Here is a 71,777-nt window from a genome sequence, read left to right as displayed (position 1 = left end):
TTCTGATTGAAGTTCTTCAGAAAACCAGTAGGAAAATCTGCCAATGTTAAGACTATGCTATGGGATTTTTAAAATGTCTTCAAAGATCTACTTTAAAGTTTTTTGGTACTTAAAAGCATTTAGATGCCAATGGAGATTGGAGGCCTTAGAGATGGAAATTGCTTTGGTGTGGATCTTGATTTATTGATACAAATTTAAGATCAATTTTGTTTTACATATATCTCTGCTCTTGATTAAGGTTTTGTGTTAGTCAAGTGAGTAGTCATGTTAGATTTTTCTTGATGTACAAAGATATATTTCAGATGGATAGTTATTTTTCAACTGTGGCTTAGGAGTATTTTTAGCTAGCTTTTATGTCTTAAATTAGCCCATTTCTATTATTTTATATTTTATCATGAGGGTTGTAGACTACCAGCAAGGTTCTGCCTGGCAGCTTTCTCCTCTGTCAGCTATGTGGCTCTGCCTTCTTTCTCCCAGCATTCAGTTTAGTTTTCCTGTCTAGCTCTATTCTACTAAGCCACTGGCCAACACAGCTTTATTCATTAACCAATAAAAGCAACACAAATACAGAAGGACCTCCCACATATCACAGCTCTCAACTCTAAACAGAATACTTTGAGGGTACCTGTTTGAAGGATGATTCTCTAGTCAAACCTTTGCTCTTCCTGGAAACTTAAGGCTCAAGACAAAAACCACTTTTCAGATAATTCCCTAGGCACCGTTTCTCATCGTCTGGGATAAAAATAATTCAGCTCAAATTCATTAGCATCTTCTCCATCCCTCCTCCTCTTTAGAAGAAGAAATATAGAAAGAGCATACCTCCCCTTCCCAGGAACTGGAGTGGGCTTAGCCCCCAAAAACCTAATTAGCATTTGAAAAGCTAATTATTTCACCAAAAGATGAGTGAAATTCTAGATTCAAAGTTCTCGATCTTTTAAAAAAGTGAGTATAAACTTAACCTTAAAGATACCTCTTCCATCTGAGAATGGTCCTGGCCTTTATAAGTCAAGCTCTTCAGAACCTCTGTCACACAGGAATTTAGTGGACATGCCGGGCATTAAGGCCTTCCAAGACACACAAGCAAGTCATCTCAAAAGATACTTTCTGTGAAAGGGAATACATTCTGAAAGCATGAAAAACAACTCCTTTCTACACACTCACACAAGTTCTGATCTGACCATGTTCCCAGGTTTACAAAGCAGTTGTGTACAAAGCCCTTGGCACAGCCAGGTGGGGCTTACTTTAGGGAAGTTGGTACTTCCATTTTCTGAAAACCTGAATTACAAGGCTGGATACACAGAAAGGTAACCATCAGGAGAGTTACCCTTAAAGAACAAACAAACAAACATGAACCTGCTTCCCCACTGCTTAGACAGTCACCAGCCAGTCAGCTCCTGAGAACCAAGGAGAATGTGTCTAAAGATGAGATCTTTCCTCCATTGGAGAAAAATTCCTTTCAGAGTGATCAAACCCAGGGCTCTATATTCTACCACTACACTTACAGTCCCAGGCCTAAGAATGCCCCCTTTTCTCTTCGGCAAATAACTTGCTGACAAAGTCACAGCTATCTTTGGCACCTGATCTGATACACTGGCTGCTTATTCAAACTGCAGATTAAAAAAAAAAAAAAAAAAAAAAAGTCACTTTTCAGAACTAGGTCAAGAATTAAACGATTAGAGCTGGGGATATAGATCAGTTGGAAAGTGCTCGCCTACCTTGTACAAGGTCCCAGAAGTGAAAACAAAAGGTTCAGAAGTTCAAGGTCATCCTAAGGGACCTACCAAGTATGGGGCCAGCCTGCCCTATAAGAGCCTCCCCCTCAATATCTAGATCAGTGGTTCTCAGCCTCTCTCATGCTGTGACCCTTTATGTTGTAGTGACCTCCAACCACAAAATGATTTTTGTTGCTACTTCATAACTGTAATTTTGCCGCTGGTATGAATCGAACGTATCTGTGTTTTCTAAGGGGCTTAGGCAACTCCTGTGGAAGGGCCCTTGGGTTGCTAGATCTATAATTTCCTCACTTAAAATTGATTCTGCTGAGGGTCTTTCTTCACTGAGCCAAACCCAAGCAGATTGCCAGTTACACGAAAAGAGATAAATGTTCACAGACCGTTCTGTCCCACACAGCACTGTCTGTCAGCTGCGGAAATCGCTCTACATTCATTCGGATCTCAGACCCTTCCAATCCTGCCCCAAATATGATATGTTAACACCGTCCCCCAAATAAATCATGTCCCCTTCCCTATGGACAGAAAACAAAGCTGGAAACACAGGCGGACCATACTTTCTATCTGGTTTAAAATTGGGACTTACGAGGACTAGAGAGGGCAGGAAAAAGCTAACACAGACAGGCTTTTCAGGGGCAGCCAGACTTGCTGACACTGTTTACGTTCAGAGGAAATGCTAATATACACTACTTCCTTTTTAACTGTCACTGGAAAAAAAATACATGAATTGAAACGAGAAAGTTGGTTCGATCCATCCAGAATTCAGAAGCCCTTGCTTGTTTGATAAAGACAGGTTTTCTGAAAGGATCTCACGCACTTCGGGACAAAGCAGATCCAACCTGATTTCTACTGAGAAAGTACATCTGAGGAAGGTCACAGCATCCAGCCTGTTCCCTCAGTGTCTCGGGACACATGAGAGCAAATAAAGGAAACAGTAAAGCAAGAGACCACCTCCTGGATGCTGAGGTGTCACCTACCCTTCCTTTTTTTGAGTTATTGAGCTGTGTGCGAGGTTTGCAGCCAACACAAATTCAAGGACAATAGTTCAAGTTCCAGATGGGACATTCCTTTTCATTTTTCAGTGAATACATATATGTATGTGTGTGTATACATATATGTATATTTTTTAAATGGATCTGCCCCCCCCTTTGCTCTTTCTTGGGGTAAACATATTTTCAAACTTTTCCATGATGAATCCACCTTCCTGACCAGACAGGTTTCCCAGTGTCTTGGGTGGTTTGTATCACTTTTCTACAGGTAAAATGAAGCTATCAGGTGCACTTGTATTTTGTTTTGTTGAATATGCTTACCCCGCCTCACCCCCCCCCCCCAAAAGGTAGTAATTTCAGAGTATCAAAACAATTTAAAGAAGTAGGGTGGTGGCGGCACACATCTTTAATCCCAGCACTTGGGATTAAAGCAGGCAGATCTCTATGAGTTCAAAGCCAGCCTAAGACTACAGAGCAAGTTCCAGGACAGCCAGGATGGCCAGGACTGTTAGACAGAGAAACTCTGTCTTGAAAAACAAAACAAAACACCATTTCAAGAAACTCATCTTTCCAATCTCTGAGATTTCACAGTTTAATGTCCAGAGAAACCTTTGGAGAGGGTCAGTTTAACATGTCATTGCAGATACAAGGCTACAACAAGACAAGAGGCCACAGTTGCGTTGATCCCATCAAGAGTCATGGCTACAGTAAGAAAGAAAACATTCTAGCCACCCAGATGGAGCCTGGTTTTGGTTTTTCAATGAGATGACCTAGTTCTATATTTAATCCAACAATAGATGTATCTTTAAAAAAAAAACCTACATTAATCTTAATTTCCCCCTCATTTGGGATGGGTTTTACTATTCTGATAATCCATAAATTTCAGAAGGAAAACTCTGCAGCTGGGAAGAGCAGTGGGCTAACCTGGGTTATATGATCTGCATGTATAAACTACTACCTGAGGGCAGTCTATCAGAAGCTAGCTCCAAGGAAGCCAAAACAAACCTGGGAAATGTGTCAAGACGGGCTCTCAGGGCCCTGTTACACACGGGATATGCTTGAAACCTTGGCAGGGTATTTTCACAGCTATGTCTTAGATAGGCCTGATAATGGGAACTCGGTCAGCCTTTCTTTCATGTTTGGAGTTCTCATTTCCCCCTGCAACTTTCTAACTAAATTTACTACCTTCCAATCGCAGCGTTCCCCTCACCAAATCTTTCTGTTCTCAGTTCTGGAAAAGAGCATTACAATCTGGATGCTGGAAAAACTCTGGCGCCGTGAAAAGGTCAGGGCGAAAAGGAACAGTTAGTAAAGCCAGGCAGCTAGGAAGTGATTTTCAGCCCCAAGAGACTTTGGTATTACCCGAGACTGCTCTGCTAAAGCGGTGTCTGTCTGCCGGCCTTTGTGGCTCTTGATCATCCCTCTGCTTTTACACAGAGAAGGGTTTGTTCTACCTTTTAAAAGCACATTCTCCTCCTCCACCCCCTCAGCATCCTGAACGAGAGGCCGCGAAAGCAAGAGTCTTCTTACTGACAAATTTAGAAGCAGTGGTCCTCAGGCTATAAAGCTGTGACCCTTTTATATAGCTCTTCATGTTGTGGTGACCTCCCCCAACCAAAAGATTATATTCAATGCTACCTCATTATTCTAATTCTGCCGCTGTTGTGAATCATAATGCAAATATCTGCTATACAGATACTCTGAAAAGGCCGGTCAACCTCAAAGGGGTCGCGACCCACAGGTTGAGCCCTCCTTCCTGCCTGAGACTTTAGCCGTCTAACCAAAACGTGAAAGGTTCCGCTTTCTCCCAGAGCAATGCAGAGGAAAGAGTCGCCAGCTCTGCTCAGTATTATTTCCAGGCTGACAGATGTTATGACTCCTGGTCATATTCACATATTGTTTTCAGGGTGCACGGCGAGGGGGTAAAACATGGTCAGAGCCGAGCATGCAGAGCTCTCGGTGAGCAGCAATGGCATTCTGAACAGTGGTAGAAATACCGTCACAGCTAAGAGGAGCACCCCCTACATTTTAAAATAAAAACGTGGGTGCACTGATAGTCACAATCAAAATGATGTTTTTTGGGGGTGCCAGGACTGAATCCCAGGGGCCTTTCTATTACTTGAGTCCTGCTCTCGGTTCCATAACGACTCAGTAAGTTTCCTCCCTCCCGCAGACTCAGTTTACCACGGTACTAAGCCAGCCATCGTGTCCTCGGCGGGGCAGGATTGAAATATTTTGAAATCCTGTGTCATTCCTACTGAGTTCTTTATGGAAGAGCATGACCCTGACCTTCAGATTTTCATAATTATATATTCTGACCGTTTGGCTTAAAAAAAAGAAACTGTACAAACTACACATCTATGAAAGAGACCTAAACAAGTAAAAGTAACGTCCGAGTTTAATTTCAACCTCTTCAAATACAATGAAAGAGCCGCCGTTCTGAGAACGTCGAAGGGATAAGGAATCAGTTTTTAGTGTTTGCCCCCTCCACCACCCCTCTTCTTTTCCGAGTAGGCTTACTAGGAAAAAGGTTTCTGAAGTTTCATTGGGGGGAGGGGTTGGCCTACATTCAGAAATGTCTTAGAATAGGCATAAAAAAAAAACTAATAAATAATCATAAACCAAAATACATTAAAATAAAATTACAGTACATAAATTGCTCCTACAAGGTCCATTACGTTAGAAGATCCTTCCCAAGGTTCATAAATAAAGTCGTTTTGACTCAAAATCGCTTCCTGCACGGTGATGAAGATTATGCAGAAACCTAAGTGAACTGCAAGCAAGTTATCGGTAGGGTGATGTCCAAACTACTTGAGCGGGCACGGGTGGGGGAGACTGTTGTTTTTGATCCAAGTGAAACACAATAGCAATGCACTTGTCCCACTTCCCCGAAGTCCTCGAAACCTGGAAAGAAATGACACGGAATGGAATGAGTGGCTCAGAAGTCAAGAAGTCAGTTCCCTCCCGGCCAGCCCAAAGGATAGTGTCCAGAAAGACACCATGTGGTTATCTTGGCGCAGAGACACACGATAAAGCAGTACGAGGGTACACCGCACTGACCAAGGGCGATCATGGTGGTGAGAAAGTGGTCCATCCACCGTGCGGGCTCCCTGCCCGAGTTGCTGTCCTTCCCTCCCCGCATGGCCTCTACCAGTTACAGCTAGCCCATCTTCTCGTCACCTCTCCAGAAACTTGCAAAGATCTTTCATTTTGCCTCGAGAGCGGGAACAGGTGAACAAGCTCTCTTATCCTTCCCAACAACCACGCTGACGTTTCTTGGTGTCCCAAGTTGCTAGGACCTTACCTACAGGGGCCCAGGGTGCCGCCCTCTTCAGGCAGAGTTGGAGGTGCTGCGGAGAAGCCGGTGGCCGAGCGACGGCTGCGAGTGAGCAGGCTGGTGCGCGTGCTGGAGTTGGTGTGGATGAGGGTGGGGGTGAGGGTGCGGGTGCTGGTACGGATGGGGATGAGGATGAGGATGCGGATGCGGGTAGGAGTGGAGCTGTTGGGACTGAGGCTTGGGTTGAGGTTGAGGCGGCATCTGCGGTTGAGGCTGGATCTGCGGCTGGGACTGAGGCTGGAGCTGGGGCTGGAGCTGGGGCTGAGGCTGAGGCTGAGGTTGGGGCTGGGGCTGGATCTGCTGCGTCTGCGGAGGCTGCTGCTGGACCAGGTGTTGCTGCTTCTGCCGCGTAGACTTGACCGCCAGTATGGCCTGCCGATTTTTGTACTGCACCATCTGCAACGTGATCTCCGCGTTCCAGCCCTGGTCCTGGGGGCACCGAAAGTCGATCTCTTTGCCCTCCGCCATCACCACAGTGAAGTACATGTACTTGCCCTTGCGCTCCACGCAGTCTACAGTCTTCATGTTTGAAAAGTGTAATTCCTTGAGCTTCACTGGTGGCTCAAGGCCGGCGACGGTGGGGCCACTAGGTTGGGACGATTCAGCTGTCCCCTGCCCGGGCTGCTGCTGCTGCTGTTGCTGCTGCTGTTGCAGCTGCTTAGGCGGGATAAGCAGCAGCCCTTCCTCGGTGAGGATGCAGCACTTTTTCTTCCAGAGCTGCAGCAGCCCGTCGCTGCGCTTCTCCAGCACTCCTTCCTTCAGTGCCTTGCAGCCGCTGCTCTCCAGCATCCTTCCGGCATAAGGGGTGCCGATGCTCGGCTCGGCCTTTCGGCTTCCAGACGCCCGGGATTGGGGCAGCAGCAGCCGCCGCGCGCTGTCCTCACCCCAGCAGCTTCCGCGGCCGCCTGCCCGGAGCGCGCAGAGGAGGCTGACTCGCAGGAGGCAGAGGGGTGGCGGTGGCGGCTCGGGGTCCCGACAGAGGGACAACCGCGTCCTGATGCGCCACAAGATCCCGGAGCCGCGAGCAGGCTGCTCTCCGCCGTCCTCCCTCGAGCGCTCACCGAAGGGCACTGGCCGGGCTCCCTCGCGGCGCTTTTCAATGGGCCACCCACCCCACCCCCGAGTGACACCCAGCGGAAAAGGCGGCTCCTGGCGCCCGCGCCGCGGGGGAAAACCCAGCTCCGAGAGGCGCTCGGCAGCCGGCGTCCGCCTCATTAACTTGGGGCCTTCCCAGAGCCGCCGCGACCACGCCCCCGAGGCCTGGCTCCGCCCCCGCAGCCCCGCCCCCGACTCCACCTCCGCCGCCCACGGCCTTCCGAGCCGGCTCCGAGCTCGAGCTCCGGAAACTCCTGGCGGCTCCACGCGGTCGGTCGCCGCGACTGCCAGGCGGCCAGGCGACGAAAGCCTACGCCCAGAGGCGCCGAAAGGCCATTCCCCCCCCCCCGCGGCTCCGCCCTCCCTTGGCGGGTGGGCTCTCCGCTCTCCGGGCGGGTAACCTGGGGAGCCGGGGTGAGCGCGGAGAGGGTTCCCTGGCGTGACTTTACATATGGCCATGTAAACAGCAGAGGGAACAAAGCCCAAGAATGCTCCGTACTTTTTTTCAGCCATTAAAACAGTACGGCTACCGGTTGGGCATATGGCACAGAAAGGGTGGACTCATGCCAGGTATCTTCTCTTTCCACCCAGGGTACAGGCAATAGCACCGCGCTCGGGTTTGTTCCCTTATGTGTCATGTGTGTGAACGCGAGACAGAAGTCAGCAGATCCCCTGGTACTGGAATTTAGGTTGTGAGCCGCCGTGTGGATTCTAGGAATTGAACCAGTGTTCTCTGCAAGAGGAGCTCTTAACTGCTCGACCATCCCTCTGTAGCAGCAGCTGCCAGAAGTTCGTAGTCTCATTTGTAACCCTCGGCAGGTGTCTTACAAATACCTATTAGAATCTAACTTTGGGAAGATCCTACTCCCGTTCTTGTACTTAAACATTTCCGAGACGCTGCTTCCTGGTAATGCAGGATAAAAGGGAGAGACATTCTCTGGTTTGGGAAAAATAACCCCTAAGTCTACGGTCACCATAGGGTAGGACCTAATAGTCCGGTTGCTGTCACACGGCAATATACAAGAATGCAAGCAAAGAGAAAGCGAAACACCAAGTATTCAAAGTCCTTGTGTACCACGCTAAGAAATTAAAAAGGTGCATTTCTAGTCGCACGCCTTTAATACCAGCACTCAGGAGGAAGAGGCAGGTGGATCTGTGTGAGTTCGAGGCCAGTCTAGACTACAAGAGCTAGTTCCAGGGCAGGTTCCAAAGCTACAGAGAAACCCCGGCTCGAAAAAACAAACAAAAAACAAAACAAAAAAAAAAACAACCTTTTTAAATTTCTAAAAGAAATGTCTTAAAAGTCCTAAAATGAATTTGTATTACAGGGTCTAGCATACTTTTTCAGTAAAGGATCAGAGTTGTGTAAAGATTTCTAATGCGATTAAACACAAAGAGTATCTCCTTGTATATCTATGACTAGATTACTAAACATCTTTCTTTCCCCCCGCCTCTGTAGAACAAGTGAGCAGTCCAGTTCTTACATGACCAGCTGTCCATCTTAGCAGAATGGCATCCGTAAAGGAAACTTGAGTACCGGAAGCCAGATATAGTTGACAAAGACATACAAAACATTCACTCTTTTCCTAAATTACTTGCAAATGCCACAATAGCCTACATAGATTTCAAATGTACCCACTTAATTCTGACTAGACTTAATAAAACGAACCACAATGAATTTTAGAACTTTGTAGATTGAAACACTGCTCAGTTTATTTCAACAGCCACCATTACCACCTCACTGGCAATAATGGTCTTTTTAAGAAAAGCAAAACCCAAAGATCAATGGTCAGAAAACGCATTGTAGTAAATAGTTTTAAAAAAATGTTTTGCTTTTCATAACTAATGGCTCATTCAACTTTTGAGGACATCGCGTTTTCCACCTGTCTGGCACACACCAGTACCTATTGCCAAAGAGAAATAGACTTCTGAATTGAGAAACTATTCGTAAGGTCCCTATCTAAACGACATCCAAACAGTTCCAGGACTGAATGAAGGAGTGGGTGCATCGTTATCACCCCATACTTGGATGTGTAAGGGGTCTGGATATACAAATGTGCAGCCAGCTTACAGCAGTTCAGTTCAGAGGTCAGAGCAGGGACGAAGATGTGGTGTGGGCTACAGCTCAGCTCTGCCCATTGCTTCTGTTCTTGACTGGAACAGAAACCTTCCGAGGCTGGGCTCTCAGGGTGTGAACAGCAATACTTGTAAGGCCAAACCATGAATTCAAGGTGTAGGCTATAGAGATGGTGTGAAAAAGATGTCACACAACGTGCAAGTCTGACTCTTAAAAGTCCATCTAGATTGGGTCACATTGAGTCAAAGTCTTTTTCTGAGCAATATTGTGAGGTATTTATGTCTGCAAGAGTTGAAGAACTGGTGACATGGCTCAGGGGGTGAGGGTGCTTGCTGGCCTCTCAAGCCATTGCACCGAACATGCACACCAAGACAAAGTTTTCCTTTCACGTTATCTAAGCACCTTGGAGGCTAGGGCAGGAGGATGGAACGAGATCAGCCTGTGGCACAGCGTGACACTATCTCAAGAGAAAAGCTAAACGGTGCTATTCCAGGAAAATGTCAAGCGCATAAAACAGACGTTTTCTAAAAGAAAACCCTCAAAATTCCTCATTTCTAACTATGTTATTCTCATTTTTCAAGATGCACGGCTCAGTTTTGTAGTATTAGCTGATGGACGGGTGCCCCCTAGTGACCAATTGGTGTAACAGAGCTCACTGCCTCTTCAGAACTAAGGTCAATTGTTCTCTAATTACAGGGATGCAGACCAGCTTTGCCGCACAGCTCCTACACAGTTGAAGGAGTTGTGACACTCCAATTCCTATCCCCAACCCCTGCACCTGTCCTTTATTTTTTTGCTCCTTTCAGGCAAGGGGGGGGGTATGGGGGAGGGGAGTTTCCATATTCACAGCACATTTGCAGGCCGCAAGAGGTCTTCAGACCCCAGCTGGATCTAAAAACCAGTCAGGTCCCACAGAATGAAAGCCTCCTCTAAATAGAAACCAGAGCAGTAGTTTAAAATCTGTTTCACTAGATACCCAAGTTCAACCTAAATGGCAGTAGCTTTACTGGCCACTGAGTTCTTTCCCAGCTAGTATATGGCAAGCATCTATAAGCACCCTCCCCAATCACACCTGACCAAGACAGCCATCTAAGAAAGGCTCAGAGCCCAGGAGCCCAGCTCATCAGGATGAAGATAGAATGGTTGAAACTCATTTTCCTTGTCTTCTCTGGATACCAGAGATCACACAGGTGTTCTTATGTGTCTTTGAAATTAAGGGTAGCAAACATGAAAGTTTTTCTATCTTCATTGCTTTAGTAAAATAGTACCTAGTCTATTAGGCACGTGTTACCTAGGCAAGGCTTTTTTTATTCTTTCTTTCTTTCTTTCTTTCTTTCTTTCTTTTTTTTGGTTAGGCAAAGCTCTTAAAACACTAAGCAAAAATTTAAAAACCTGGAGGCTGAGCGGTTAAGAGCACTGGCCGCTCTTTTAGGTCCTGAGATCAATTTTCCAGCCACCAAATGGTGGCTCACAACCATGCGTATCTGGTGCCCTCTTCTGGCAAGCATGCATACACGCAGGCAGAACTATTATAATTTTTTTAAATGTTGAAAAAGAAATCACATCAGGTTCTAGAATTATTTTCCAAATTATGCTCACAAAGTAAACTATCAATTTTAAGTTTTGTGCTGAGAACTTAACGAATTCCATGGTTACATCACACCTAGCGCTAGATCTATTTTCTTACTGTTAGTCACACCAGGTTTAACTTTCTGTCAAGTAACTCAGGAAAAACAAAGACTGTGCATGTAAGCAAGCACACAAAATGGCAGTAAAATGCCCAGGAAATCTCCTAGTTCCAAAGTCAGGATGGGAAAAAAGCTGCAGAGAAGCTACCCTCCTTGTGCAGCACAGGTTCGAAATCCCCGAAGGCCGCCCTCCCTTACTTACCAGTTCTCTGCTGCTCCCTCACTCTAGCCTTGGTCTTCCGTTTCCGGTGAGCCTAGGACCCTCCCTAGCCTCGGATCTCAGTGTGTCAGCTTGGTTCCGCTAGCCAAATGTCATCCACTTCCTGCTCACCTTCAAAATTCCAGCCACCCACCAGCCACAAGTTTTTACCCTAGCAGAAACTATTTTGCTGAACCACAGGCATTAAATAAGCCTGCCGGTGTGTCACTGTCCCGGATCAGCTGTTCCGAGTTCTTCAGTTTGAAAGCACTGCCTAACCACGAGCTTTACTTCATGCAAGTCTCACTTCCTGTCACCAGTTTTTACGTTATTGTGTCCAATTTCTTTTGATATCAAAGAACCTACCTAGTTGTTGAAGGAAGCTGAAAACCCTGAAACTACAGTAGGATGTCAACCAGAAGCAGACTACTAAGGACGTAAGTGTTCAGGGCACTGATGGAATCATCTTTAAATTCCTAGACCATTTCCACTTCTCTAAAAGCGTGTGATAAACCTTAAGCAGTCCAAGAACTTGGTTTTTTCTTTAAACCCAGGTTACAGTTTAATGTCTAGAACTGTTAACCAGTATATACAAACAGCACATCTCAATACCAGATAATACTGCTAATACTTTGCCACTGCCAGATACATTTACTTTTAGTAACGCAGTGGTTTAAGTTACCAAACACTGGTAACTATAAACACCAAGTTTATATAGGAATATTTAAAAACTGTGTAGCATTTGTTTCTCAAAGTCCCTATATATGCTTCTTCTGAATTATATATTCTGCAAATCAAAAATAAAATTCCGTTTAAAGTCAAAATTAAAGACTAAATCTTAATATACTAACGACTAAAAATGAACTATAATCTTAAACCAAACCTGAAATCACAACATTCAAATATTTATTTCTGCAAGCAAGATACGGCTTTCAGTTTGTAACCCAGCTAACCCCACAAATTTAGCCTTACAAATAGTAATATAAAGACTCTCAGATGCAGCTAACCCTAACTCCTAACCCAACTTCATCATACCTACACACAAAAAGATCTGCCAAAGTTAATGTCTTTTCTTATGGAAGAGGCAGACCCCATTCTTCTGTTGCCCACTCACCACTAGCAAAGACAGAGCAGAGCCAGCACCGCTTTGAGGAGCTGTCAGACACTGGCGGGAAACTGCAGTGGACAACCCACCAGCGGTGAGTCTACTGCTGTCCATTACCGGACCTGAAAGATCAGCCTTCCAGCTACTTTCTCAAAGTTTGTGTTTATAAAGAACTGTACAGGGCTTAGGGAAAAGAACTTCTTGACATCACACGAATAGCACCAAGAATGTAAAATCAGAATTGCACCATGGAATCTTTCTGTTCTTCATATCACAAACTCACGTGGCTAAGATTCTCTGAAAATCAATTTTATTTTAACAAGTCATAGTGGTTTAAGCACAGAATAGCTGCTCTCCAATCTTCAAAGAAATTATGTGTAGTTGTAAAAACTTCAAGTATCACCAGTATTTTATAAAATTAGATCCAATTTTATTAAGGATTTCAAATTACATATTTCAGACTTCTAGAATGGAATAGAACCATTTGGGGACTGACAAAATGTCATAATGAACACTGACCCCCATGTCCAAAGCACATTCCAATCATACAACAAGAAGCAGCTACCTGTTCACTTTGGCAACAGCTACTTCCTAAGTAAGGAAGGGAAAAGACTGTGCTAGCTCTTTAAGTTCACCGAAAACGGGATTCTATCTTTAGATTACAAACTTTAATGTTCAAGAAAATAAGCTGTGTTTAGATGAACTATGATTACAGAAAATAGCACAAACAATCTAATAGATAGCAACCAAGTCATTTTCAAAATAAAGGAAATAATGTAATTGGTTAAGGATTTCCAGTAGTTAAAAATCTCAGGAAGAGGTTAGTTACAGAATGTGTTCACATCCTAAGACCTTAATACTGAAATTTCACAAAAAGAATATCAGCTCTCCACAAAAGGGAAAAAAAAAAAAAGATGTCAATTTGATTAACAGCAGGAATGACATGAAAGACTGTCCTCCAAGCACAACCCAATTACCACACCCTGGGAGGCAAAGCCCCTTTCCCCAAAATGAACAGTAATTAGCCTGAGGTATTTTAAACGTGGCTCTTAGCATCTAAAAGTTTAATGTCATCACCCCTGCAATGGCCTCATTACCATTTGGGATTTATTACACGTGGTCACTTGCAACACTCAAAGGGGGGGGGGCACTAAATAAAAAGAAAGGACCCCTTGAATCTCTTGAAGTCATGTACTAGTTCATCCATTCCCACCAGAGTAGGAGATACACATTCTCCAATTTAACGATTCAAGCTCGGTGTGACTAGAATGCTGACCGTCACACTGTGGTACACAGGCCTGATTCTTTTGGGCATTTAGTAAGATTGAGAAGATGAGAGAATTACCCCAATATGCCTTAACATATCTGTGAGGTAGTTAAATCAATAGTACCACCCATTCTCAATTCTCCACAGTAAACAGAGCATGGCTAAGTGACACACTACCCATCCTTGAGCACTGAGTATTCAAATAAAGTCACAAAGATACTTAGTTCTAACAAATAGAATTTAACCTTTGTTTAAAAAAAGTATGGTACAACACTCGTTAGTTTTCAGAGCACATGTTTATGCATTCCTTCCTCCAAAGTTGGTCAACATGGAAGACTAGGCATCCCTGAACTCAAGCTAACCCTCTGCAAGCCTCAATCAGCACAAACTGAGACATCATCCTGCGATAGCTCAAACTGTGTGACATTTTTATTTTACGCTATAAAAACAAAATTAGGCAAACAAGAGAAAAATTCAAAATAGGTTCAAATGATGTAAGTCCATCCTTTCCAGGAAAGCAGAAGGTAGTCCCTACCGCAAAGAAAAGATATTTCATTAATGGAGGTTTTCAAAGTACATTTAAATACTATCAGATTAAGTTCTGGAAACAAAACAAAACAAGAAAAACCAACGCCTAGCATTTGTTCAGCTTGCTTAACTAATAGCCATGAATTGACTTCTGTTACAGCATCTAAAATATAAAACTCCCTTAATAACCTCAATTATTAGGTTTGATCTTACTGGAAATTCTTAACCACAATTTTCCTTTCTCCAACGTGTCATTCACCGCATCCCCTAGCAACAATACAGAAGCATTAGTGGATGCAGGCAGACTTCAACTTGTTCTTCTACCAGCTGAAACCAACTTTGGTTCTTTAGGAAGGCAGCAGCTAAACCAAATGAGTTCAACAGTTGATTTTCATAATTGTATTACAATAGCTACATGATGAAAATATTCCAGAAGAACCAAGCTGCAGCAATAAATGAACATGCAATAGAGAGGATTTATATGCATTCAACATATATCTGACAGAACTATAGTAAGTAGTCTAGGCAGAACAAATTGGTCTTTAAAATATCAATTTCCTTTCCTTTAAAAACTTACTGATTCTACCAAGAAAATACAAAACCATAAGGCTGTGAGTAACTGAGTCGAGCTTAGGCTATTACAGGGCAGGCCGTCCTCAAGGCCAGGCCTTCTGCTTCACTGCTGCTTGCACTCTGCAGGGTTCTGATCCTTCTGTTAAAGGAAAACAATACGTCAATCTAGCTTCTGCCTACTCGGAATTGTTCAACAATAGTCACTTTATCACAGTGTTATAAAAATGAGGGCGAAAACAAGTGATGTGGGTTAGTAGCAAACTACTGCATGTTAGCAAGTCACTTATGTATACAATAAAGCTCTATCTGAGATAATCTTCAAAATAATCACCTTGGACATTTAACTAAGTCTTTATTCTCAAAGATAACCTGTTTATATTTAGCTCCTCTTAGACTAACTCATACCTATCCAAGTATTTTTTACTTCCCTTATACTTGCTTATTAAAAAGCGCCTTCCTTCCTGCTAACAGCATGTGGTTGATGAATGAAGTCAGATCAATCTCTGAAGAGAAGCAGCTTTTAGGGATTAAATAGCAGTAACAGTGGTTGGAAGAATCCAGCACACAGCACTGCTCGAGTTCAAAGCACTCCTGCATCCAGATCTCCTTTAGCTAGCCAATTAAACACTAATTATAATTTTCCTTTGGGAGGAAAGCAATCTGAGCAATAAGGTTTTAATTCTTAGAAAGAGCCAAGTCCCAAATACGGAGCATGTAGGAGTCTCATCTACTAAGTTCAGTCTAAGTTACACTGAAAAGAAGCACGGGCTTTGCTCACCTTTGGGTCATAGTCAGGGTCATTTTCCTCATCTCCTTCTTCTTCCCCTTCCTATATTAAAGTTCAAAATGCATCCATGAAGTAGGTACATATTAGGAAATATTGACTCATAACGTATAGAAATTTTAGTACAAGTTACTCTATGGGTCAACAGATTCTCATGATTACAGAGTTTGTTGATAATACAATTTAATATGAAAGCATCTAACATGAAAAATTTCCCAACACAACTTGAGACATCCAGACAGCTTTTATTGAAAAGATTTACTGCAGCCAACGTTGGAAAAGTTTACTGCAGCTTTTGACTTCTTCAAAGAGCTGATAACCCTGCAGCAGAACAAAATTATTTGAAATAAAAAAAAAATGTTGCTGAGTTTTGCAATTTATTTATTGAAACCTTATACATACATTGTTTGGCTGTAGAATTCTAAAATCATATTTTCCAAAATTATCCCAAATCACAGAATGATTATGGCAAAGGAATACATTAATCATTCAATAATTTCCTCCTCAATGTGTCATACAGTGCATTATCTGTTCATTTGGTAAACATTACCTCATCAGCTTCTTCGCCTTCTTCATCATACTGAAAAGAGAGGACAAAGTGTGAGTGAGTATTGCATCAGCAGCACCCATCAAACAGCAAATGGAGTAAGTTAAAAAAAAAAAAAGCCAAAAACTGCAGAAAAATTCCCCACCTTGCAAATGGAGTAAGTTAAAAAAAAAAGCCAAAAACTGCAGAAAAATTCCCCACCTTTGTGCTAGCTACAGGCTGTAGCATTTCCTTATTTCTTTATGCTCTATACAACCTATGAACACTCAAAGAGCTCTGTTGTTTCATGACATCAAATTAAAAGTAAAATATACCCACTGGTAACCAAGTTGCATCAACTCAAAAATTTTTCTAACAAAAAAAAAAGTAAAACTGAAAATAATGAATCCAGATATCCTAGACACTTCTAAACTGAGAAAAGCCATCCAAAGCATTTGCTTAATTATGAATTCATCTGTCCTACTTACTAAACAGTCTAACCGTCAGAGTTGTGCTACGGTGCCCCCGCAGCAGCCCCCCGGCAGGACTCAAGCGTACTCACATCATCGTCATCGTCCTCAATAGCCTCCCCAGTGAAGTACAGCACTGATCTCGGGATTATCCGCTCCCGTAAAAAGTGACCAATCTCAAAGTCTGCAGCCAGTATAGCCTCCGAATCATCATCCTATGAAGAAAAGTAATTGTCACATGTAAGTTAACTTTGCTCTCCTGTCACTTAGATCAAGTGGTCACTTACATGTTAGCAGGCCAGCATATACAAAAAAATATTATACTAAATAAAAACTGGATCTATTTATTTATTATATGGCTTCTTGTTTAAAGAGCAAAAAAGCAAAAATGCAACTTTGTGACATCCCCTTTGGAAAGACTGGAAATAGGGCTGACAAGATGGCTCAGCAGGTAAGGTTCAGCGGTTAATAGCACTGGATTCTGTGGTCAACACTTGCAAGCCACCCACACCTAGTTTTAAGACTCCAGTTCAAGCGGATTCTATACCCTCTTCTGACTACTGCAGGCATCGTGCATACAAGTGGAATGCACGCATGTTCCCGACTACTGCACATAAAACAGTATTGAATCTTCAGCAGGGATGGTGGCGCAGCCTTTAATCCCAGGACCCAGGAAGCAGAGGCAGGTGACTCTTTGGGAGTTCCAGCCAGCCTGGTCTAAATAATTGAGTTCTGGATCACCCAGTGCCACAGAAAGCCTGTCTTAACAACAGAAAAATAAATGTCTAGCTTTTTGATTTCATGTATGCTAAATTGAATAAACACTCAACTCACCAGATCTGCATTCTCAGGAACTGCAAAATCAAGAAAAGAAATCCAAATGTGAAAAAAAAAAAACACCAATATTTACAATAAGCACCGACACACACAACCAAAGCTAAGACACCACTTACCTTCAGGAGGGGTAAAAAAATTAAAGAAAGAGTCGTTGGATACTGTTTTAGTCACAGTACAGACTGTCCCACGTCCCTTGTGTTTCTGCTTCTTTTTAATGGTTTTCAAAGTAACATTCTTTCCTTTTTTCCAATCTATCTGGCACCTTAGGAAACAAAATATATAGGACTCATGGTATTTTACTACACTTGACTGCTAGATTTTATAAGAGTATATGTAAATTTTTAGAGGATAATTAAACTTAAATAATGGGAACTTTCTAAACAAAACATTAAAGTTTACAGATTTATAATAGCAATAACATATGATGTAAAGAAAGTGATTAACATTCTTTCCCAAAAATATACATGCTAGAGCCAGCCCCAGAGGAAAACAGCAGAGACTGCAATGTCCGGCAATGCAGAATCTAGCAGGATACACAAGGGTATGTCATACTGTAAGCTCTGCCTACAATTAAACGAAAAACACAGCAGCACAATTAACTCACCCTGTACAGCCCATAATTTCTGGTCCATCAAAAGAAAAGGGATCAGAATTATCCGGTTCTGACCTCATCCTGTAAGTCTTTGTTAACACTTCATTTGTGAAATATTCATTGGGTTCAAAGTGAAATTCTAAGATAAAACTCTTTAAAAGAAAACAAAAGTGAGTTAAATTCTTAAACCGTGAATTTCAATGCATTCATTAACACTCAGCCTGACCCGTGATTTGATAAGCACGCAATGCTGTCCTCCCACTGAAACAATCCTAACAGGAATATAAGGGAACCCCTAATTACGTGAAAGCTAAAAGTAAATGAGGCACAAGACAAATACGGTTTCAAATTAAATTTATGTTAGGTAAATCTAAATAAACGACCAAGTGCCCCTTCTTTCCATCTCTCCAGAGACACTAATTTTAAATATGAAGGTGGACTTCAACACCACACGAAGACTTTACTCTTCATTTACAGCTCTGTCCATTGGTAACAGGCACAGCAAGGACGCTTAGCTGATCTCTCCTCAGGGAGGCCCTTGGCACCATCTACCTGAAGGCATTCCAGGCACACTGAACACACTGTTATTGTTCTATTTTATCCACTCTGATCTAGGATCACTGAGTATCCGTACAGAATCCCATCACCAAACGAATGTATTTAATATAGAGAGCACCAGTGTCTGCTGCAATACCTCACTTCCACTCCTTACTCTTGACGGTTTAAACCTGCCTGTAAACACTACAAAACTATATATTCAAGCTGTCTTACCATGGGTTGGCCAGCATCCGAGAACTTCACTTTAATATCTTTCAAATGCTTCAGAATAGGCTCATCATGCTCCTGCAAATTAAAATAAACATTACTATCTAACTACAGTGAAGTTTTGTATAGCAACTATGAAGCATAAAGCTTTCTCCACCGGAATATTATGGTTTAGGGAACTGAAGCTACGTCATACTGACTGACCCATCTAAAAAATACAAAAAGCCTATGAAAGGCCTTCTTTAACCGAATGTTTCCTGATTAGATCTGATGCCCTTCTCCCCGTCTGTTCCACACTGGTAAAGCAGGAATGCAACACACACGCATTAAGTCCATTCCTTTCTGCTAGTGTTACCGCCCAGTAATCACTACAACCCAGGCCAAGGGCTCAACAAGTGCGGCAGTTTCCCAGTGAAGGCTAACATCTCTGCTTTTCTGGGAATAAGATATTTGCAAATGAGTTTAACAGCTTTATATCCTAAGGCGCAAATATCCCCTGGATTAGCAAGTTTCAAACTGAAAATATTTCAGGTCAATACAAATGAAATACCCAAGTTTTCTCACCACCCTGCCTTGAGATACTAAAGCACAGGAAACCAAGAAGGAACCAACTGATAGTGTCAATCACACCAAAGATACTATTTTATTACTAAATTTGACCAAATACTTTGATCAAGTCAAATTCTTTCTATAAAACTATAAGTAAAGTGAAGAAATTAGCAACTACAAATATTTGAATGTCAGACTTTTTTTTAGGTAAACAGGTTGTTTTGTGAATTAAATTTCCTGAACCATATCACTGAGCAAATCAACATTCTTAAAAACTGTCAACCAAAATTCTGGAATCCCTTTAGGGTCTTCTTTTTCTTCATCCTTTTTCTCATCTTCAATCTTGACCTTTTCTTTCAGTTCCTCCTTGAAAAAGGACAGCAAACAACTAAATGACTATGCTGGGTCTTTGGATAGGCTTTTATGACCCCTATTTCACTAAGGGTAACTTTCAACCTTCAATGTTCTGGTTTAGCTGTGCAAGTACTGTCCTTATCCAAACCTCATTTCCACAGAAATCAAGAACCACCAGGCAGATCAGGGCTGCAGGGATACCGCAGAAATCGCCCTATGTTCAGCCTGGCACTCTGAATCAGAATAATGTACTGATCAGACTCTCTTAAAAGTAGAAGGCCACGTAACACAGCACAGATCCGACAAAGCTGCCATTATTCACTGCAGGCAGGGCAATTGAAAGCTGTCTGGCTCCTTGCCCGTCATCATAAAATTCAAAGGAAACCACACAAAAAGCTCAAAATAGTATAAGACAATGCCAGATTGAAGAGCGGCTCATCTGCACTATCCACACACAAAAGAAAAAGGCAATCCCTGGGTGTGAAAACACCACTGAGACACACTGCTGAACTGGGTGGTGATGCTTTTAATCCCAGCACTTGGGAGGCAGAGTCAGGTGGATCTCTGAGTTTGTGGCCAGCCTGGTCTACAAAACCTAGTTCCAGGATAGGTCCTGAAGCTACAGAAGCCCTGTCTTGAAAAGCAATAAAAATTTAAGAAAAAATGAAAAGCAAATGCACTTCTGAGAAGTCCTTGTCGTAGGAGACAGGAAGAGCCCGCTGGCACTCACCGAAACCTCTTCCTCCTCATCCGCTTTCCACTCACACTCTTCTTCTGTAGGCTCATAAATTGCATTAATGATCTCAAATCGCTAAAGTAAAATAAAATAAAGAGCTTGTATAAACACATTAGCACCCCAGCTTAAAACTACTGGTTTCTAATTAATGCCTCATAGATAGAACAAGTAAATAGCACAAGTTTTACTAATAGCACAAAGCTTAATAGTTTAATGGTTTCACTACCCATACCATTCACTAAGTATCTACCATTCACAAGTATGTTTTCCTGAGTTAAACAGCATAATTCATTACCTTATCGAATAAAGGCTGATAGAGAACAGCATACTTCCTTTCGAGATCATGAACTTCCTCATAGAACTTGGCTTCTATCTGTGCACATTTAACCTGAAGATTCTTGAGAGCGTTCACTCGTCTCTTGACTACTTTAGGCAAGCTGAAAGTTTAGAAACCAGATACATAAGAATCACAGAAAAACACAACTCACATTTTATTCACATGAAAACTGAAACATAAGTATTTTATAATAAAGTTCAGTATGAACAGAATCTCGGTGATAGATGTGACAATGCATAACAAGTCGATCAACCGGCCGAGCTCAATTTGATTTGTGTGCAGGCGCTACCTCATCTGTATAACTGGGGAAAGGAGTGTACTTTGGAGAAATGGGTGTTTCCCAACACTTTCTGTATTTAAATTGGAACTTGAAATGACACTAAGAACATATTATGATGAATATGCCCGTTCATACCTGACACCAGCGATATAATACAATACACAATGCGATTTCCTGTTCTTAAAGGGTACGAAGGTCTCATATTGCCCACTGGCTGCCTCGAGGACATAGCCAAGGATGCCCGTTGCCCTCATCATCATCCCACTTCTACCTTCCAAGTACATCATACTTGGTTGGTGCTTTTTTGAATTATACATTAGATTAAATTCATAAAAAGTACACACTTAAGCAAGACATACCTAATTTTAGAAAATCTGATTAAGAAATAACCTGAATCCACATTTATTGTCTTTCCAAAATTTTAAAATAATTCTCACCTAACCATTTAGAATAGTAAAATCATAGAATTAACATTCAATTAGATCAGCTCTCTATTTCTTACAAATAATTCTACTGAAGCCTGACACCCTGCAGCGCAAGGTGGAGCACCAGCCCCATACACTGTCACACCTCCTCAGAGCAATGGAGCAGCATGAGCTGCTGGCCTTTTTCCTCACTGCAAAAGTAACCCTAGAAATTTTAGAGCAGGTCACAAAATTCCGGGAAGCAGGCACACACCTCCAGAGTCAACGCTAAGCAAGACTATTTGCTGTCCCTCGTTAGTACACAAACTGCAGCCTCGAGAGAAGATGACAAGTCAGGGGAAACCATTTTGTAAGAAATCCTTAATCAGTTCCTCCCCTGGGCAACCACTGCCTCTTCCTATTCAATAATATTAGAAACAAAATTCCAAAGGAAAAAAAATTAAGTCACAAAGGAAAAGGAATCAAATTTATACCTGTCTTCAAAACTAAACACAGTTTCTGAGAGAAAAAGCCTTGTAGTTTGAAAAACTGTCTTCACAATGCTAGGAGCTACTGGTCAAGATAAATGTATTGGGTACATTAAGCTTTTGCAAGAGGCAAACCATATTATTTAAAGCGAAAAATTCAAGTAATACTATATAAAATATGGTAGTAATTTAAACTATTGTCTTGAAAAAATATTTATAAGCAATACGCATCTTTAGAATATTCTACAAGCTATACAGTATAGATACAGCTGTCTGAGCCAGAAGTAACAGGTACAAAGAAAGACAGCCCCAGTTAGGTAAACACAGTAAACATCCCTTTCCTCAGGACATGACACCCTCTTCTGGCTTCCCTTAGAACCACACACATGGCATACACTTGCAGAGAGGTTAAAGACAGACATATCAAGAAGCTACATAGGAAACCTGAGATCAGAGTAGTCAAATTGGGTTCATGTCTCAAAAGGCTGAACTTAATAAAAAAAAAAAATTTAACTTATGGTACGAGACAGAAAGACATAATATAAGAAAGCTAGAGTATATGTTTCAATGGAAAAAGTATGGGCAAAGAAAACTACCAAGTACAAAGACAAAAGTACACAGGCACACACAGCCATAAGTGAATTAAATTCAGTCTACAGTGGGAACATATCCTTCCTAGGAACCTCCAGACCAAGTAAACAGCTACTATAAAGAAGCAGAAAGCTTAAGCAATTCAGTTACGTTGAACATTATTGTGGTCAGGATGTCTTTTCCCTCCAGTTGGGGGCTATGCACAGGTCAATGACAACACCGGAGAATTCTCTCCTCCCACTCTGAGTGGGTGCCAGGGATTAAATTCAGGTTGTCAGGTTTCTACCTTACTGCTCCCCATTGGAATTTACAAAAATAAGAGGGGAGGCGAAGAGATGGCTCAGTGATTAAGAGTGCCTACTGCTCTTACACAGGACGCAAGTTCACCTCGCAGCACCCATGTTGGACTGCTCACAACCACTGGTAAGTCCAGTTCCAGAGGATCTAGTGTCCTTTTCTAGCCTCCCTGGGCAACCACTTATGCACATAAATAAAAAAACGAATCTTAAGAAAAAAGAATGCCAAGGCTATGAAGGACAGATTAAACCAGAGGCAAAGCAAAGCAAGTACACAATATGGCCAGAGACATCTAAGAGAGCAGTCACAGAAATATGCAAAAGAAATCCAAATTAAAATTAAGGGCCGGGCACTCGGGTGCAGAGGCAGGCGAATCTGAGTTCAAGTCTAGCCTGCTCTACAAACAAGCTCCAGGACAACCAGTGCTATAGAGAAGCCCAGTCTCAAAAAACTAAAAAACAAAAACAATAAAGGCTCTAAGAAACTTTAGCAAGGTAACTGAAGATTTTATTTTATTTTTATGTGTGTTTGCCTGAATATCTGGAGTCAGATAACCTGGAACTGGAGTTACAGATGGTTGTGAGCCACCATTTGTTGTCTGGAACTGAACCTGGGTGCTCTAGGATTTTAAATCCTAAACTACATACATACATACATACATACATACATACATACATACATGTTCAGAAAACAGTAAACCAAAATTACACTAAAGAAAACTTGGGACAGACCAAATAAGACTTTAAAATGGGTGTGATAGTATCAGTCTTTTATTATCAGTACTTGAGGCAAAGGCAGGCGGAATGTCTGAATTCTAGGTCAGCCTGGTCTATGTACCAAGTTCCAGGACAGCCACCTCCCCTCTTAAGTGTATGGGGAGAAATGGACTAAAGGCTAGAAATCTCTCAGGCGTTTCGAGCACTTACTGATCTTGGAGAGGCCCAAGGTTATGTTCCCAGCATTTTCATGGTAGCTAAAGAGGCATTCAAGACCTTCTGACCTCCAGAGTCTGCACACAATTTCACATACAAACACGGCAGCAACACACTCAGAAACAATCACTTAAAAAGTAGCCTCAATCTCCCCAAAGCATTAAACTCCAGATTAAAAAAGTACAAGGTTTTTTGTTACTTTCTAAAGTTCTGGCAGGAAGACAAAGAAAAATAAAAACATTCCTGCCCATCGTTAAGCAAATCTTGGCTTATAACTATAAGCAACCCATTGGAGTAAGCTTATCTCACAAGTGATGTTAACATATTAATTATGTTTATTCCTTGGTGATGAGGCTAGTTTGACTTCAAACGGGGGGGGGGGGGGGCTACAAATGATTTTAGCAGTATTACCGAATACACTATCATTTAAAAACCAGCATTTCTTCATATAAGCAGGAATACAATATAAAAGAGTACTATTCACAATAGGTTTACCACAAGCAAAATATACAGAAATGAATATAACCAATATTCTAAGAAAATCACAAAACTGAAAGATAGTATGTAACTATCAATACAAACATATGGATGATAAAGATACACTGTCCTCCCTGTCCATCTGTGGTATGAACGCCACTCTGACTTTCTGAGTTAAAACTGACAGCCTTGTCAACCGTGGGAGAACTGCAGGCAGGTGACCCTGATTCCATTTACACTTAGGACCGTGTGGAAGGAAACATCTGTCAAGGAATAAAGAAGCCTGTCTTGATCAACGTGAAGACTGCCTAGAGCTGGGGTTCCCGAAGTCCCCAAAGCCCCCGTCTCAGGTGTTGTTAACACTATGACGCTACAGCTACTAAATGTGTCAAAGACAAAAACAGACGGGAAGACCAGGGAGATCAAAGTGTTCTACTCACAGACAAATTCAATTATTTAAAAGAACTTCCTGTGTTAACAGATGGTACATGTATAAATCAAAGTTCCTAGCTAATAGTTTAATAAGAACTTACTGAAAGACAAGAAGGAATGATGTTTACCTGCAGCAAGCACACAGCTAGACTCTGAAAGAAACTGAAGACCTAAACGTGAGAGATCCAACCGGGCACAAGAAAGCAGGTGCTCAGAAGATTCCCTAAGCAATTAGAGCCCACACGTCATGAGCACAAAAGGAAAAACAAAACACTATCCATTTTGCTAATATAGAAATTAAGGATTTCTGTTTACCAAAGGACTTCAAAGGAAAGATTATTTACAGTAATTTAAGGAATGATACATTAAGAATTTCTGAAAATATGAAACGATAGTAACCTCAGTAAGAAATGGACAGAGGGTACAAGTCTTGCACATTTTCTGAAAAGCAGCTCCAAGTGTACTAGACAGTACAACAAGAGCACACCTTCTAAACTGGTTGAAAAGAAAATAATCCACAAAAAGCTGGATGGCCGAGACATGGCAGATAAAACCACCTTCTTACTAAACATCTCTGGAAAGAAATCCCAGCACCTCTAGAAATCTTGCTACAAGTTCTAAAGAAATGTTTGCTCTCTAAGTAGAAACTATCACCAAGTAACAGTCCAAAGGATTTATTAAGAGTCCCCAAGAGGGGATAAAGAATGATGGGTCCCATCCCAGTACAATCTTTTAGGACAAAAGTCCAAAAGCAAAGCAGGCAACCTCAGGGCAGACACACAGAACCACGGAACATTTCCACTAAGCCAGGATAGGAGACCTTCAAATCCTAAAGCTGAGTTAGGGAGCACATGAAGTAATCTGTATTTTAAAAACCTGTATTTCTAATTCTGTACATTCCTAACAAACTTCTAAATAAATCATAGAAATGGCTAAGATGTTTACTTCCTACAGATTTGAAGCAAGTCAAGACCCAATCTAATCATTCTTACTCTGGAAAACCTTATACTAGATACTAAGAGACATTAGTGTTCCATGATCACACAGGTAAGCTTCAATGTTCTTTTTATAGAAAAGATAAATTAGGAGAGTAGGGGAAAAAAAGAATTTGTACCTTTCAATGTATCCTGTTGGTGTGTCTACCAGACCATCCAGTCTTTCCTGAAGGGCTGCAAGAATCTGAGTATTTTGCATCATCTGAACAGTCAGCTGACGCGCTTTTAAAAAGAAAGGGAGCATTGAAAGAAGGATTTGTAAAACCGTTTCTGCAGTTTTCACGGAACACCCAATCATGAAGTCTTCCTAAGAGGCCCATAAAATGTTGGTATGAGGAGTAGATGTGTACAGTAAGCTAAGGACAACCCAGCACTCAGAGAAAAAGCCCAGGATTTCTCTAGACCATCATCACAAGCACAATAAACAAAATCCTCTTTCCTCTCATTTCATAGTTCACACGGGGAAGCTTGATGCTTTGTGCCAATGCCTACTCAAGTCTCCACAAGTCCCACTTACCAGAAAACTCCAAGTGCACTTTAGGCTAGAGAAAACTGAAGGTATTATCTGGATGTTTATGTTTGATGCATAATAAAAATGGGCTTTTACTTTATGTACATTTAATTTTGAGACTATAACAAAATCATTTTCAATTGTATTCTTGCAGACCAATTTGCTTTTAAAAGTAATTCAGTAACTAGATGATACACAACTATAGTAACACATTTAGCAGCATCAATTACAGCAACTGAAAAAACACTGGAACTCAGTATTTTCATTATTTATCTGCTAGGTAAACTCTCACTGAATCCACATACATTTATATGTGCCCTTTTGGGGTTTACTAGGGTACATTTGAAAAGACAGACACAACACTTTCCACCTTAATTAAATAGCAAACATAGTTTAGAAGCACTGCCAAGTTACTCCCACTTCCGACCCTTCTGGTGTGACACAGCTAGGTGCTCTACCTCCAGCAATAGGTGAAATGTTCACTATCTTCCTTCCTTACATAGGAACACATACAGTTACTACACTCAAGGAATGGATCGGGAGATAAGGGGCAATGGACAGGGAGGGGGCCCAAAAAAGGGGGGAAGAGACAGTTCCTATTTTACTCTCCTCTAGAGCACACATGCCAGCAACTGCTGGCTCCTGAAGTAATTTAAAAGAATACCTTTGATTTTTGTTTCTTCACCCGTTTCTTCTTCTTCTACTTCTTCAACGTCATCCAAATCTTGATCAAGTTCAGACTGTTCTTTGCTACAATGTCATAGCATCACACCATAGTTTAAACGTATGAATTACAAAACAAAATTACAGAGACACTTCATTTTCCAATTAAAAAAAAAAATCTTTGTTCTTTCAAAGGACAGAAATTCAAAAGTGAGTCTGTTTCCTAACTCTAATACGTAGTACCAACTGAAGTCCTTCACACATCCACTTAAAACCATCTAGCTAAAATAAGCCAGTTTCAAGCTTTAAAAATGCAGTCTGGTAGGTCTGCACCCTCAGGAAGCATGCTTGCTTTCAAGCTTGTATCCAATGCCTGCATATCAGTTAGGATAGCAAATTACCAAGACCAAGTCCGTTTTATAACTAAATAACTGGGCAGGCTTTGGCAATGACATTTTATTTGCTGTTGTTTTGTACATTTGTTTCATGTAGCCTATGCTGGCATCTAACTTCCTAAACAGCTGAAGGCTCTGAACTTGATGTTTCTGCCTCTACCTTCCAGAGTGCTAGGATTACAGGCCTACACCAACATGCCCAATCTATGGCAGGGACTTGTAAGGTTGTGTTTACTTGTTGGTGGTGGCAGTTTGTTTTTTGTTTTGGACAGTTTCCCTGTGTACTTCTCTAGCTGCCCTGGACCCCAGAGGATGATCAAGCTCAGATTACCTCCGATGATTCTTTCTTAAAGCTTCAAAAATGATTTGGTTTCAAGATTTCACTGTCATAGTCAGGATGGTATGGTGACAGAGATATCCTATCTCAAAAACAAGCCAGGTAGTGGTGGTCACACCTTTAATCCCAGCACTTAGGAAGTAGAGGCAGGCAGATTTCTGTGAGTTCAAGACCAGCCTGGTCTACAGAGTGAGTTTCAGGACAGGACTACAGAGAGAAACCCCATCTTGGGGGGGGGGGGGGAATCTCTGCTTATGAATACTTTACATCACAGCAAAGATGGAGAAGTAATGTTTAGACCTTTGAGCCAACTCCTTGCTTAAATTTTAGCCAGGACAGTTTCATTAGAAGAAAGACATCTTTCTCACTGTCTTGGAAAACGCTACCTTGTGGACATGAAATTCTGTTTAGCAATAAAAAAGGTGGGGTTAAGGACAACTTTCCTTTATATTTTTGTTTTGTTTTGCCATATGTAACAGGGCAACCTACAAAACAAGAGTACTGAACTCGAGTAGAATCTCTGACCCTATGACCTCAGGGCTAGTTCCAGGGCCAACTCCTTAGGATCTTCTGTGCACTCAAAGCCAGGGGCTGCTGTTAGGTAACACGCAGCCGCCACTCTTATTTATGCTCAAATATTTACTCCAAGTCTTTAAAAGACATTTCATAAACCTTATCATATGGCCAAATCCAGCCTACTTCTGTTTCTATAAATACTACAAATTTGTATTAGAACATAGATATAGTAACAAAACAGCAAGGATACTGCAAGCAGTTTTAAGGCTCAAAGTAATTAAAGATACTCCTAGGCCTTCCTTTCTCAGTTTACTGGCTCTTCCTTTGAGGGCCCCTTCTCTCACCTTCCCAGGACTAACAGCCACACAGAATTAAATGGAGGGGGAAGGGAATCAAGCTGTTATAATCAATCTGCAGTTTTAATTGTTTAACAAATGATGGCTGCTAAGACTGCAGATTAATGACACCCAAGTTTAACTCTTTCAAAATCACCAACTCAAAAACAAAAAAGGATGAAAGTATTTAAAGGGTTAAGACTAACTATCAAGGAAAGGGGAACCAAATTTTGAAGCCAGAAAAAAGAAATGACAATCAAAGTTATTAAAATCTAAGTAAGAAATGATAGGACAGTCTTCAAGAATACAAGCTAACAGTATTGGTAACATCATTGAGTGCCTAATATGCTTATAAAACAGACGCTGAAAACCTCCCTAGCTGCCTCCTTGATGACAAAGTGGAACACAATCAACTCCCAGACACTACTCACCAAGAAGTCATAGCAATGATCCTACAGCAGAGTCCCACAACAGACCAGTGTGCTTTCTAGCCAAATACTGTTAAATCCCAGATCTCTCAACACCAATTTTAACAAGCAGATGATCAAGCACTAACCCATTAGAAAAAAAGATTACAAATTAATCAAAACCAAGAGGAGAAAAGAGTAGACAAGACTAAATAGGAAAGCAACATCCAGAGAAAGACAGTGAACAGAGACCAAGAGAGAAGGAAAGCAGGATTTGAGGATACGTACAGAAATAGAAAGTTTCTGTATCTCTCCAGAAAGAGCAAAGAGGCAAAGATGAAGAACTGAAGGTAAGTTGAAGACACTCTAAGACAGACATCTAACAAGAGCTGCAGAGAGAGAAGAGGCAAGAGAAGTCAAAACGTGCCCTCGACAGAACGAGAACCGCTGGACCGGGCAACTGAAAGGGCCCACTACTGAATGGCTGTATCAAGTAATAAAAATTAGACAAAACTAAATATCTTCAAAACCGAAGCCAAACTAAAATTTATCAAGCTGGGCAGTGGTAGCACATGCCTTTAATCCCAGCACTCAGGAGGCAGAGGCAGATGGATCTGTGAGTTTGAAACCAACCTGGTCTAAAAGAGCTAGTTCCAGGACCCTGTGAAACTTAAAACAAATGCAATGCATATGTGATCAAAGAACTGTGGCTTCTGAATTTCAACATCACACTGGAGGCCCCTTCAAAATCCTGAGTAAAAAGCATTTCTTAGAATTCTAAACCATCTGGGGGCTGGAGAGATGGCTCAGAGGTTAGGAGCACTGCCTGTTCTTCCGAAGGTCCTGAGTTCAATTCCCAGCAACCACATGGTGGCTCACAACNGAGTTCAATTCCCAGCAACCACATGGTGGCTCACAACCATCTGTAATGAGATCTGGTGCAGAATACAGTATATATAATAAATAAATCTTAAAAAAAATGGCCAACTTTAAAAAAAAAAAAAGAATTCTAAACCACCAAGTATACAGGCTAAGTCATGCTACATGTCAAAGTAGTCTCCCTTCCTTGCCCTCTTCTAAAGACAGCAAGCATGTACAAAGACATGGGGAATAGACATAAATTTGTATTTGTTCACCTTCTGGTAAAGTTTCAGTCCCTCCCCCTACTCAATGCCCTCATAACCTAAAACCACCGCAACCTTAATCACCAGTGCTGTAGTCAACTATTGTGAGGAGCTGGGAGATGACTGTCAAATTACACCCCATCCTCCCTGACCATAATCTTACAAGACATGCACCCACACTAATGGAAACCTGCTTACACCTGTGTTTCTAGCTGCCACAACAAACCTTGCCAAGCCTCAAAAAAGTTAAGCCACTAAAGCAACACCACTTTACAAAGCTAAGTTAGTGCTTCCTATTCAGTTCTTACAATTCAACAGTCACCTTGAGGGGACAGCTTGGTGGCATGTATGAAACCCTAAATCCAATTCCAAGTACAGTCCCACCCGCATCCCAAACCAACAGTAACATTCAAAAACAGCAAAGAAATGAATGAAAACAAAACTGAAGAGTCCTTACACTCATGGTAAGAAGGTGGAGCATGCAATTGAAGGGCTCGACGGGGAAGAGTCCAAGCAACCTTCTCACTGTAACTTGTGTGTATGCTGTTGCTGTTCCAATTCTACATATGTTTACACAGTGTTAATAGGAAAAAGGCTGAGAAATGCATACAGGCTAAAAATTCTCCCAAGTATTTATGATCTAATACCATGCTCAGCACTTCTTTCTTTGGGTTGTAGACCAGGCTGTCCTTGAACTCACAGGCCTGACTGCCTCCCAAGGGCTGGTGTGTACCACCCCATCCAGGGCACAGCACTTTTTTAGGACCAAACACTGACAAACAGTTTACTGTCATTTGTTCTAGAACACACCCTGCAGACCAGGCTGGCCTCCAACTCACAAATATCTGCCTGTTTTGGCCTCCCAAATGCTGGGATGAAAGGCACGTGCCAGTACTTATGTGCCCTAGGCATGAAACAGCTTTGGCCACCAAGACAGGCATCAAGCTAGGATGAACAAAGGACTCCCATCTGCTCTGTCCCTGGCTGATATAAGACAACACCACCACCAAGGTGTCTCTTTGCCCACTGCCAGGGACTGGCTTACAGAATGAGTGATTACATATAAAGTATTTTAGATTAGATATTCTACTCAGCTTCCCACAGACCAGGTACCAGAGGATGTCAGGAACACATTTTCACAGTACACAATTTGACGGCCACTAACAATTTGTATGCCACAATACAAAGAAACACCTGCCACTTACTTGTCAATGTCTGCCATCTTGAAAGAACTCCAAATATCTAAGAAAAAAAAAAAAAGAATCAGTATTATAAATAAGCATGATTTAAAGCTAAGAAAAACTTGAAGTGGAAGACTATAAATCAATAAACATAATCTAGTAATTGTGTATTCCCTTTAAAATAGCATGCGTTAAAAAAAAATGGTGCCTTTAATCCCAGCACTCAGGGAGGCAGAGGAAGGCAGAGAAATCCTGTCTTGAACGGCACCCCCATTTATGGAGAAGACAACAATACTCAGAGGCGAGGTGTTGCAATTTCACAGACAAGAATGCACACCTGTTACAAAGAACTGTGGCTTCTGAATTCCAACATCACACTGGAGGCAGCCCCTTCAAAATCCTGAATAAAAAGCATTCCTTAGAATTCTAACCCTAACCAGTAAGTGTACAGGCCAACAGTCCTCTTCTAAATATTAGTTGTCTTTACACAAAAACTTCTAATGACAATGGTCAATTTTTACTTAGCCCCTCAGAATCATTTTTTGTTGTTTTCAGAAGACAGGGTGTTTCTCTGTGTTACAGCCCTGGCTGTCCTCTAAGATTCACCTGCCTCTGCCACCTGAGTGCTGGGATTAAAGGCCTGCAAATACACCACCTTAAAAAAAAAAAAAAGACAGGTTTTCATCATATAACCCTGGATTGTCTGGAACTCACCATGTCAACCAGGCTAGCCTCAGAACAGGTCTATCTGACTGCTTCCCTAGTGCTGGAACTTTGTGTTTTGATCCCTATTATTTTAAAATGGCATTTATTTATTATTTATTGTGTGTGTCCCGTGGCATGCGTATATTAGAACTTACAACTTTACCCAGTAAGCCATCAAATACTTTTTAACTCTAATTCATTTCAAAAATGTTGCTTAGCTGTGTGGTGGTGGCGGTGCTCTAATCCCAGCACTTGGGAGGCAGAGGCAGGGGGATCTCTTTGGATTCAAGGCCAGCCTGGTCTACAAGAGCTAGTTCCAAGACAGGCTCCAAAGCTACAGAGAAACCCTATTTCAAACCCTCCCCAAAAACAAAAAAAAAAATTTTTTTTTGCCTAATTACTATCCTTTTATGAATCTAGAAGGCTTTGAAAATCTAATAGTTTCTGCATCTTTCAACTATTTATGAAAACTGAATGGCCCAAATAAGTACTTTGGAAGCTAACGCAGGAATATTATTGAGTGGTAGACGACAGCCTGAGCTAAGACTGCCAAAAACCTATCTCTTATGGCCACCCCCTTGGGATCTAGACGATTCTAAAGATGTCCACTGAATCAGGGTTTGAATGAGGAAAGAGCAGTAACAAAACCCAACACTACTGCAGCTTAAAGAGCACAGTTTAGTTCTCAGTCCTGTGACCATCACTAAGGTGGCTCAGATCCGCAGGGCAGCCTAGCTCTGCGGGACCACCCAGAAGCCTTCCAAACTTTTGGGAATTGGCTTCCCTGCCCTGTTGAAGACTCAGCCACCAAAAACATCCACCCAGCATCAGCAGGGACAGTGAGAACACAAAGAGGGCACTGGGAATGTCTTCAGACTGAAGCCCAGACAGCGCTGTCATTGCCGCTCACTGTATGGCAAGAACTTAGCAACACACATCCCATTGGACAGAATATAATGGGAGTACATGGGTGCTGAGTGTCTCGGGAAAGCACAAGCAGGTGTCTCACTCACAGGGGCTCACGGGTGCTGTAGGAATCAGCACGTTGGCCCTCATCACTGAGCAATGAGTCCTGGTTCTCCTCTCTCCATCCCTTCCCATTTGCTTTATGCAGTGTGTACTGAAATTGTCTCTAGCAGCAGTGTTTATAAAATGTTTAGTAAGCATTACGAATACTAATTTAAAATTGTGAAGAACATTGATTCTCTAATGAAAGCAACTGGGATTATATGTTCTGCCTATTAAATCACTAAAGATTTCTTTCGAGACAGGGAAACCGGGGTGAACACATGTTCTTAAATATGGGTTAAGTTACTTTTCCTAGAAAGTAACTTGGCCATGGGAATTAACTGCACACTACACTAAGCTACACTTCCAGCTCCCTAAGACCTTTGTACAAAAGCATAAGAAACAATAATAGTTCCACATAACAAGATAGTAGGGACAAAGGAGTTTTTTCCTTAAGACAGGGTTTTACTCTGTAGCCTAGGCTGGCCTAGAACTGTACAGCCCAGGAGACTCTCCAACTGTTGGCAATCTTACCTCAGACTCGGAACAAAAGGATAGTAAGCATGAACCAAGCTGACACCATTTTTCATTCTGTACTATTTTGTTTTACAATATGCACCAATGTCATTGAGTAACACCACAGAACTTGCTGGGTTAACTAAATACTGCAGCTAGCCAACATTGCAGGTGTTAGTCATTCACAGTTGGCACGGGGGTCAATGCTTCTGCAAGCTAATAGGTGAGGATGATATGCCACTTAAGAGCACACTCTGCAAGGGATACTGTGACAGCTGACACTGTTAACTGGGCAGGATCTAGAAGCACCTAAGGCCAAGCCTCTCAGCATGCTTGACAATTATGACATGAACTACAGTGAAATAAACCTTCCTAAATGCAGATAGGAGCATCCTATGGGCGAAGTGAAGGAGTGCTAGCCTTCATCTCTCTAACCAGTCGATTCAAGCCCCTGACACCCACCATGACTTCCTCCCCATAATGGAAGGGAAAAGGGAGAAGGGGGCGGAAGGAAGGAAACCTACAAGAGACAACCACCTATTGAAGATAACAAATAACTAAAAATTGACATCAAGCTAAATAGGTTGGCTTAACAGTAAAATAGGTTCAACTGAGAAATGGACTAAGTTAAAGGAGGCTATACTGCAAGCATGGCAGAAAAGAAAGAAAATAGTAGAAATTTAAGATATAACAAGATCTGAGACTGAATACAAATTCTACAGATATATAGGATTTAATGTTAAGAAACAACTAAAACATTCCTGAAGTGATCAAAGACCTATAAATCCAACTTTTCTGCCGAAGATAAAAACTCAATGAAACATGCTGATATAGCAATAAAGACAAAATATTGCCATGGGTGGTGCAATGCATGTTTGATCCCAGCACTTGAGAGTATTAACTAATGATTTTAGACCATAAGCAACCTCACTAGACTATTCTATTACATACTCCCTTCACTAGAAGGGAGTGACTGCAGGCAGGCAGTCTAGGGAAGAGCTGTCTATGTCCCCAATACTTACAGCTGTCTGTTTCCACATGCTTACCACTCACTACATCATCAGGACGTGCTCAAATGGCTGGAGTGATACCCCAGTGGGGAGTTACAGGCATATGTCCCATATCCAGCTAAAATATTTCCCACATCATTAGAACAGTAAAACAAAATACAACCCCCTAACCAAAGTATACTACCACAAAAGGAAGAAAAGTCAGGACCGTTATCAGAGAAAGTTCAATGTGTAACCCAATACGGCACAGACCATCTCAATGGGGAGTTTCTAACTTCCCTTAAGTCAATTATTAATCTCAACTGAAAGGAGTAAAAATTTCCAGAAAGAGGTGAGGCAAAACAAAAGCCCTGTCTACACACACACTGATCATCTTATGGTCTTGGATATATCAGCTAGACACCAACTTATCTTCTGGTCAATCGTTTTCTGGAAAAATTCCCATGATATTCATCAGCAGACATTTCCTCTTTAGAAAATAACAACTGATGATAAAGCAGTCACTTTAAAATGGGGATGATTTAATAAGACTCCAGGAAACCCAGTTCTCCCCCCGCCACACCCCACCCCAAGGAGGTCAGAAGTGGCTCTTCTGGAGTCCTCTCACCAGTTCAGGACAGAGCACCAAGGTGGCTCCAGCTGAACCTCACAGTTTAAACGCTTTTTCATTCTGGTGAAATCAAAACTGGCCAGGCCATATATTAAACTCCCAAACTAAATGGACAACCAAAGAACATTACCTTCTGTAAGTACAAAAGCTTCCCATGGTAGAGTATCCTCGAACCCAACAGCAGATGTAGAAGGGACAGGTGTCTGACAAAAGCCCTCACTTACCAGTAACAATTTATCTACAGGCACAGCTTATATATGCAAAGGCTTCACTAAGCAGCCACTATTTAATTACATGCAAGCAAATTCCATGTTGGAACAAAAATCACCTGACTACACTATAGCTTTCTGCCACAGAAAAATCCAGAGCAGTGCTTCTGAATTCCACACTGGTGTCCAGAACTTCCAGTCTGACAACATCTTTTCTAACTCAATATATAGCCCTTAATCCTAGCACTCAGGAGGCAGAGGCGGGAGGATGTGTTCAAAACCAGCCTGGTCTACAGAGTAAGTTCTAGGACAGCCAGGGCTATGCAGAGAAACTCTGTCTGGAAAAAACAATAAAAACCCCACCAACATAAAGGGGCTCGAGACATGGCTCACTGCTTAAGAGCACTTGTGTTCCCTGAGAGACCAAGAGTCCACTCTCAGTGTCCACTCAGGCTAGGATCTGACACCCTTTACAGCTACCAGGCACAGACGTACAGGTGAGCAAAACACGATTTAAAAGACAAAGTTATCGTTGCAAAACTAAGGAACTCCAGATAAGCTTTTTACCACGCTAGACCTGTTCTTGTTAAAATGTCAGCACTACCACCTAAGTCGTACAGGTTAGTTTCAAAAGAAAGTTAACGCCTTTTGACAGCATTAAATAAACAAACTAATGAACTACGCGGATGGAATTTAAACAATGCCGTGCCTTTAGTCTCTGCGTTCCACAGGCAGAGGCAGGCAGATCTTAGTTCTCAGGCAGCTTCATCTACACAGCAGACATGTAGTAAGAGGCTTTAAAAACAAACCAAGCCTCAGTATTATTGTGCCTTGACTGTTCCCCCGGGAATCCTTACAGTTTTCTAACCTTTACTCCTATGTGAGTGGGTGTTCTGCCTACATGTGTCTGCACACCATGCATGTACCTGTTGGATCCCCCAGGACCAGAGTTATAGACAGTTCTCAGCTGCAATGTGGGTGCTGGGAATTAGAACCAGGTCCTCTGGAAGAGCAACCAGGGCTCTTAACCCAAGCCAGGCTGCCAGCCCCTGTAGTACTCTATTCTAGGGAAATCACAGCTCATTTCTAGTGTAAAAAGAATATAAACAAAAATGTGAAAAGCTTTACAAAAAAAAAAAAAGAGTCCAGATACATTTTTAGAGATGAAAGGCTATTCCAAGGTATAGCTGTTACTTCTTTTTGGCAGGGTTTCTGTGTAGCTTTGGAACCCGTCCTGGAACTCACTCTGTAGACCAGGCCGGCCTCGAACACCCGATTAAAAGCCAGGCCCACCACATCTGCCCGGTGTAGTAGTTACTGCCTACAAACCCAGTAGGTAGCATGGTCCAGCGGTCCGTGATTGATGAAGAACTAAACAGGCATGAGGCAGCCATTTCCACCACCTCGGTGCACAAAACAAGAAATTTCTTTTAGCTCCCCGAGGCAGCAAATAATGAAATAAGCCATAAAATTTTAGTCACATTGGCTCTGCCAAAATTTTTTTTTATCTCAAGAAAGGCCAGATCAGGTGCCACACTCAGTATTAAACACTGTCAATTATAGGACCCAAGACTAAAAACAAAAAAACCCCAGGTATTTTGCAACAGATCAAACTGACAAAACTGCCTGGCGGTGGTGGCACAGGCCTTTAATCCCAGCACTCAGGAGGCAGAGGCAGGTGGGTCTCTGTGAGTTCGAGGCCAGCCTGGTCTATAAGAGCTAGTTCCAGGACAGGCCCCACAGCTACAGGGAAACCCTGTGGGGGAGGGGGAGACTGACAAACTTTTCTTGCTGACATGTTGAGTCTTTATTTAATAATCTAAATGCTGACTTGAAAAGAACACCTATCGGGTAAGATTTTGTGACAGATGTCTAAGCCCCTACTAATGCTAAATTAAATCCTCCAAATCCAGATTTGGAATTAAAGTAGGTGTATAGTTTAAACCTGGGATGGGTATTTCAACTGTAAACAAGCTTGAGACACAAGAATTCCCCAAGATCACCGAAAACCCCGTTTACCTGCAGTTAGTTTTCCCCTAGCACAACGAAAATTTCTCTGGATATTAGGGCTTAGAGATGTTTTGCTGGCAACTGTTTTCAAAAATAACAAACGCTTGTGTTGGTTCTCCTGAAACCAGGTTAGTATTTTGAGTCTTTAAAACGTTGTCTTCTTGGAATTTTAGAAACAGGAGATGGTATGAAATAGGAGCCCTTGAGGGCAGGCTGTGCCTGGTTCACCCATTGATTCTGGAAGTCTAGCCCTCCCGGCAGGACCTGTCTCCTCCCTTCATTGCCACTCCAGAGATCTTCACAGCAATGTGGCGCACTGAGCTCACTCGGTATATATTAATGTCCTGCTCCATCTCATCCTCCATCCACTTCATCATCCCGGAGAGGAAAACTACGTCGTTGTTCTATTAGACTGCGCCCCCCCCCCTCAACAAACCAGCCTCCTTTTTAGCTAAGGACCATTGAGTTCTAAGGAGACTTAAGATCAAGTTCTCCCCACATAAATAAGACCCCCGGGCCAAGGTACCCAGCGAACTTCTAACTGTACCTGTGAGACACAAAACGCTCTCGTTAAAAACAGCTAAGCTAAATGCTTTTGCACGTGTTAACCCCTTAACAACCCTGGCCGAGCAGGCTTCTTACCCCCCCACCCCCACCCGCCCCGACCCCGGCGCCATCCTCCCATGCGTTTGCACATTCTTCTCCGGGGAAGCGTGTGCAACCTCAGGGCTGGTCCTCGTCGCGACCCTCTTTGCCTACAACTCTTGGGGGTGGGGGGGGGGAGTCGGGTGGGCCCGGGCATGGCGGGGGAGAGCGGGGGTCTCCCGCCGGCCGCAGCGCGTCCCCCACGTGCCCGGCTCCCGAGCGCAAAGGCCTCGGCCTGCGCAGCCCCATCCCTCCGTCCCCGCGGGCGGAACTCGCGGCCACCGTTCTTTTCCATCCACCCCCACCCCACCCCCGCGGCCTGCTCGCCCTGCTCCTCTGGGGGGGGGGGGGTTGGGGGAGGAGGGACACCGAGGCAGCGGCGGCCCGGGCGACCCATGCGCTCAGCGGCGTGGCCTCCTGCTGCTCCTCCCTCGGCCTCGCTGTCCCGCGCGCCCCGCAGCCGGCGGCGCTCGCCGGGGTCCCCCAGGCCGCACGGCCCCTCCGGAGCACTGCCCGCGGCCTCCGACACCCCGACCTACACACACAAACACACACACACATACCCCGCAGGTCCCGATCCCCGACCCTCCCGGCCCCAGCCGTTACCGTTCCAGGAGGCTAGGACGCGGAGCCGGGCGGCCGGAGCTGCGCAGGCAGTGACTCAGGGCGGCGGCGGCGACGGCGGCGGGAGGAGCGGGAGGCGGCGCCGCGAGCAGATGGCGCTAAAAGAGACCCGAGAGCCCGCCGCTAGCGCTCATATACAATTAGCGTCAGCACGTAGGGCCGCTCCACCGCCCTCCTCCCCCCGCCCCCTGGCCTCGGCGTCGCCTAGCAACGGGCGCGGGAGGCGGGCCCGGGCCCTGTTACCTAGTAACCGAGCCGTTCTTCTTCTCCCCGGGAGCCCTAGGCTTCCCGCCAGAGTGGGTCCTCTGCTTGCCGCGCACCCCTCCGGCTCCTCTCCCCTCCCCTCCGCGGTGGGATGGAGATCCCAGACTCACTGCGACGACCCTGGTTCTCCTTGCCCGCTGGGTTAGGGACAACAGCCTAGTCGCCGGCTTGCTACATCCCGGCTCAGATTCCCATCCGCACCCAGGCCTAATTCCTGCAAGTCTTCCCCCACTCCTCTCCTCTGAAATAGTTTTCCCACCCCGGCTAAGAACCACAGCTCTTGCCTCGTGAACACCGTGAACACCGCAGCGGCACCTTCTGCAGGTTTTGCTTCTAAGTCAAAGGGGCCTCCACGCCTTGTCGGGTTTTCTGCAACGATGTGCAAGCCTTCATTTCTGTTTTCGTTCATCTGGTGGTAGAAAAGGGCACATTTTGTGTATTAAAATGCTTTATAGTGACGACAACAACCAGTGTATCAATGTTTCATCTTCCTGAAAAAGTAAATCCTATATAAAACCCTTAAGCTTGTGAAACCTCGCGGCTCTTTTTCAGCTGGCTACAGGTCACCTGTTAACTCTGTGTTGTTTGGGTTTTAGGCAGGGCCGCACTGTTTAGTCCACTCTGGTATCAAAATTTAATTCTTCCACAGTGTGGGTATGTGCCACAACGCTGAGAATCTATCCACAAAACAAGTGTGGTCTGACCTTCCACACACCCTGTAAGGGGGGACGATCCAATCTGTGTCTGTAATACTGAAGAACTGCCTACATTTTACATTCCCATTCTCCCACAAGCCTACACCGGAGTATTCCGGACTTTATATATCATACAATAGAACAGCATTGGAAATACAAACAATCAGGCATGGAAGAAAAAAGTAATATTCTCAGCTGGGCAGTAGTGGCGCATGCCTTTAATCCCAACACTTAGGAGGCAGAGGGAGAGAGGTCTCTGAGAGTTCAAGGCCAGCCTGGTCTACGAAGCGAGTTCGAGGACAGCCTGAGCTGTTACACAGAACCTGTCTCGAAAAACCAGAAAATAAAAAAATAAATAAATAAAAATAATATGCTCATATAAAAGGCTATGTGCTATGACTCTTTGAATGAAGGAATGCAGGAATAAATAACTACTCTTCGAGATTTGTCAGTGTGAGGGCCTGTGGGTGTAGCTCATTTGGTAGGAGTGCCTTTCTAATATGCACGAGGCCCTGGTGCAATGCCCAGCAACACATAAAACTTGTGTGGGGTCATACTTCTGAAGCAGCGGCACGCCAGAGCTGGAGGCAGAGGAATAAGCATAGAATCAGGGAGTCCCAGGCCAGTGTGGAAAACCACCTCAAAAAAAGAAAGAAAAAAAATCGCTGCTAATTTCCAACAAGATGACTATCAGTATCTAGATGACACACAGCAGTTCTTTGGGGGAAAGTGGAATGAGGAGTCACACGCCAGTTAAGCCAGAACTCGGGAGATAAAGACAGGATTTATGAATTCCAGTGCAACCTGGCTACATACTGAGACCTTATCTCAAAGCTAAACAGCTTTTGGCAACTTATGATTTTTAAAAAGGAAAGGACCTTTCCTTTATAATGTATTTATAGTTTAAATATATTATATTTTATATTATATTTGTAATATAACCCCAGAAACTTCAAAATGTCTGTAGTCTCCCATTGGAGTCCTCAAGTACGGCAACGATCACTTCCATTTTAGAGGATGCCATTTTAAGAGATTACATGTGTTTATGTGTATGTGTGTGCTCGCAGATGCACATGTACCCCTGAGTGGGTGTTCCTGTCAGAAGAGAGCATTAAAGGAGTCAGCTCTCTGGTACCATGTGGTCCCACGGCATCTAACTTAGGTCACCAGGCTTGGTGCTAAGCACCTTTACACACTGAGCCGTCTCAGGGGCTTGAATTTCTTCTTTGGTGCCCTCTAACCGTAGTGAGATGAGTTATTTCTCTAGCTGGATAAATATGCTTCAATTTACTCACTCGTTGGGGTGCTTTGTATGGGAGTCTTTTATTGTTTGGCATCAAAACAATGTCTTCTTTTTTTTTTAAAGATTTATTTATTTATTATATATCATATATAGTGTTCTGCCTGTATGTTTGTCTGCACACCACAAGAGGGTATTGGATCTCCTTGTAGATGGTTGTGAACCACCATGTGGTTGCTTGGAATTGAACTCATAACCTCTGGAAGAGCAACCAATGCTCTTAACCTCTGAGCCATCTCTCCAGTCCCCAAAACGATGTCTTCTTAATATGTATGTAAAGTACATGAACAAATTGTAAGTTCCCGCTGACCTAAGACCTGTCTCAAGCCCATCGGAGGCAAAGACAGACTTCCTCTGCAGGCAGCCTAGCTTCAGAGCCTGTGTTCATAGTCTCCCCAGTTAAAGGCATAGGATGGAGTTCTGGTATGCCAACAATCAGTTCTACAGCTCAGCGGGCATGCTTCCTGCAGAGAAGACACCAGGCAAGCCTTTAAAAAAGTGACACTGAAGAGTCTCAAAAAGAAGTAACAATGAGGGGCTCGAGAGATGGCTCAGTGGTTAAGAGCACTGACTGCTCTTCCAGAGGACCTAAGTTCAAGTCCGAGCACCCACAAGGCAACTCATAACTGTCTGTAACCCCAAGATCTGACACCCTCACACAGATATACATGCTGGCAAAACACCAATGTGATATGGGATTTCCCTCTACATGCTGTGATTACCATTAATAAGTAAAGAAACTTTGGGACCTGTAGCAGGGCAGAACTTAGGTAGGTGGGAAAAACTAAACTGAATGCTGAGAGAAAGAAGGGTGGAGTTAGAGAGAAGCCATGTAGCCCCACTGGAGCCAGAGGGAACCTTAGCTATTAAGCCACAGCCACATGGCAATACACAGATTAATAGAAATGGGTTGAATTAATATTTAAGAGTCAAACAATAAGAAGCTAGAGCTAATAGGCCAAAGTGATTTAATTAATATGATTTCTGTGTGATTATTTTGGTTCTGGGCAGCCGGGACAAACAAGCAGCCTCCCAGCATCACCAATGCACATAAAATAAAAGTTGTTTTTTTGTTTTGTTTTACAAGAAGAAGAAGAAGAAGAAGAAGAAGAAGAAGAAGAAGAAGAAGAAGAAGAAGAAGAAGAAGAAGAAGAAGAAGAAGAAGAAGAAGAAGAAGAAGAAGAAGAAGAAGAAGAAGAAGAAGAAGTGGCAATACTTTGTAACATTACTTTGTGGCACATTCACATCCTTGTTCCAGGCTGGGCGGTGCTGGGCGGTAGTGTTGCAAGCAGGCCTTAATCCCAGCACTTAGAAGGCAGAGGCAGGCAGATCTCTGTGAGTTCAAGGCCAGCCTGGTCTACAGAGCAAGTTTCAGGACAGCTGAAATCCTGTCTCAAAATAAATAAAAAAATAAGTAAAACAAAAACATGATCCCAGCAAAAGAACAGCCACACGAAATAAGGTCAGTGAAGTTGTTGAAGGTCACAGAAGCGATCTCCTTTTTGCCTAGTCACGGAACTCACATTTAGAAAAACTCAAGCCATGGGCTGTTTTGAACCAAATAAAAAAGCGAAAGCAAGACCATCAGCATTCCAGTTCCTGACTGGATGCAATATGATTGGTGTTGTCATGCCTCCTCACCAAGAGAGGCTGGCTGTACCCTCAAACTCTGAGCCAAAATGAGTCCTTCCTTCTATTGCTTCTGTTTGGTTTATTGTCACGCAATATTTTTTTAAAAGTAACTAATACAGGTTGGTGTTGAGTATTTTGATAATTGAATTTGGACTTCCTCATAATTCACTTTTTCAGATATCAAACCACCTCTGTTCTAAATATCACTTCCTTTTTGTTTGTTTGCCTTTCGTTCACTGAGGCAGGGTCTCTCCATGTAACCCTGCCTGTAGGGCAGTACTTGCTGTCTATGTTGACAGCCTTTCCCTCCCAAGTGCTAGGATTAAAAGCATGTGCTACCCAGTAGAACTGACCCTGTTGGCCAGGTCTCGGGTAAGCTGACCCTGAGAACTTGGGAGTGGGAGAGCTGACCCCCATCTGCCATGTGGTGGCGTGGGCAAGGGAAAGATTTCCTGACCCACCTGCAGTAGGCAGGAGAGCTGGTCCTGAAGTCATGATTGTGGGAGACCTGGCCTTGCCCCTCACCAGCTGCTATACGTGGGTGACTGGGCCCTGCACCTCACCTGGACAACCCAGTAGAGCTGGCCCTGGTGGTGTGGGTGTTGGGGAGCCAGCCTCCAAGGACTCAAGAGCAAGAGACCTGGCCCTGCCCTCTGCTGCCTGTGGCATTGTGGGAGCTGCTCCGGGCAGTGCTGGAGAGCTCACCCTGGCAGTGAGGATGAGAGAGAGCTGGTGTGACAGACTGACCAACCCAGCTGCCACCCAGGTCCATAGCCAGGGCTATGAGCAGACGCACCCCAATATCCACCCCATCTGTGAACTGCTAGAAGAGGTGGAAGGGCCGATCCTGCAGATCTGAAGCTGCAGAGTCTCCACGGCACAGAGCAACACCAGGATGTCCAAGAGAAATCCCAGTGAGGGCCCAGGATGCTTAGTGTCGCATCAAGCCAGACTCCAAAACTGGTAGCTCAGAGTATAGCTGTAGGCTTCACCACACAGGCATGGTTGATTAACTCTTTAGATCCAGGTTATTGGCTGTGGTTTTGGTTTTGGTTTTTCGAGACAGGCTTTCTCTATGTAATGACTGTTCTGGAACTCACTCTGTAGACCAGGCTGGCCTTGAGCTCACAGAAATCTGCCTGACTCTGCCTCCTGAGATGCAGGCTACTCATTGACAGGGTAATGGGCATTTTATCAAGCTGTTGAAGTGGACTGAGGTCTGGGTTTTTTTTGTTAGTCATGAAGATGTTATTTATTTATTTATTTATTTATTTATTTATTTATTTATTTATTTATTTGAGACAGGGTCTCACTCTGTAGATTTGGCTGGCCTGGAACTTACTTTTGAGAACAGGCTGGCCTCAAACACATTGAGGTCCATCTGCCTTGGCTTCCTGAGTGCTGGGACTTAAGGTGTGCTCCCCTACGCCCGGCATTGGATGGTATTTTTTGTTTTTGTTCTGTTTTGTTAAGACATGGTCCATATGTATCTCCGTCTGTCTTGGAACTCTCTGCATAGATCAGGCTGGCTTTGAACTCACAGAGTTCTGCCAGTGAGACAGTATTTTTAGAGAAATCTCTTCCTCGTAGTTTAAGGATATTTCCCTGTAACAAGTCTTTCTCTGTCCCACCAGCCAGCTCCCAATCAATGACATGGAGTCTTCTTATTAATTATGAAATCTTAGTCTATAGCTTAGACATGTTCCTAACTAGCTCTTATAATACTTAAATCAACCCATTTATATTAACCTATGTTCTATTGTGTGGTATTACTTCTCTTGCATCTTGCAATTCCTGTTTTCCTCTCCGTCTCTTTGGCTTCTCCTGCTCCTCAATTCCTGGTGCTCTTCCTTTCTCTCCCCAGAAATCTGCTTATACCTCCTGCCTAGTTGTTGGCCCTTAAACTCTATATTAAACCAATGGCAGCACTGTATCTTCACCCAGTGTACAAACATCCCACAACATTTTCCCCATATAAAATACAGGTCAGTGGGAAAATTTTCTTTTTGACGCCTTCCTGCACCTGTTATTCTCCCACACCCCTTAGAGTCAGAGAACACACAAGGCATACTGCATACATTGATACCAGGGGAAGACAGGTAACGGATGAAGGACACAGACCTATTACCTCTTGTCACCCAAGAGGCTATTTCCATTCCATTAGGCCCCAAAGAGGGGGTAATAGAAACCCTGAGCCCCTGATAGTGGGTGAAAATTAGAGCCATCACTTTATAAGTTGTGATTGGTATTTGCCATTGATGACAATCTTGTGGGGCTAAGACTTCAACCTGTGGGGTATGACTCTGACCTGGGAAGACACCTTTAGAATAAAATGGAATTATAGGACAACGGGTAGGTAAATGGAGAAACTCTTGGTCTGTTGGGAAAATTCCCACATGCCTGGTGTCAAGTGTAGAATACTGAAGGTGACAGTCAGAAACCCTTTGATTTCATGCCTCTCCCAAGTCTCAAGTCTGCAGTGAGTGCCTTCAAAAAGTTAGTTCTTAGAATAATTTATCTAAATGTAGCAAGATGTCAGTTTCTATCAGTTCATAACATTAACACATACATATAGGTCATACTATTAATTCAATAATTCACTTGCATCTTCCTGAGCATTTGCTATGTTTAAACACTGCAGTTTGTAACATTGGAAACACAATGGAAGAATCTTGTTGAAGACAAAGCCCAAAATGAAGCAAAAGGAAGTATGTACTATTAAAGGGAACAGCATTCTATGAAAGCAAAATAACCTAATGCTCCAATCCTTCATCTATAAAATGAAAATGTCGGTTTCTCTCCTATAGAATTGAGAAAATCATTAATGAGATGATAAGCTTGAAATCAGAAGAAGGATGGAACTACTTATGATCACAGTCTCATCGGCCTGGAAGGAGAGCCTAGACTTCGACCATATTCATTCTCCTCTCCCTCCTGGGAACACAGTCACCTTCTGAAACCATGCTTCTCAACCCTCCATCCAATGGGATGTGTGTTGCTAAGTTCTTGCCATACAGTGTGAGCAGCAATGACAGCCCTGTCTGGGCTTCAGTCTGAAGACATTCCCAGCGCCCTCTTTGTGTTCTCACTGTCCCTGCTGATGCTGGGTGGATGTTTTTGGTGGCTGAGTCTTCAACAGAGCAGGAAACTGAGTACCAAAGGCTAGTGATAGACATTCTGGAAGGCTTCTGAGTGGTCCCGCAGAGCTAGGCGGCCCTGCTATCTGAGCTACCTTTGTGATGGTCACAGGACTGAGAACTAAACTGTGCTGTTTAAACTGCTGTAGTGTTGGGTTTCAGTTGCTGCTCTCAATCCTCATTCAAACCCTTTTTCAGGACATCTCTAGAAGTTTCCAGATGCTAAAAGGAACCCAAGGGGGTGGCTATAAGAAGCACATGGCTCAGTAATGGGGGTACTTCTTGGCAAGCCTTAGCAAGTGAAATTGGAGAATGAAAAGTTAAAAATGAAGGAGAGGAATTTGTACTGTTTGGTTCATAATCTCTCATGCAACCTTGACTCCAGCATGGTGAGGAAGTCTTACAAATTATAGAGCAGCCAGATGGTGGTGGTGCATGTCTTTAATCCTAGCACTCGGAAGGCAGGCAGATCTCTGTGAGTTCAAGATCAGCCTGGTGTGCAGAGCAAGTTCCAGGACACCTGTTACACAGAGAAATGCTGTCTCAAAACCTAAAGAAAGAGAGAGAGAGAGAGAGAGAGAGAGAGAGAGAGAGGGAGGGAGGGAGGGAGGGAGGGAGGGAGGGAGGGAGGGAAAGAATGAAGGAAGGAAGAAAGGAAAGAAGAACATATATTATGGAGCACTTGGTGGGAAATGCCTTGCTTGCTTTTCATAGTTGTAATGATTTTAGCCACATAAGGCTGATACTTCCAGGTTCTAGGGGCCATGCATGTTCAGACAAACCCTCAGGCAGAAGTGCCTAAATGGCCCCCAGGGATGTTAAAGGGCCCCGCATGACCCACATGTGACGTGGATTATATCATCCACATACGACTCAGCTAAGCCCTTAGGTTGCATGCGTGAGCCCTGTCAAATGCATGTGATGAAGCCACGTCAGACCCCTGTGCGCCTGAGCTAGGCAGCTTTTAAAAGTTGGACATGCCATCTTCCTCTCTCTCTCTGTCTCTGTCTCTCTCTCTCTCTGTTTCTCTCTCTCCCAGCACTTGGGAAGCAGAGGCAGGCAGATCTCTGTGAGTTCGAGGCCAACCTGGTCTATAAGAACTAGTTCTAGGACAGGTTCCAAAGCTACAGAGAAACCCTGTCCTCTGAAAAATCAGGTCAGAGAGAGAGAGATTCAGGGATGTGCAGGGAGAGGGCTGCTTGTTTGTCCCAGCCACCTGGCTAGCTTACACCCAAAATAACCACAAAGAAACTATATTAATTAAAACACTGTTTGATCCATTAGCTCTAGCTTCTTATTGGCTAACTCTTACATCTTTGTTTAACGCATTTTTATTAATCCATGTATCACCACGTGGCAGTGGCTTATCAGGAAAGATTCAGCACGTCTGTCTCTGGTGGCTCCATGGTATCTCTCTGACTCTGCCCTTCTTCCTCCCAGCATTCAGTCCAGTCCTCTCCACCTACCTAAGTTCTGCCCTATCAACTAGGCCAAGGCAGTTTCTTTATTCACTAACCAATGAAAGCAACACACAAACAGGACCTCCCATACCAGGGATGGATGGAAAGCAGCCATAACTTCATTGTAACCCATTTCCTAAGACAAAAGCTGTACGTTCAGGACCTATTCACACCCCTATAGTTCTCAAAGGTTCAGTAACCCCACCAGGAGCCCACTTGCCTCAAGGCAGCCCACAAGTTCCTCCTGATAAGGAGATAAGGAAAAAGGATGCTTTTAGCAAGCAGGAACTTTCCTCAAGCCCCTGAGGAAATGGAGACTCTTATCTAAATGCCTGTCCTTGGGCAAAGGATTTCTGCTAGGACCAGACACTCTACTACAATTTAAAAGCAATCTTCCCCAAGGGGCACTGAACTGTTCCCTAATTGTGTCCCTTTGTGTCTTAGTCTTACTCCATGGGCCTGGTCCCCTCAGACACTCCCAAAAGGGAAGGTCCTGATGTCTTACTCTTTTCCATTAAAATGTATCTTTCTGATTTCTCTATACTTGTTACCTGAACTCTTGCCCTTATTGGTCTCAGGATCTGGATCTGGATTGTAGGCAGTTCATTGTTGGGATGTCTAGTAAATCCCTAACTTTCCTTTTCTTGTTGTAATTAGGAGGGCACAAGGGCATTCCTGGTTCCAAAATGGTGGGGACTGGAACTGGTATTGGATAACAGAAATGTCATTGTACTCTTACCGGTATTGATCTGATATTTGTAACTGCATATAAGATGTTGAGAAAAGTTTGTTTGGTTTTTTGTTTTTTTTTTTTTTTTTTTTCACAGAGATCAGCAGTCAATGATGGGTTTGAAGCTTATCTTCCCAGATGCCTAAGACAGGAACTGGCATATATGAATGCCTGTTCCAGAAATGGGAAAATATATGAATGCCTGTTCCAGAAACGGGAAAATCTGGGTAAATGAAGAGGTCTTTGCCCAAGCCAGGCATGATCTTCTGTCCTATTGCAGAAGCACAGGTTTTGTTAAATTGATAAGAGAGAGTGGATTGTAGGCCCATACTTCTATATGGTATGGCAGCCAAGCTCTAAAGCCATAGTCAGTATCTGATGTGGTCAGTAACCTCTCAGACAGCCTGCTGCTAACCTAACAAAAGGTCAGGATGTTGTTTTGCTCTTCTTGGTAATTTGGAAGATGCCTGATAGAGATGCTAATTCAAGCCTCCTTGACAGCTAGCTTACAGAGCAGGAAGACACTACAGTAGGCACAGGTAGATGTGGACATGACTAAAAGCCACTCACCTGGTTTCCTAGGAAACAGAATACTAATGATCCTACCCCTCAGTTTATGTTTGAACATATAAGGCTGTTTGGAGAACAAAGAAGGAGAAATTCTTCAGGATGTGAACTCAGGACTTCATGAGGGAACACTGAGAATCTCCCTCCCATAAAGCCACGTAAGTTGGGTCTTTATTCTCGCACTTCCATGCTGGTCCAGAGACAGATAGTTTATGTTGAGATCTGGTCAAGAGAACATAATTTAGGGTCCAGGCTGACACCAGACCCCGACGTAATGGTGCCCAGACGTGGGGCTAATCCGCAAATCCCGACACTCTTCCTCAAGGAACTATGGTGGAAATCAACATCAAAGTGTCTCTCTGTGTGGTATGTGTGGGGAGGGGGGCGGGGTGAGAGGCCCATTTGAACTGAAAAGCATAGAAAAGGACCCATGCTGACAGAAGTTCAAAGCAAACATCTCAGAAAGCAAAGTTTCTACTCTTTGTAGCTTGGGGCCCTGGTGTAGCTGGTAGACAGGAATCGACATGGCGGATGTATTCTTCCTACTATGCTATCCTCCCTACACAGAAGGGGTCCCCTGGGCTTGTCCATGAAGGTGGGCCACATGCTAACAGTCTTGCATAAGGGTTGGGAAGATGAGCTGGACCCTTGCCCAAGTGACTGACTCAATACCCAGCCCGTGCCAATATTCCAAAACTTGTTGTTTTCTTTCATAAGCATGTTACAGAACAATTCAGAGCGTACATTTGTAGAAATAGTTTTTTTATATGTTAATGTTGTAGACAACTGGAAAAGAAGTGACAATTCTTTTATTAATTTTTTTTTTATTTTTCGGTCCTAAATCTTATCTAGCAAAAATAGATTAAATGAGGGTGTGTGATAATTAACGAGTCTTCTGTCACTCATCACTTCCTTCCATCTGTCTTTCTGACATTTGAGACACCTGCACTTATTAAACCAACAGGTGTTAGGTTGGTGGGAGAGTCTAACTCCTTGACTTGGTTCTTTCCTTTACCGGCCTAATGTGGAAGACTTTATTTCATTCCTGCCCCACACTGTACAGATCGTCCTAGGACCTGAACCACATAATCAACGCCTGACGGTCACTGCTAATTCTTGTTTCATTGGCAGTATTTTTGAGTTCTTTGTTATTGGAACTTGACGTTTTCTATACCCTCTTAAGTGGTTCAGGGTTCTTTCCTCTCTGAAGTTGGTCTATTACTAATAATTGCATAGTGTGTGTGTGTGTGTGTGTGTGTGTGTGTGTGTGTGGTGTCCCTGTGTCCATTGCCTTAAGAACTGTGCTCTAGGTCAGCATAGTTTATCCTTTGAGAGGCAGGTTCTCATGTAGCTCAGGCTGGCTTTGACTTCACTCTGTAGTCACTGAACTCCTGATCCTCCTGCCTCAGCTGCCTGCACGCTGCGGCTACAGATAAGCATCACTATGCACACTCCATTCTTCTTCTTGGCATGAATCCAGCCTTCTGTCCTAAGTGGTAAGACTTGCTCAACTGACATCCTGTTTTTGTCCCGCCTAGATTCCTCCCACCAACCCCACCTATCCTTCCTCTCTAGCTATTGGCTGTTTAGACTAGGTGCAGTAGGCAGACAACACATTTTTACATACTTACAAACAAAGGCAACACATCTTTATATCTTTTTTTAAAATTTATTTATTATGTACATAGTGTTCTGGGCACCAGATCTCATTATAGATGGGTGTGAGCCACCATGTGGTTGCTGGGAATTGAACTCAGGACCTCCGGAATAGCAGTCAGTTCTCTTAACCTCTGAGCCATCTCTCCAGCCCTTTTTTGTGATTTTCGAGTCAGGGTTTCTCCGTAGCTTTTGGTTCCTGTCCTGGAACTAGCTCTTCTAGACCAGGCTGGCCTCGAACTCACAGAGATCTGCCTGCCTCTGCCTCCCGAGTGCTGGGATTAAAGGCATGTGCCACCACTGCCCAGCACAGGCACATCTTTATATAGTTAAACCGAGGGTTGTTTTTTTTTTTTTTTTTTTTTTTTTTTTGAGCTTTTGAGACAGGGCTTCTCTTTGTAACAGGCCTAGGTGTCTCGGAACCTGCTCTTAGACCAGGCTGGCCTTGAACTCACGGAGATCTGCCTCCTCCCTCTTCCTGAGCGCTGTGCTTAAAGGTGTGCGCCACCACCGCCCACCTAAACAAACATTCTATTACACAACAGCTTCCATTTGCTTTTTCTCACCGTCTACAAAGGAGACCCTGGCAAGAGGCCAGAGAGCAGAGGTGAGCAAGGCCAGTTATCCTGACACCCTGTTCCTCTGCCATCTCTGTTCGCTGCAGGGCAGACTGTGTTGCAGCTGCCAGTCAAGGTAACCTCTCCTGTAGGCCCAGCTTTTGCTGAGCCAGGAGCAGCATCAACTCTTGACCTACTTGCAGAGGCTTCCTAGGCTGGCTGAAAGCCAGACCAGAAAAATTTTGATTATCCAATCTCTGTTTTATATCTTAAAACAGATTTTTTTAAAAAAAAGAAAAGTATTTTTTCAGACTAAGTTATTAACAAGGTCAAAGCTACTAAAAGCTGTTTTCTCGCTCTCTTCTTGGAATGTTGTTTAGATAATCATAGCAGGCATCCTCTTGAGCGCCCTGAGATTCAGATCCTCCACGCACACACCTCATCAAACTGCTGAAATCCTGTGAGGCAGGAAGCTGCTGTGGTCACCACGCCCACTGTATAGACGGTGAAACTGAGAATGAATTGTTTTCCCAAGGTCACATAGCTATTAAGCATGAATCTAGTTCAAGATATCAGAATTGGTTCATATATAAGAGTATAAGAGACATTAATACTTTCACTAATAGGCTATAGATTGAAGGTATAGGCTGTAGATAGACTTCAGTGCCAAATACTTAGCATGTACAAGGACAGAGGTTCAATCTCCAGGAACACACACACACACACACCTATAATCTAGACACTCAAGAAGCTGAGGCAGGAGGATTGTGAGTCTGATGCTAACTAGAGCGACAATAGATGAACCCTTGATTCAAAACCAAAAGTTCAAGGAGATTTGGAATTCTGCAGAAGAGAATTTAAATTCCTGTTCTCTAAAAGCCAAAGTATTTGAGGCAGGTAAATCCATCAGCACTCGGATCTTCATTTTTCTCATCTGCATTCTGAAAGTAATACCTCCCCCACAGGACTTTTGTGTAGATTTAATGAGAAAAGCTGAGAGTCCTTACAAGAAGCCGAGGTAGCACAACATTATTTTTGGAAGAGACTGTTCTCAGCTGTCACATCAAAGTTACCTTTAAAATGACATTTGCAGGAGGAATTAAAACAGTCTGAATTTCCACGGGGAGCTGGGTAAGTCATTCCCTTCAATACCACAATCTTAGGAGGGTCTTAGTATTTCATCAGGGGCTAGAAACCATTCCACATTGGCAACCAAATATTGTAACCATTCTAGAAGGGTACTGTACAATAATATTATCCACAACAATGAAAGTGTCCTATTGGTACTGTCTAATATGGTAGCCATTAGCCACATGTGATTCTCTAATGTTTGCTCAAAGACCTGAAGCTAATTCTAATTTTATTAATTTTATCTAATTTAAATTTGGATGTTAAGATTGTTATGAAGTTATACAACAGGCAACAAGAATAGTTCTAAGTATCTGAAGAAAAAAAATGCACTGGTCATTAGTATAAGTGAAATATTCTGTCCCACCAGACAACTCCCAAATAACCACATAGAGACTTACTAATTATAAATGCTCGACCAATAGCTTAGGCTTGTTATTAACTAGCTCTTACAACTTAACCTACATTTCTTATCTATGTTCTATCATGCAGCTTGGTACTTTTCTTCAGCATGGCATGTTCATCTTGCTTTCCCCAGTGTTTCCTGGTGACTCTGCCCTTCCTTCATCATCCCAGTGCTCTCTCCCTGTCCCCAAGTCCCACCTAACCTCTTCCTGCTTAGCTATTGGCCATTTAGCTCCTCATTAAACCAATGTGAGCAACACATCTTCTTGTTTGTTTTGGTTTTGGTTTTTGGAGACAGGGTTTCTCTGTTGCTTTGGAGTCCATCCTGGAACTAGCTCTTGTAGACCAGGTTGGCCTCGAACTCACAGAGACCCGCCTGCCTTTGCCTCCCGAGTGCTGGGATTAAAGGCGTGCGCCACCACCACCCAGCTATAACACATCTTCATAGTGTACAAAAAGGTTATTCCTCAATGCATTAGGATTTCAGTTCCTGTTGCAAATACTAAACATAAAGTAAAATTTCTTCACTGTTTATTCTGAGCTGTATAAGCTCAACCTGGAAGGTATTGAGATGTGATTTGTTTTGGTCTGTCCTAGCAGATCAGGATTTCAATAGCTTTCTCTATAATCTACAAGTTTCAGAAACATTTTGAAACCACAGACGGTAATTAAGACAATGTTATAGGATCGCTTCATTTAATGAGCAGAATAAATGCTACCCTGACTTGGGAAACAGGAAAGGGAACATTCTTCCATGCTGATGGTGTTCCTCTGGGTTTTTGAAGCAAAGTTACCCTAAGAAATAACAGAGATAGGGGCCGGATGATGATCAGTGCTTAAGAGTACTTGCTGCCTTTGCAGGACTGGATTCAGTTCCCACATCCATGGGACCTGCTAGTCGTGGGCATGTCTTAAGTCACAGGTCACTCTGGGGTGCTGGTACCCCACACACCCACCTCATAACCACATATTGTCTCGGTCATAGTCTATTCTTCACAGCAGTCAATGGGAGATTTGCCTTTGCCACAGAAGACTATGGCATATTTGACAAATATTTTGAGATCCAGGGCACAGGGCAAGAGATCTGACCAACCTGATCCTAGACATGAAACATGTAGTGGAGTCAAAAATGACAAAGAGATTTTAAAAATGGAGAAACTCGAGCTATCACATTAGAGGCAGAGATTTGCTACCCAGAAGGCCTGTGAAAAACAACCACGAATGGTTTTGCCTACAGAGGGGAGCGAGGGAGAGGTGCAAGAAGGAGTCTATAAACCCCAATGTCCTACACTTCTGCATCATCACGCCTGTGACTTGGCAGGACCAGACCACCCGCATTGCTTCTTCAAGGCCAAGAGGTTAAGCATTGAGGCTCAGTCTCCTGATCTCCTTGTATCTCAGCCTTGTATCCTCAGACATGCCTGGCCTAAGACATCTCAGAGAGAGCACCACTGGACCACGTGGCACATTTTAAAATTTATTGTTTTTCTATTGTTATACTCCCCTCTCCCTTTCCCTCTTCCCTCTCCTCTGGCCGATTCCCTCCTTTAAAAAAGTGTGTGTGTGTGTGTGTGTGTGTGTGAGAGAGAGAGAGAGAGAGAGAGAGAGAGAGAGAGAGAGAGAGAAAGATTGAATGTGTATGAATGCACACCAAGTGTGTACAGGAGCCCAAAGAGGTGAGGAAAAACATTGGATCCCCTGGAACTGGAGTTGCAGGTGGTTGTGAGTCATTATTGCTTCCTTTCTTGTTGACTGAACTTGTCTCATATATGGAGGAAGTGGAGGAGTTGGTCAAAGAGAAAGCCATGGTTTGGATATCAGGAAGTGATGTAGTAGCCAAATTGTCTCTAGAGAAAATTTCTCTCACTCTCTCAATCTATGTGTGTGTGGTGTGTGTGTGTGTGTGTGCATGAGGAGATTTGTTAGATTGGCTACATGGTCAGGATCTGCACAACCCTACAATGGCTGCCTTCAGGCAGAAGAGCTAGACAAAACCAATTGCTGCTCACTTCTAGAAGCATCAGGACAAAATGAAGCAATGATGCAGCCCCAGTCTAGGCTGAAGCTCACTGCAGACCTGATACTGCAAGACCATATTCAAAGGCTGAAGAACCTAGTGATGTCCACAGACAAGAGCATCATTGAAGACAACACTCACTGGGGGAAGGGCGGAACCGTGAACATCTCCCTTCCAATTGTCATACCATCTGGGCCTTTTACACCAATCTCTGCAAACGCCCTCAGCTACACCCAGGAGTGTGTTTTACCGATGTTTTTGGGACTCTAAGTCTGTCAAATTGACAACTTGGATTAATAGCACAAGAGATGTCACCTGCAAAATGTTTTCTTAATCCTCTGAGGTTAAGAGGAATGGTTTTGTGGTTATGGACACTAGATTTTTATTTAATTATTTTGGATTCCCCTAGTATTGTTTCAGTATTATTAGCTAATGGTCCTTGTTATTTACTAATGAGAACTTTTTATCTAGAGCAGTGGTCCTCAATCTTCCTAATGCTGCGACCCTTTAACACAGTTCCTCATGTTGTGATGACCTCCACCCATTAAATTAATTTTTCTTGCTACTTCATAACTGTAATTTTGCTAATATTATGAATCGCATTATAAATATTTGAGTTTTTCTATGGCCTTAGACGACCCCCGTGTAAGGGTTGTTTGACCCCATGGGGTTGTGATCCACAGGCTGAGAACGGCTGATCTAGAGGTTCTGAGAGATTATTTTTTAATTGACACACTTTTACAGATACAGAGTAAAGCTGTCACACTCCGCAGCTGTGGGAAGCCGAGGTTCAGATGGAGTAAAATGCCCAGCTCAAAGCCTACGACTGGTACAGCAGGGTTGAAACCCATATCCGACAGCAGCTTACACAATCCAATGCCAAAATATACATTATATCACTTGATTGCTATCAGCATATTCAGACAGTATATAATCTAATCTTCAAAAACATTCTCATGGGTAAAATGTCACACAAACTTTTAGGGAGAGTTCATACAGTAATTCATTTGGCCAGTATTTGGATCTGTAAAGTTCTGGTCATTTCTACTCCTGCCTCTTCTTGTTCTCCCCCTACTAGCCATGAGAACAGATGTCATGGAACCAGTAGTATTTTTCTTGGAGCCTTAGCTGCCAAGAAACTGCCAGATTTATTGCTTAGCTATCACAACGAACTTATCTCGGGTGCCCACTGATACCCTTTGTTTGCTCAACGGTGTGATTATTTTATTATAAGGTTGAATGTTGCCAGGGAAGGCAGCAAGATGAGGGTGAGGTCTGAGGTAGTGTAGAACACAGCCAAGCTCCTTAGGTGATTCAGAGGGAGACACAGAGGAGAATTACAGTGTCCAGAGTCATAAAAGGTAAATGAGTAGTGCTAGCTCTCTGGGTGCTAGGCCTGGCTTAATGTGTCAGTTACTAAGAAGGAACTCCGGAGGAAAACTGTAGATAGATTTATCCAGCGATTCCATGCATCGATAGTTCATTGCACATAATGTCATGCAAGTCCATGAGGAAAAAAAAAACATAAAATTAAATAAGAGGCATAAATATGTTCTTTATTTATCAAAGGACACCTAGGTTTTCTGTCAGCAGAATTCTAATTTTTAAGAGTCCTCAGGAAAACATACAAATCAGTTTTAGTATGATGATAACAGAAACTGAGTTTAAGGTCATTGGTTTTGGCATTCATTGACAAATTATTAATTCACAAAACACAAAGACTTATAGCTTTTAGCTTTCTATTTAGAAGACTAACAAGCAAAACAAGTAAAGATTAACATGCCTCTGTGAGATGATTAATTTATTTGTTTTTGTTTTTTGAGACAAGGCTTTTCTGTGTAACAGCTCTAGCTGTCCCGAAACTCACTTTGTAGACCAGGCTGGCCTTGAACTCATAGAGATCTGCCTGCCTCTGTCTCCTGAATGCTGAAATTAAAGGTGTGCACTAATGATGATTAATTCTTACATCAGGAAGTTACACCAAAATATGACCAAAAAAAACCCCACCACTTTCTGCCTTCAAAGGCTCTTGTCCATTGTCCTGGACAGAACAAAAACCATTAGGGTGTCCCTAGTCCACAAATCAGAATTGACAGAAATCACTCTTAAGACTTTGTTTTCAACTTTGAGTTGCCCTAAAACGAGATAAATGGAAGCAAATTTTCCTATGGGTCAGTCAGAAATCAGCTGACACAGGCATTGGCCAGCCACAATAATGAACAACCACACAGGAGACCTCTGTCCCCCTGAGTTCACATGCTGGCAAGTTAAGCTTCAAATTCATATCCTAATGATTTTTGGGGGGATGGGGGATGGAACTTCTGAGGGATAATGGGGTGAAGTCATGGAGTAGCAGGATGAGTGGCTTTAAAAGAGGAAGGCAGAGGTTGTGGAACGCTTTCTCCTAGACACGACAGGGTTCTTGCACTCCAGGACCCTCAGCAGCTGTGATTAGCTAAGTAAGACCTGTAAAAAATCCAGCCTCCTGGCAACATTACCTTATTGGGTGAAGGGAAACTGAGAGGCATCTCCTCTCCTGAGGAAGCATGGGTAATCAAAGGCTGCTATGGGCGAAGGGTTTATGAAGTCCATCCCTCTCTAATATTGCCGTGTGTGATCTCCATCACGTTATGACGCAGCGAGAAGCCCTGGCCCAGGTCTGGGCAGATGCAGGATACATCTTCTTGGACATCCTGACCTCTAAATGTATACGTCAAATAAATTTCTTTGCCTTATAAATAGCTTGGTCTTAGGTAATGTGTTATAATACCAGAAAATACCCTTTACTGCCCCTTCCTTTATGTTCGGCAGAATCGCAGGGAAGCTGTGTGGGTTATGTTTCTCTCGTATTCAGAAGTGGAGAAGGGAAGATGATGCAAGAATCAAAAGAGCTTTGAGGTGTGGCCTCCAGAGACTGACTTGTAGAGAGGGCCAACCCTTCTCCTCAGTTGCCAGGAGCCTCCCCTGCCTGTTCTGCGCTGCTAATATCTATCTGTCAGCCTGGAAAACCACCAGAAATGCATTTGATTTAGGAAACATCTCCTTGACAATAAAAGCGCATGTGGAAAATTCCATCCTACCATCTGAGGCAATGGCAGTTTTGAAGTGGAGAGGCTGCAAGGCAAGGGACTTTGGAGGATGGGTCACGTGAGAGAGTAGCCTGGTCAGGACAGTACTGAGAAGAGAGTACAGGTCTACACAGGATGGCCCCACCGGGCAGGAAATACGGAACTTGCGCCAAAAGTCAGTCTCTCTGGTTCGATCTGATAGAATTTTTAAATCAAAAGAATGGAAGCATTTGTCATGAGTAACACAACACAGAAGACAACTCGAGAAGAAAGCACACACACACACACAACTTGGTATGCAGGGGAGATTGGTTCTAGTACACACACAGGCACGCACACACACACCTTGGTATGCAGGGGAGGTTGGTTCTGGTACACGTACAGGCACATGCACACATACACACACACACACACACACACACACACACGCACACACACACACCCCACGGAATCCAGGGGAGTTTGGTTAGCATATATCCAGTGTCTTGGAAAGAAGTGTCCCAAGAATTAAGAAAGACTCAAGAGTCAGTCATAGTGGTGCACGCCTTTAATCCCAGCAATCAGGAAACAGAGACAGGAGGACCTCAGTGAGTTTGAGACCAGCCTGGTCTACACAGTGAGTTCCAGGGCAGCCAAAGCTACATAGAGAGACCCCCATTTCAAATCAGTCGATCAGTGTGGAAGTACTAACTGCTCTCCACGGCCATCTTCACAGAACCCCATGAGCCAGAGACGAAGGCTCTTTTTTTTTTATCCTCTTCCTTTGAACTCCTGTGAATCTTGGATGTTGGAAACTGCCTGTTCGTGAGATTGGGATACTATATGGCTTTCTTGGCTCTACTGCAGCTGGACTTGGACATTTATATAAATATGTAGATATTGACAAATATATATAAATGTATTATATATGAATATATTTATATATATATATTTATTTAAATAACAGAGAAGGCAGGTTAATGACACACTGGACCAGCTTAGGCTGAGTAAACCAAGTACTTCTTCAAAGCATTTAATATTGCATCCTGCTCCATGTAGTATTTGGTCCAGAGATAATGGGTGGCCAGATGGAACCAGAAAATTCTGCCCTTCCTCTCCTCCCTTCTCATCGCTGAACCTGCTGACGCCACGACTCAGAGTTAGAATTCCTTGCACGATTTGTGACACTTTTTATCCTATGTTAGGTAAATGGACTCAATGATCTGGCTCTTATTTTAAATAATATTCATCCTATCATCTTAAAGCAGAAAAAAAGAGTGTTTGGCACAAAATATGTGGGCACTCAGCAACTCTTAGTTTATACGGTGAGTGTTCAGGTTGCAAACAACTGAACTGAATCCCATTCTGTAAAGGCTGTGTGTTCCCTAGGTGTTGAATACATTTATTTAATAGAATTTATTTTATTTATTTTTAATTATTATTATTATTAGATGGCCTTATTATATAGTTCAGGCCGGCCTTAATGTTTAATCTCCCCATATAAGTTCTGGGTTTCTCTCTTTTCTCTTATTCTCCACACCTCATCCTTCCCTCCCTCCTTCCCTCCCTCTCACCCTTTCTTCTTCCTTTTTTCTCTCCTTTAAAAAATTTTTAAAACTGGAACTGGAGAATGAACCCAGGGCCCTGAGTATATTAGCCTTCACACTCCCAGCTTCCTGTTTCATTAAATCATTATAATAATATCTTTTAAAAAGTAAAATTATTGTATGTTTGTGATCAGGGAGGGCAGAAGGATTTTGAGTTTTAGACTAGTTTGGGCTACACAGCGAGCTTGTCTTGGTTATTCTTGGTTGTCGGTTAGACTACATCTGGACTTGCCTAAATTCCAATAACGGAGGGGCACACCTGTGAGGGACTTTTGATTAATGTGAACTGGGAAGATCCACCTCTGATCCAGATCTTTGAAATGGGAAGGCACACCTTTAACCCAGATAATTTTACCTGGGAAACCCACCTCTAACGTGGGCCATTCCTTCTGCTAGAAGTCTAAGGAAGGACATGAAAGAAGAAAACTCTTACTCTTTGCCTGCGTGCTCTTGCCTTGCAGTCTGTTCCTTCACTGGCCTGAGAGCCTACTTCTTTGGGATCCCAACATATACAGAAGACCAGCGGAGACATCCAGCCTTGTGGACGGAGCAACTACTGAATTCTTGGACCTTCCGCTCGTAGGCAACCATTGTTGGATTAGCTGGACACAGGCTGAAAGTCCTTCTAAAAAAATCTCCTTTCTATATATATAGAGATTCGTTCTGTAAGTTCTGTTACTCTAGACCCTAAAGTCTAGAGAATCCTGACTAATTCAAAGCTTAAGGCAAAGAGACCTTGTCTCAAAAACCAATCAAGCAAGCAAACAAACAACAAAAATATTTTGTTTTACTGAAAATGAGACATATTAAATGTTTCCCTCTCAGACAGGATAGACACTCCTGTTTAAACTACATCATTTTGGACTCTTAGGTAGCCCTGGTTGACCTAGAACTATGAAGACCAGGGTAGCCTCTGACTCACAGAGGTAGTTATGACTACCATGCCCAACTCTTCTAAATTCCTGAGAGGCAAACCTATCTATCATTTGTCCTGCACTTGTGCACATTTTGTTTTGCCTTACAACTAAATCAGAAGAATAGATCTGTCACCCTCATCAGCCACTCTCCCTACCCCTTCTTCATAAGCTAACTTAAAAAATATCTACCAAAAATTTTTAAACTTCTCAAAGATCAACCAAGAGGCAAACAAAACTAAAAAAAAAGTACCATTTTTTTTGAAAATCCATATACTCTTAGATATGGAAAATAGACTGTTTACAGTTAATTATATTGGTATCAACGCAAGTGATAAGTACAAAACTGCCTAATGCTTCTGCCTTCTAGTGTCTGGATACACTCCCTAATTGAATCTCCCCAAATCAGGCTTTCCTCTTCCCTTACAGGTTCTATTTTTTTTTTTCACTTACAAAGAATCATCTTGTTTGACAAAAGTCCTGGAGCTGGAGAGACAGTTCAGTTGTTTAGAGTACTTGCTACTCTTGCAGAGGATCTGGGTTCAGCTCTGAGCACCCACATGGTAGCTTAGAACCTCCATAACTCCAGTTCCAGGGGATTCAACAACCTTTTTCTGGCCTCTGTGGGCACTGCATACACATGATGCATGTGCATGCTTGCAGGGAAGACGCTCATATATATGATACAAAAACAAATTTTAGAATCTTTTAGAAAGATGTTCTGTAATGAACAAACGACCTAGAAACATAGTCACTTGGAATTGTAAGTTCCAAAGAGATGCACCCCAAGGATGTTTCAAGAGGGGTGCCTGCACTCAGAACAGGGAGGTAAGAATTACATATTTAGACAGAGCAGCCCCTATTCAGAAACCGGAAACATTACAACGGGGGACTTTGCATTCATTGCCGTTATTCAATGGTGCACGATCCCAAGAAAACCCACCAAAGTTAGTAAGATTCTGAATGGAACCAGGAAGAAATGATGACTGCCCATAGAATAAAAAGGCACGGTGTCACTAAACCACTCGGGGTGGTAGCCACCAGTGGGGGTTACAACACAGCTGACACAGCTGTTGCAATTGCTTTCAACATTAAAGAGAGCAGAAATGAATAGATCAATCATGCCTCAGGCCAGTGTGCTAGCCACAGGAGTCTAAAAATAAATAAATGTCACTGTGGAGAGCTTTAGAAGAGAAAGGCTATCTGCCCAAAAAAGGACACATTGGCCCTTTATGTTTTTCCCAAGTCATGACTGCCTGACGAGAGCAATTCAAATGTCTCAGAAATAAACTGCTCATGTTTTGATATCTCAGCAATATTTGGGTTTAATTTTTTTTTCCTAAAACGGGAACCCGCGAAAGCATCCTGTTTTGTAGTGTCCCAAAGTTTTCTTGCTTATCTACATAAAAGATTAATATCGCATTGCTGGAGGTGTAGAGGCCTCCAAGGGGCCAGCTTGGGGACATGTGGGCTTTGAAATTATTTGATAAACAGCTTCAGTTCTTGGAAAGATTGAGGCCAAGTAGGAAATGGGAGTTGACCGCTGGAGACAGACAGCAAAGGCTTTTAGAAACCACAGTGGGCAGAAACATCTTTGGGGTGAGTTAGAGGACAAGCATTTGCCCCTGGGGGGTGGGTATTTGTAGCTGCCTTCTATTGATGGCCATAGATACCAAATCTTCATTCATGTTATTAACAGGAACTTTCCTTTCAAAAAAATACTTTGTTTTTGAGTTTAGAAAGTGAATTAATGTGACACGCTTATCAGTTGATAGAACAAGGTGTCTGGAATTGGCTTGTGAATATTGAAAGAAGCCATGGGCTTAGAGGGGGGTTCTCTTGGTTTTAGGGCTACTCCACCCCTGTCCACGGACCCTTACTCTGTGCCGTACTACAGGCTAGACTGGCCCATGGTTTCAGGGATGGTTTCCTGTCTATGTGACCCATCTCTCCATAGGAGTGCTGGGATTATAGATGTTTAACCTGACTTCCGTGTGTGTGTGTGTGTGTGTGTGTGTGTGTGTGTGTGTCTGTGTGTGTTTGTGTGTGAGAGAGAGAGAACGAGAGAGAGAGATGACAAGGAGTATGTATGAACGTCAAGTGTGTGTGTGTGTGCGCGCACGCGCGCATGCACACGCGCATTTGTATACAGGTTAATCAGGTGTGTTTGTATATATGGAGTCCAGAAATTGACATTGGTGACTTCCTCAGGAAACCTCCACCATAATTTTCTCTTTGAGACAAAGTCTCTCATTGAACCTGTAACTCACAGATTCCCCTAGAGTGGCCGACCACCAAGCCCCAGGGATCCTTCTGAGTGGCCTTCTCGGCCCTAGGATAGCAGGTGTCCACCACGACACTTAGGCTTTCTCATAGGTGCTGGGCATTGAACCCTGATCCTCACGCTTGCCCAGCGAGTACTTTCCTGACTGAGCCCATCTCCCTAGCCCATGATTCGTCGACTTCAATGAATAAGGAAACAAGAAGGCCCGGCCATACATGTTGATCTCTCATTATGATTCTGATTCATTATAGATTCTGGAAGTCTTCCTATGCATATGAAGAAGACGAGTTTTAGAGATGGGATGATATTTACCTAGGCCACGCAGGTGGTCAGTATGTGACACTGGAGTCCCCAAGTTCAATGCTTGCTCTACCCTTCTCTTTCAGACTATCAACTTCATTCAGCAGGCTCCGCCTTCTCTCCTGTTGCTTCTCTCTTGGAGACTACCTGTCCTCAAACGCTGTACTCTCTCCTCTTAGACTCCTGTCTCAGTATAACCCTTTCCTTGCTTTCCGTAGGGCTTATTCAGTTTAGTAGAAGTCAAAACGCAACTCTGTGGTACTTGACAGAGTGCTCACCTTGGTGAAGGCTTGTTCATTTTGCAGGCGGTCACTCCTGATAATTCTGAACATGATTCTTCCTGCTGATGCTTACCTCCTATTCCCAATGATAGTTTGCCCTTTTTAACTATGACCTCGTACCTTGAGGCAGCACCACTGTACAAGACAGTGTGGGCCTCTGTTGTGGGAGGTCCTTCTGCCCCTCCAACCAATAGCTGCTGAGATACCAGCCCATTGGGGCGTGGTTTCTCTCCCTTTAAAAAAAAAACGTCTACTTCCTCGCTACCTCTCTTCACTTCCTGCTCCGCCGGAGATTAGACTCCCTTCCTGGTTGTGCAGACAGCTGTTGTCTGGGACGGTGATCTGTAAGTTTTTTCCCCTTTAAATAAATAACACCCTATTAATCATAACTCCAAACTGGTGTGGCATTGTTCGTGACTTATGCCTTCGCCTCAATAGTTTCTTTCAAATAAAGTTAACTAAAGCAAGTCCCATAGTAGGAAATGGCCACTCAGAGAGGAAGCAGCGATGCAAGAAACAAAAGGGAGACAAATAAGAAAGGAACAGCTCAAACTAGTTTCTTGTGGATGATACGAAGAGTCCAAAGTCTTTGCCAGAAAATTCTTAGATCTGACAAACACTTTCAAGAAAGTAGCAGCTCTGGGCAGTGGTGGCACACACCTTTAATCCCAGCACTCTGGAGGCAGAGGTAGGTGGATCTCTGTGAGTTCATGACCAGCCTGGGCTACAGACTGAGTTCCAGCACAGCCAGGGCTGTTACACAGAGAAACCCTGTCTCAAAAAGAAAAGAAGAAGAGGAAGAGGAGGAAGAGGAGGAAGAGGAAGGGGAAGAGGAAGAGGAAGAGGAAGAGAAGGAGGAGAAGGAGAAGAAGAAAAAGAAGAAGAAGAAGAAGAAGAAGAAGAAGAAGAAGAAGAAGAAGAAGAAGAAGAAGAAGAAGAAGAAGAAGAAGAAGAAGAAGAGTATCAATAATGGACATGTTAAGAAATATTAATGGAAGCAATATTTTTTTCATAAAAGATTCAATTTTTAAAACATTTAAGAATAAATCTAAGGAGGTGAAGTCCCTTATAATCAAAACATTAGAGAGAGAATTTGAAGAAAACTTTGCAAGGTGGGGATACACACATGTTTATGGGGCAGCAACATTAATAGTATAAAAATGGCTCTATGATCAAAAGTGTGCCACAGATTAAACACAATCTCCATTACAATTTCAATGATATCCATCATACTAGAAAATCCAGCCCTAAATATGGAACCAAATCTATCCTCAGCAAAAAGAACAATGCTGAAAATATCACAGTACAGAGCCATAGTAACAAAATGAACTTTAGTAACAAAAATGACGCAGGAACAAAAACAGACACACAGACACAAGAATAATTTTTTCCTTCCTTCCTTCCTTCCTCCCTCCTTCCCTCTCTCCCTCTCTCCTTCCCTCCATCCCTTCCTCCCTCTCTCCTTTCTTTTTTCCTTCCCTCTTTTCTTCCTTCAAGCAAACAAAAAGTCACAAATATACCATGGAGAAAAGACAGCCTCTTCAACAAATGGTGCTTTAAAAAAACTGGATGTACATGCCTATAGAAAAATAAAACTAGATTCCTATCTTTCATCCTGCTCAAGAATCAACTCAGAATCAACAGCAGATCTTAATGCAAAGCCTTGGGAATTACTACAAGAAAACAGAGGAAACACATCAAGGTACAAGCATAGGCAAAGTCTTTGTGAAGATTACTCAGTGTTCAAGATAAAATAGCAGGCTAAGTGGTGGTGGCACACTCCTTTAATCCCAGACCTCTGAAGGCAGAGGCAGGCAGAACTCTGTAAATTCGAGGTCAGCCTAATCTACAAGAGCTAGTTTCAGGACAAGCTCCAAAGCTACAGAGAAACCATGTCTCGAAAAACAAAACAACAAAACAAAAAGTTATGACATTGCAAAGGAAAAAATGTAATAACCTTAAGCGACAGCCTACAGAATGGGAGAGCATCTTTGCCCACTGTCATCTGAAAAAGGGTTAATATCCAGAAAAGATAATTAGTTCAGCCACTGTGAAAAGCTCGCCAGACAATCTCCCTGTTCCTCTTTTAAGCCCGGACCTGAGGGAATCAAAGCCAGCATACAGTAAATACTGTACACCATTCACAGGAGCCAAGCTGTCTAGCTAGCCTGGGTGCCCATCGAAGGAGGAATGGGTAAAGAAAATGTGGTATATGTACACAGAGAAGTTTAGCTTAGTCACGGAGAATGAAATTAGGCCAGCTGCATAAATATGGACAGAACTGGAAATTATCCTCCCAAACAAAATAGGCCAGAGTCAGAAGGACAAACTCATGTTTTCTATGATATCTACATTGTTTTCTAAATTCTGACTTCCTCATTTGGGATAACATCCTGAGAAATAGCCAGTGCAGTTAATGTGGTGATCCTGTGCCCCTCTCTTCTAGTCTGTCCGCATCCGGTGATACTACCTGTGACTCCCTCAGTCTCTCTCTATAACTGTCTCTCGAGCTCTCCTCAACGCTGTGCAAATGGGCCTGCTGGTCAAACACAGACACCTGAAGCGTACAGATCACAGATTCAAGAAGAACCAGAAACACAGCCGGCTACAGTATATGTGTGTATATAACGGTGTGAACGGAGGACCGTAAGCAAGCTGGGGCTCCTAGTAGTAAAAGGGAACGGACTTGCAGGCCGCTGCGTGCGCCAGACACCTGGAGGTCAGCCTAGCCAGAACGCTGCATTTTCATCATGCCCACGTGGGCTCATTCATCTCACTCACTCACTCACTCACTCACTCACTCACTCACTCACTCACTCACTCACTCACTCACTCACTCACTCACTCACTCACTCTCACGCCCCCTAAGGAAAGAGCTAATGTTTTGGTGTAAACCAATACTCTTTCATTAACTCAGTTCTACCTTCTCTTGCCTCCAAGTTATTTCCTTTGTATCTAGTGTGAATGAGGCGGCTGTTTGCATCATAATACAAGACAGACCTTCATCTTTGCCCTCTGCCTTTCTCCGTCTCCTTTCCTTGAGGAGAGAGGAAGAGATTTATCTTCTCCCCTTATATCAGCACCGGAAGGAAGAAGTGTCAGGTGGGCTCCAGTCACGAAAGACTTTGTGGGAGGGTGTAAGCAGAGCACGACACGTCGCACTTCGTTTGAACACAGGGAAACTTAATTTGCACATACACTTTTAACTTAAGAAATCAGTGGCAAAACTTGAGATTTTTAGACTCGGTGTCATAGACTTAAGAGTCGCTGAGACGCGGGTCTGCTTAGGTGGGTTCACAGTTATGTCGGTAATGATCTGATGCATAATTGACAGTCGCAAGTGGTGATGTCAACGATAGGCAGTCGGGTCAGAATTCCAGAATCCGTAAACAGTAACATTAACTACGTGGCTCCTTGAAATGCGCATGCGCACTGAGCACATCCATGGCTAACCTGCCTGGATACTTACAGGACTAAAAAATCGGTATTACATAGTTCCTATGCTACTACCTAAAGATTCCTTAGGTCTCCTCATTCATAGCATTCATTCAAAATGAAGCAAGAAACTGTAGCTCATAAATTCTACCCACAGACTCATGCAGCGATATTTTCTACTGAATATATACTCTACAAAACTTTTCCCCAAATTTTACATTAAAGTCAGTTATCATAATATTAGATTTAATTTTAAACTAGTTTCCCTTAAGCAAGAAATTAGTCATTTTAGAATTTAAAAATAAGTTTCTATTATGATCTATCACATAGGTTAAAAATACAACGGTGACATTAGTCAGTACTGAAATAATTTCTAGGCTGAATTCTGGTTTCTTCCCGCATTGAAATTAAACCCTAGCTTTTTAGTCTGAAGCACGTGTACCTTTGCAAGTGGTTGGGAAAGAATTTATTTACAGCGACGCCAGTCCTCAAATGGTTGTAATACAAGGGTGTGCCAGACCCAGCAATAGCATCCTCGGGATGCAGATAACGCAACGATTTACGTATTTTTCTTTTAGTCAAGTTCTTGCCTTCAGAAAGTCTAACCTGCTCCCTTCTTGGCCTTGACTATGATTCATGCTGATTTCTGGGGCAGGTTCTAATTTTTATAATGCAGAATAAGCTCAAGCCAGAAGGCAGGTGGCCAGCTGTTCCCACGAAAAGTTTTGAAGTGGAGGAAAGCAGCACCGTTCATTGTGGTCCTTGGAAACAGGAAGTTTCCATGGATACCATTTCTCTTGTTTTCCTCTTCGGCTGGGACCTTCCTGGAAGCGGCGCCGTCAGTGACGCCATCGGTGACGTCATCTCCCCGGAGAGACGCTGCGATGACAGCGCAGCTGTTTGCAGAAATGGGCAGGTCCCATACTCGGATCGTGACGACAGCAGGCTCTCACCTGCTGTGATGTTCAGCGGCAGTTTCCGACCACGTGGAACTCCTACTTCCTGTATTTGACTCTGCATACTTAACGGCGCTTGGGTTCTGATGCCAAGAGTGCAAAAGGCGGGGCTCCCACACCAAGCTGCTATCCAACCTTAGGTCTCCAAATTCAGTTCTGATACCAATACTGGGTAGGCAAGGAGTTAGATAACGTGGTAACTGGGGGAAAACAGTAGCTGTGTCCCCTGACAGCCACAAGGACCGTTTGTGGTTAAACATACTTGAAGCTGCATTTAGGATGTTTTCTCCACATTGGAAGCTAAGGCACCAGGGTACTCTTCCACCACGTGCGCTAATGAAGGTTCTGTACCCCCAGAAGACCTGGCGGCACTGTACTATGCGCACTGTCGTTCAGTAGCCTTCTATTTTTATGGAGATTGTGGAAAGAAATATCTAAAAGGGAGGCATGGTTCACCATGGTTTGGGATAGGAGATACTCTATCTCGTGAATATGCTGCCTACCTCATAAATAGTTCACATATTTTTCTTTACAATTTAAGACTTGGGGCTGGGGAGATGGCTTCCCAGTTAAGAGCTTTTGGTGCTCTTCCTGAGGACAAAGTTTGGCTCCCAGAAATAAGAGGGTTCACAACTGCCTATAACTCTAGCTTCAGAGAATCCAGTGCTTTCCTTTAGGCATACACACACCTAAAAATAAATCCTGAAGACAAATAAAATAAATTCCCTAACACAGAACCTGTTAACAAAGGGATGCTCTTTGCCTTGAGGCCACCCACTCTCTTTGGAGTATTTGCCCGGCTTAGGTTTGCTAAATAAGCTTCTATTCCAACTGTCTGTGTCTCTTGACTGAATTCTTTCCTTCAAGAAGTGAGAGAACCCCAGTAATGAGGCTACCTTCCTCGGCATAGCCCAGACCCCACAGATTAGAGGGGTGGTCTAACTAAATTGCCCCCGCTTCAGATGTCAAATACAAGCTATACCAGTTGTGCTTTTGACACCCCAGTGATAACCTGAAAGTTCTGTGGCTTTCCCTTCAGTGTTTACAATTTACGAGAGTGGCTCACGGGAGTCATATAACCAAGGTTACTTATTTCGATTTTATTATTAAAAGTATAAAACTTAGGAACAGCCAGAAGCAAGGCTTGGGACTAGAGCTTGGGACTTCCATGGGTCTCTCCCCGTGTAAATGTCAGGGCAAAGGCAAAGATATTCAAAGAGAGAGACACCATGCCTCTCTCCTTTTGGCTATCAGACTATGGAAACGATGGACTTCCAGAAACTGGAATTTCCTAAGTGGACCCATGCTAGAAGGAGAAGGTTGGTGCGTTGGTACCAGCCACAGGGAGACCTTGTCTCATAAGAACAGATGTCACTGGGCCAGTGAGATGGCTGAGCAGGTGGGCAAAGGTCCTGGCCAAGAAAGCCTATAACCTGAGTTAAATCCCTAGAACATACGTAAAGGTGGGAGGAGAGAGAGAACGCCTTAAAGTTGTCCTCTGACTGCCACACACGTGCTCTGGTAGGGCGTGCCCACACAGACACATCATACATATACATGATGACGATATTAAAAAAATAAGAAAGCGTGTTTTGTAAAAGGAATAGATTACACACAGCTCTGACTGCTTCTCAGAAAAGCTTGCAGGACAGACTGGAGCCATGACAACTATGGGACCATGCTGACCAAGACTCTCTAGTTCTAGATGTTTCTTGCTTTCTCTTTAAACCTAAACCTTGTGTCAGGACCTGGAAGGAGGACTTGGGGGTGGGGTGACAAGACCCGTTTGTTGTTCCTCTTCTCCTTCTCTGCTTCTCAATATCACTGGCCGCTTAAACTGGAGTCTGGAGGGGGTGGGGCTGAGCCTAGATTGTTAGGTCAGTCAAAGCCCAGGCTGTGACCCTGACAGCTCTAGTCACACAGAGATGCTGTTTTCCTCCAGAAGCTCTTCTTGTGTTGAGCATATTGCAAGCTCTCTACATGTGTGAAGGTCATGGAGGTCAGATGACAACGTTAGAGAACTGGTTCTCTTTCATCCATGTGGGTTCCAGGGATTGAACTCAAGATGCCAGCTTTGGCTGCTGGCAACTTTACCCACACAGCTATCTAACTGGTGCTTAAATTACTTTTGTGAAGGCAATATAAAATACATAACTCAGTGTCTGTAAAAGATAAAGAGGCCATAAGCTCATTTTAAAATTACTTCCTGAATTAGTTTCATTTCCTCTTGCTATAAGAAAATACCATAATAAAAGCAACGTAGGGGAAAGGGGTTTATTTTAGCTTATGATTCCAGGTTACGGTCCATCACAGCAGGGAAGGCAAGGTGGGCAGGACTTGAACCAGCTGCTCATGCCACAGTCAAGAGCAGAATAAATGAAGGCACGTGCACTAATGCTCACTGTCCTCTCTCCTCTCTAATCCAACCCAGGATGCTGTGCCGAGGAGATGCTGATACGCACAGTGGATGGGGTCTTCCCGCTTTAGTGAAAGTAACTGAGGTACGTCCCCCACAGGCATGCCCACAGGTCATCCTAACCATTCAGTCCCTCACTGAGACTCTCTCTAGGTGGTTCTAGATTGTGTCAAGTTTCTATTCTAATTAACCGTCACACTCTCAGTACTGAGTAACTATAAATGAGAAGGATGCAATGGCAATTCATACCCACAAAGGATTTTTGTATACACAGTTCAACTCTAGAAAATCTAATGACATTTATTGTCTATTATATTGTCTTAGTTTCTATTCTACTGCTGTAAATAGACATCATGACCAAGGGCAACTTATTAAAGACAAAACACTTAATTGGGGGCTTGCCTGCAGTTTCAGAGGGTTAGTGCATGGTCATCATGACTGGAAGCAAGGCTGCAGACAGCAGGCATGTTGCTGGAGCAGTAGCTGAGAGCTTACATCCTGACCAGCTGACAGAAAGGTAGTGAGACAAACTGGTGTGGGCTTTGGAAACCTCAGAACCCGCTATCAACAACACTCCTCCTCTCACCGGGCCACATCTCCTAAATCTTTCTGTGCAGTCCAGGAACTGGGAAACAGATTCAATTTATGAGGGGGCCATTGTCATTCAAACTACCGCACAAAGCTGGGCAGTGGTGGCACACGCCTTTAATCCCAGCACTAGGGAGGCAGAGGCAGTTGGATCTCTGTGAGTTCAAGACCAGCCTGGTTTACAAGAGCTAGTTTCCAGGACAGGCTCCAAAGCCACAGAGAAACCTTGTCTCGAAAAACAACAAACAAACAAAAAATCACCGCACATACAATCCTGAAAAGTCATGTGACATTTACAACATCTTAGAGAGCAAAACTGAGAAACACAATAAAAGAAATACATGAATGCTTCCTACTCAAATCTGTTGCAGACCAAACACCAACATCATCTTCCCTGGGATAAGGCATTTACATCAAACTCCAAACCCTTCTGTTGCTATTTGATATTGTGCTAGACAGATGACAGAAAGTCTAGAAATAGTCCCAGCCACTTATGGAAATTGATTATAAACCAGGAGAGAGCTCAAATCAATGTTATCTTGATCAACCACGTTCTTAATGGAGCAACTAATCGTCTATCTGAAAAAAAGGTTGGGTGCAGGGTTAATATCGTCAACTTGTTGGGCTCTAGACTCACTGGAGAGCCAAGCCTCTCTTATTGGATTATCTGGGTTCAGATAATTTATGCCGGAAGACCACCCTAAATGTGGGCAGTTCCATTCCGTGGGCTGAGGTCTTAAGCGGAATAGGAACAAGAAAGTAAGTCAAGCACAAGTACTCCTAACTACAGATACAGTGTGACCAGCTGCCTCAAGCTACTGTTGCCCTTACTTTCCTGCTTTGAGGACTTTACTCTCAATCAGTGAAACAGAATAAACCCTTTCTCCCTTAAGATGTTTTTATCAGGGTATTTTTAACACAGAGACGAGAAAAGTAACTAGTACATGCAACAAACACCTTTAAATATGAAGATACATGATAATTAGACCAAATATTCAAGTTCTGTGAAATCATACAATTAGAATAAAGTTGAAATTTTTTTAGATGATCACAGGGAGACTTTTGTCTACTCCTATCTATAATTCTGGAGAGAGAACCATCTGACTAAAACTTACAGAATATTTTACTGACAATTCAGGATAAATCCATGAAAACTGTGAAATGCTGTATTATGCACTTTGGTACCACCATGAATAAACACCTGACCTGGAGTGGGGGGGTGTATCAAGAAAACCATTTACTTCGGCTCACAGTTTCGGATGGTTCGGTCTACAGTCACTTGGCTACATGCATTCAACAGAACATCACGGCTGCAAAAGCGTGTGGTGGGGGCTAACTGTTCCCATGTACCCTGGGGAGCGCAGAGACCAAGTCGGGAAATTTGCCAGAGATAATAGACTCCCCCAGAACCCACTCTGAGTGATCTATTTTCTCCAGGTAGTCATACCTTCCCAGGTTTCAAAAACCTTCCAAAATAGCACAGCTATCTGGGGACCAAATAATCAAACCAAGAGCCTTTAGGGGACATTTCAGCTTCATCCATAACACATGTGAAGTGATGCGCTGAGAGTTAAAACCATATGGAGTAATCTTAATGAAATGACTGCAAAGATTCCAAGAGGCTACAGGGCCTATTTTACCAAGCCACCCCAAAGAATCCCTGCTTCTGAAAGCAATGCCCCCATATAGCCAGCTCTCCAAATTAGGGCTAGCCTGGTACTATGGAAAGGATTAAGACAAAAGCAAGACAGTGTGTGACTCCTAAAAGTAGCTCAGTGGAAGGCATTGCATCCTCTGTCTTGCTCTGGGGGAAGCCGGCTATTAGGCTATAAGGCCATTCGGCAATCCTGTGGAGAGGTCTGTAGAAGAGGAACAGAGGCCCTCAGTGTAGGGGAATGTGGGTACTGTAGTGGTGTTGGCATATCCTGACTTATGGGGAAGCCAAGATATACTCAGAACAGCAATAGGACAGCTGGGGGGGGGGGAAGGGATGAGGACACATAGCCGCAATAGGACAGCTCTAGAAGGTGGAGCTGCAATGGGACAGCTCAGCCCTGGAGGAAAGCCAGGCGACTTGAAGCTGGGGTGCAGTGGGGGATGGTTTCCCCGCAGGATATAGGGATCCTGCTCTTCTGGAGAGCAGCTACAGCTGAGTTCTGAT

At 43.2% G+C, this 71,777-nt stretch overlaps 2 protein-coding genes and 1 non-coding gene across 5 annotated transcripts; all 3 read right to left on the bottom strand.

Annotated features, from left to right (window-relative positions):
- Window positions 1–5,099: 5,099 nt before the first annotated feature.
- Window positions 5,100–7,286, bottom strand: Phlda1 (pleckstrin homology like domain family A member 1). Its single transcript, XM_050135587.1, has 2 exons — window positions 6,024–7,286; window positions 5,100–5,623 (listed from the first exon to the last, which is right to left on the bottom strand). The coding sequence occupies exon 1, from the start codon at window positions 7,269–7,271 to the stop codon at window positions 6,051–6,053; it is 1,221 nt and encodes a 406-aa protein (XP_049991544.1). The 5' UTR covers window positions 7,272–7,286; the 3' UTR covers window positions 5,100–5,623; window positions 6,024–6,050.
- Window positions 7,287–12,626: 5,340 nt separating this feature from the next.
- Window positions 12,627–38,381, bottom strand: Nap1l1 (nucleosome assembly protein 1 like 1). 3 transcript variants are annotated; one of them, XM_050135518.1, is made up of 16 exons: window positions 38,223–38,381; window positions 30,928–30,964; window positions 26,610–26,695; window positions 25,554–25,656; window positions 20,497–20,638; window positions 20,196–20,276; window positions 19,352–19,477; window positions 18,569–18,643; window positions 17,810–17,949; window positions 17,322–17,467; window positions 17,203–17,222; window positions 16,461–16,583; window positions 15,923–15,952; window positions 15,367–15,417; window positions 14,658–14,727; window positions 12,627–14,018 (listed from the first exon to the last, which is right to left on the bottom strand). In XM_050135518.1, exons 2-15 carry the CDS (start codon window positions 30,942–30,944, stop codon window positions 14,692–14,694), a joined length of 1,176 nt encoding a protein of 391 aa, XP_049991475.1. In that variant the 5' UTR covers window positions 30,945–30,964; window positions 38,223–38,381; the 3' UTR covers window positions 12,627–14,018; window positions 14,658–14,691. The 3 variants fall into 3 exon arrangements, with proteins under 3 accessions (XP_049991475.1, XP_049991474.1, XP_049991477.1); XM_050135517.1 differs by having other exon boundaries at window positions 12,627–14,727; XM_050135520.1 differs by lacking the exons at window positions 12,627–14,018; window positions 14,658–14,727; window positions 15,367–15,417 and adding an exon at window positions 15,439–15,693.
- On the bottom strand, window positions 30,618–30,760 carry LOC126497549 (small nucleolar RNA SNORA48). Its single transcript, XR_007590646.1, has one exon. It is a non-coding gene; the product is annotated as a small nucleolar RNA SNORA48 (small nucleolar RNA).
- Window positions 38,382–71,777: the final 33,396 nt, after the last annotated feature.

This window comes from Alexandromys fortis, unplaced genomic scaffold, assembly GCF_014885135.2.
Source record: "Alexandromys fortis isolate MF-2015 unplaced genomic scaffold, M_Fortis_MF-2015_v1.1 scaffold_24, whole genome shotgun sequence".
Taxonomy (NCBI): domain Eukaryota; kingdom Metazoa; phylum Chordata; class Mammalia; order Rodentia; family Cricetidae; genus Alexandromys; species Alexandromys fortis.
This window is presented reverse-complemented; position numbering and strand designations above follow the sequence as displayed.

Bases quoted from the DNA above. Each gene is read 5' to 3' on its own strand.
- Phlda1 (XM_050135587.1), bottom strand. From the start codon at position 7,271: ATGAGGCGGACGCCGGCTGCCGAGCGCCTCTCGGAGCTGGGTTTTCCC.
- Nap1l1 (XM_050135517.1), bottom strand. The intron at 25,657-26,609 runs GTATTCTTTTAA...TCTTTTTAAAAG, and splicing joins TGAAGAAACAAAAATCAAAG to CGCGTCAGCTGACTGTTCAG. The intron at 16,584-17,202 runs GTGAGTTGAGTG...TTTTCTTCATAG, and splicing joins TTCCTGAGAATGCAGATCTG to GATGATGATTCGGAGGCTAT.